This window comes from Homo sapiens, chromosome 3 (assembly GCF_000001405.40).
Source record: "Homo sapiens chromosome 3, GRCh38.p14 Primary Assembly".
Lineage (NCBI taxonomy): Eukaryota > Metazoa > Chordata > Mammalia > Primates > Hominidae > Homo > Homo sapiens.
The window spans coordinates 27,622,600-27,694,688 of record NC_000003.12 but is presented as its reverse complement, the minus strand read 5'-3'; the positions used below and the strand labels follow the sequence as shown (position 1 = coordinate 27,694,688).

Genomic DNA, 72,089 nt, shown 5'->3' with positions numbered 1-72,089 from the left:
TGATTCTCCTGCTTCAGCCTCCTGAGTAGCTGGCATTGCAGATGTGCACCACCATGCCTGACTAATTTATGAGTTTTTAGTAGGGATGGGGTTTCACCATGTTGGCCAGGCTGGTCTCAAACTCCTGACATAAGGTGATCCGCCTGCCTTGGCCTCCCAAAGTGCTGAAATTACAGGTGTGAGGCACTGCACCTGACCATTGAGTACCTTTTTATAAGCCTGTTTGCCATTTGTGTGTCTTCTTTTGAGAACTGTCTATTCAAATATTTTGCCCATCTTTTGATCAGAGTATTAGATTTTTTTCTATACAGTTGTTTGAGCTCTTTGTATATTCTGGTTGTTAATCCCTTGTCAGACAGGTAGCTTGCAAATATTTTCTCCCATTCTGTGGGTTGTCTCTTCACTTTATTGATTGTATAATTTGCTTTATAGAAGTTTTTTAACTTGATGTGATCTCATTTGTTCATTTTTGCTTAGGGTGCCCGTGCTTATGGGGTGCTGCTGAAAAACTTTTTGCCCAGATCTATGTCCTAGAGATTTTTCCTTGTGTTTTCTTGTAGTAGTTTCATGGCTTGAGGTCTTACATTTAAGTCTTTAATCCATTTTGATTTGATTTTTTTTTTTTTTTTTTTTTTGTGACAGAGTCTTGCTCTGTCACCCAGGCTGGAGTGCAGTGGCATGATCTCCAGCTCACTGCAACCTCTGCCTTCTGGCTTCAAGTGATTCCCTGTCGCAGCCTCCTGAGTAGCTGGGATTACAGGTGCGGGCCACCACACCCAGCTAATTGTTGTATTTTTAGTAGAGACAGGGTTTCACCATGTTGTCCAGGCTGGTCTCAAACTCCTGACCTCAGGTGATCCACCCCTCTTGGCCCCCCAAAGTGCTAGGATTACAGGAGTGAGCCACCGTGCCCGACCTTGATTTGATTTTTGTGTATGCCAAGAGATAGGGGTCTAGTTTCATTCTTCTGCATATGGATATCCAGTGTTCCAGCACCATTTATTGTAGAGACTGTCTTTTCCCCAGTGTATGTTCTTGAACCTTTGTTGAAAATGAGTTCACTGTAGGTATGTGGATTTGTTTCTGGGTTCTCTATTCTGTTCCATTAGTCTATGTGTCTGTTTTTTATGCCAGTAGCAGTATAATTTGAAATCAGGTAATGTGATTTCTCTAGTTTTGTTCTTTTGGCTTAGGATAGCTTTGGCAAGTCTGGATCTTTTGTGGTTCCATATAAAGTTTAGAATTTTTTTCTCTATTTCTATGAAGAATATCATTGGCATTTTGATAGGGATTGCATTAAATTTGCAGATTGCTTTGAATAGTATGGACATTTTAACAATATTGATTCTTTCAATCCATAAACATGGAATATTTTTTCATTTTTGGGGGTCCTCTTCCATTTCTTTCATCAGTGTTTTATAGTTTTCATTATAGAGATCTTTCAGTCTTTTGGTGAGATTAATTTCTAGGTATTTAATTTTATGTGTGGCTATCGTAAATGGGATTACTTTTTAATTTCTTTTTCATATTGTTTGCTGTTGGCATATAGAAATGCTACTGGTTTTGTATGTTGATTTCATATCCAGCAACTTAACTGAATTTGTTGATCAGCTCTAATAGATTTCTTGTGGAGTCTTTAGGTTTTTCCAAATATAAGATCATATCATCTGCAAACAAGAATAATTTGACTTGTTTCTTTCCAACTTGGATGCTCTTTATATCTTTCTCTTGTCTGATTGCTCTAGCTAGGACTTCCAATACTATGTTGAATAACACTGGTGACATTGTGTGTCCTTGCCATGTTGCAGGTCTTAGAGGAAAGGCTTTCAGGTTTTCCCCATTTAGTATGATACTAGCTGTGCATCTGTCATATATGACTTTTATTATCTTGAGGTATGTTCCCTCTATCCCCGGATTTTTTAAGGTTTTTATCATGAAGGGATGTTGAATTTTATCAGATGCTTTTTCAGCATCAATTAAAATGGTTATATGTTTTTTATCCTTCATTTTGTTAATATGACGTATCACATTGATTGATTTGAGTAGGTTGAACCATCTTTGCATCCCAGGGATAAATCCTGGGACATAATGAAGATCTTTCTAATATATTGTTGAATTCAGTTTGCTAGTATTCTGTTGAGGATGTTTGCATCAATATTCATCAAAGATATTGGGCTGTGGGGGTTTTTTTGCTTGTTTTTTGCGGTTTTTTATTATGTGTCTTTATCTGGTTTTGGTATCAGGGTAATATTGGCCTTCTATAATGAGTTTGGAAGTGTTCCCTTCCTCTCTATTTTTCAGAATAGTTTCAGTAGGATTGATATTAGTTATTTAAATGTTTGGTAGAATTCAGCAGTGAAGCCATCAGGTCCTGGGCTTTTCTTTAGTGGGAGACTTTTTATGACAGCTTTGATCTCATTACTTGTTATTGGTCTGTTCAGGTTTTGGATTTCTTTCTGATTCAATCTTTGTAGGTTGTATGTATCTAGGAATGTATCCATTTTTTCTAAATTTTCCAATTTATTGGCATACAGTTGCTCATAATAACTACTAATGACCCTTTGAATTTCTGCAGTATCAACTGTAATGTCTCCTTTTTAATTTCTGGTTTTATTTATTTAAATCTTCTCTGTTTTTTTCTTAGTTTGGCTAAAGGCCAATTTGTCAATTTTGTTTAACTTTTCAAAAAATCACCTTTTTGTTTCATTGATCTTTTGTATTTTTAAAATTTCAATTTCATTTATTTCTGCTCTGATCTTTGTTATTTCTTTTCTTCTACTGATTTGGGATTTGCTTTAGATTAAATTATTTGAAGTTTTTCCTCTTTGTTGATGTAGGCACTTACAGCTATAAACTTCCCTCTTAGTACTGTTTTTGCTATAGCCCATAGGTTTTGATAGGTTGTGTTTCCATTATCATTTGTTTCCAGAAATTTTTCAATTTTCTTCTTAATTTTTCCATTGACCCACTGGTCATTCATGAGCATATTATTTAATTTCGATGTATTTGCATAGTTTCCTAAATTCCTCTTAATTTCTAGTTTTATTGCATTATGGTCAGAGAAGATGCTTGATATTATTTCAATTTTTTACATGTTTTAACTCTTGTTTTATAACCTAACATATGGTCTATCCTTGAGAATAATCCAGGTGCTAAAGAAGAGAATGTGTATTCTGCAGCTCTTGGATGAAATGCTCCGTAAATATCTATTAGATCCATTTGGTCTACAGTGTACATTAAGCCTGAGATTTCTTCATTGATTTCCTGTCTGGAAGATCTGTCCAATGATGAAAGTAGGGTGTTGAATTCTCCAGCTATTATTGTATTGAAGCCCATCTCTCTCTTTAGCTGTAATAATATTTCCTTTATATATCTGGGTGCTCCTGTGTTGGGTGCATATATATTTAAAATTGTTATATCCTCTTGCTGAATTGTCCCCTTTATCACTCTGTAGTGACCTTGTCTCTTCTCATAGGTTTCCTCTTGAAATCTATTTTGTCTGATATAGTGATTCCTACTCTTTTTTGGTTTCTGTTGGCATGGAATATCTTTTTCCATTCCTTTGTTTTCAGTCTATGTGTGTCTTTATGGGTGATGTGTGTTTCTTGTAGGCAACAGATCAATGGGTCTTGTTTTTTTAATCCATTCAGCCAGTCTATGTCTTTTGATTGGAGAGTTTAGTCCGTTTACATTCAATGTTATTATTGATAAGTTAGAACTTACTCCTGCCATTTTATTAATTGTTTTCTGATTGTTCCGTAGTCTTTTCTTCCTTCTTTCTTACAGTCCTGTCTTCTTCCAGTGAAGATAATTTTCTCAGGTGATATGATTTAGTTTCTTGCTTTTTATTTTTTGTGTATCCATTGTATGTTTTTTGGTTTGAGATTACCATGAGGCTTGCAAATACTATTTTGTAACCCATTATTTTAACCTGATAACAACACTATTTGCAAAAACAAACAAACTAGCAAAAAGAAAACCAATAAAAAATCACCTTAACTTTGTTACCCCACTTTTTTTGTTTCTATTTATATCTTATTATACTATGTCTTGAAATGTTGTTTTTGTTATTTTTGATTGGTTCAATCATTTAGTTTTTCTACTTAGAATAAGAGTAGTTTACACACCGCAGTTACAGTGTTATAATATTCTGTGCTTTTCTGTGTACTTACTATTACTAGTAAGTTTTGTACCTTCAGGTGATTGTTTATTGTTCATTAATACTTCATTCTTTCTGAATGAAGTACTCCCTTTAGCATTTCTTGTAGGACAGGTCTGGTATTGATGAAATCCCCCAGCTTTTGTTTGTCTGGGGAAGTCTTTATTTCTCCTTCATGTTTGAATAATATTTTCACCAGATAAATAATTCTAGGGTAAAAATTTTTTTCCTTCAGCATTTTAAATATGTCACGCCACTCTCTTCTGGCTTGTGAGGTTTCCACTGAAAAGTCTGTTGTCATACATATTGGAGCTCCGTGGTATGTTATTTGTTTCTTTTCTCTTGCTACTTCCAGGATCCTTTCTTTATCCTTGACTTTTGGGAGTTTGATTATTAAATGCCTTGAGGTAGTCTTCTTTGGATTAAATTCATTGTTTTTTATTCTTTTTTCTTTTGTCTCCCCTGGTTGCGTGTTTTCAAATAGCCTCCTTTCAAGCTCACTAATTCTTTCTTCTGCTTAATTCATTCTGCTATTAAAGGACTCCGATGCATTTTTCAGTATTCCAATTGCATTTTTCAGTTCCATAATTTCTGCTTTATTCTTTTTAATTACTACAATCTCTTTGTTAAATTTATCTGATAGAATTCTGAATTCCTTCTCTGTGTTATCTTGAATTTCTTTGAGTTTCCTCAATGCAGCTATTTAGAATTCTCTGTCTAAAAGGTTACATACCTTTGATTCTCCAGGATTGGTCCCTGGTTCCCTATTTAGTTCATTTAGTGAGGTCATGTTCTCCTGGATGGTGTTGATACTAGTAGATGTTCTTCGGTCTCTGAGCATTGACGAGAGGTATTTATCGTAGTCTTCATTGTCTGGGCTTACTTGTAGCTGTCGTTCTGGAGAAGGCTTTCCAGATATTTGAAAGGACTTGGGTGCTGTGATCTAAGCTGTTTCTGCTTTAAGGGGCACTCCAAGCCCAGTAACACTGTGTTTCTTGCAGACTTGTGGACCACCAACACCTTGATGGTCTTGGACAAGATCCAGAAGAATTCTCTGGACTACCAGGCAGAGACTCTTGTTCTCCTCCCTTACTTTCTCCCAAACATACAGTCTCTTTCTGTTCTGAGTCACCTAAAGCTGGGAATGAAGTGACACAACCACTCCTGTGGCCACCACCACTATGGTTGTGCTGGGCCAGACCTGAAGCCAGTGTAGCACTGGGTCTCACCCAAGGCCTGCTGTAACCACTCCCTGGATATTGCCTATGTTTGACCAAGGTCCTGGGGCTCTACCATCCACAGGTGCCAAAGCCAGCTAGGCCTCTGTCCTTCCCCTCAGGGTGGAGAGGTCCCCCAAACCCTGGGTGGGTCTAGAAGTGCCATCCTTTACCTGATGTTTTACTGTATTATGGCTGAGCTGGAACCAAAACCACAAGATGCAGTCCTTCCCACTCTTCTCTCCCTTTTCCAAAGGCAAAGGAGCCTCAACCAATAGCCATTGCCACCCTGGCTACAAGAAGTACTGCCAGATTACCACCAATGTTCCGTTAAGGCCCAAGGTCTCTAAAGTCAGCTTGCGGTGGCCTGGGACTCACCCTTAGGGCAATGGGCTCCTCTCTGGCACCAGGCAGGTCCAGAAATGTTGTCCATGAGTCAAGCCCTATAATTAGGGTACCCCAAAGCCCTCTTGGTGCTCTACTCTCCTGTGGCAATGTTGGTACCTATGGTGCAAGACAAGGCCCTCTTTACTTTTCCCTCTGCTTTTCTCAAGCAGAAGGAGTTTTGCTCTGAAGCCACCACAGCTGGTTATGTGCTGAGTCTCACCTGAAGCCAGCAAGTCTCAGAGGCTCACCCAAGGCCCTTGATGTAGGGCTGTTTAGTTAGCTGGATGATGCCAGGACTGGATCCTTTCTTTCAAGGCAGCCGGTTCCCTTCTAACCCAAGGTGTGTCTAGAAATGTCATCTGGGAGCTAGGGCCTGGAACAGGGGCCTCATGACTCTGACTGGTTCCCCGTGCTGCTATGGCTGAGCTGGTATCCAAGATGGAAGACGAAGTCCTCCCCAATCTTTCCTCTCCTCTCCTCAAGCAGAAGGAAGGGGTTTCTTTTGGAGACACTAACTGTGTACCCTGGGAAGGGATGATGCCAGCACTTCCTGGGCTGCCCCAGCTGGTGTCTCAGTACATCACGTGCCCTCCACCCGCAGTCCGCTGTCTCTGGACCTACTTCCACCCTAGAACTTGCCTAAGAGTTGCAGTACTTAGGACCTAGACAGCCTTTCTAGCTTACTTAGAGGCCAAGAGTACTTTGGCCCTCCGTGGTGAGGTTTGTGGGAACTCAAGTTCCCACTTCTGAGATCTGTGATTCCCCTCTGGCTAGGGCTGGTTGAAATGCTCCCTCTGTGGGTGGGTGTCAGCTGAGTTTGGTCCGGTTTTCCTTTCTGCTCTAACAGGACAGCACTGAGTTCAATACCTCACAGCTGCTGCTTTCTCCCTCACCCAGTGCCCAGAGGTGCTCTCCATACCCCACTGCAGCTGCCAGAGTTAGGTAGGGGAGGGGTGGCATTGGTGATTCAGGACTGCTTTTTCTATTTCTTCATTGCCTCTTTCAGTGATATGAAGTTAAAACCAGGTACTATGAGTGCTCACCTGATTTTCGTTCTTATGAAAGTGTTTTTTCTATGTAGATAGTTGTTAACTTGGTGTCCTTGCTTGGGGGGCAATCGGTGGACCTTTCTATTCTACCATCTTTCTCCACCTCCTCTCTATATATTTTCCTTCGGGAAGTATCTAGTTAAATCTTTTACTCATTGTCAAAATTTAGTATTTTGTCTTCTTCTTAAGTTCTATAAATTTATATGAATGTTTCTTAATTTGTAAAGTCAGTTTCAGGAGGAATTTTTAATTTCTTATTTTATTGAATTATCAGAGAATGTTGTTTGAAAATAGTTACTTTTTTTCTTTTTGAGACAGGGTCTCATTCTGTCACTCAGGTTGAAGCACAGTGGTGCAATCATAGCTTACTGCAGCCTCAATCTCAGGCTCAGGTGATTCTCCTACCTCAGCCTCTTGAGTAGCTGGGAATACAGGTGTGCAGCCCAACTAATTTTTTTATTTTTTAGAGATGAGGTTCTCACTATATTGTCCAGTATGGTCTCAAGCTCCTGAGTTCAAGCAATTGTCCTGCCTCAGCCTCCCAAAGTGTTGGGATTACAGGTGTGAGCCACCGCGCCCGGGGAAAATAGTTACTTTTTAAAATAAAATTTTATTGGTGTGTAAGTACATAAAAAATTAATCCATAAATGTAGAGAAGAGTAAACAGTCTCTCTGGATTACAAATTGTATATAGGGATATTAAATCAAATTTGCTATTTATGTTATTTGAATTCCTTCTGTCCTTCATTATTTTCTGTTTACATGATTGTCCAAATTCTTTAAAAATGTACTTTCAAAATTTCTAAAATTGTGGTGTTTTAGTTAAGTTTGCCTTGTATTTTCAGAGATCTTTCCTTAATGTATTTCACTAAATGTTAGTGCTTCACACCAACATCTCTGATCCTTTCAAGCACATGAGAAAGCAGTACTTTTTGCTAACTCCCACGTTGAGGTTTGGCATGGCAATGTGCCTTGTTATGACCAATATGTTTCTGGATTGTTTGATTGCTACTGTACTTTTCTCCCTAATGGTAATCATGAAAATATGTGTTGATAAAGAAGTATCACATGGGGGATAGCTGCCTTATAAAGTTTCCCAGACTTGCAACAGACATTGTTTGAATAATAAACATACTGTGCTAGTCCACTGAAGTTTTTATGATTATTTGTTATTCTACAGCATCACCTAGGTTATCCTAACTAATGGAATCATATTATTCAGTGCATAAAGGCTTATAGTTGTTAGATTTTGTCTTGGATTGTATTTTTATTTTTACAAATATGCTTCTTGCTTTGTTTAATGCATCTGATATTGAATTCACTTTTATCTGATATTGATATTGTCACTTTTGGTTTCTTCTTACTTTTTTTATTTTTGCCTAGAATATCTTTATCTTCGATTTTACTCTTTCCTTGTCACTTTGTTTTCAATATTTTTTCTATTTTAAAAATTGCTGCACTTAGTTTTTTAACAAAAACTAAAAATTATATCTTTTGATAAATCTGTTTATCTGTTCATGTACATTTATCTGTTCATGTATATTTATTGAAATCCATGCATGTACATTTATTGCAATAAATTTACATATTTGGTTTTATTCCTTTCATCTTGTATTCACTGATGTTTTACTTTGTGCTGATTATCCTTTTGCCATTTTCTTTTCTTTTCTTTTCTTTCCCTTTTTTTTTTTTTTTTTTTTTTTTTGGAGACAGGGTCTCATTCTGTCACCCAGGCTGGGGTGCAGTGGTTCGATCTCAGCTCACTGCAACCTTGACCTCCAGGGTTCAAGTGATCCTCCCACCTCAGCCTCCCAAGTAGCTGGGACTATAGGACATAGCTGCCTATGGCAGCTAATTTTTTGCATTTTTTTGTAGATAAAGAGTTTCACCATGTTGCACAGGCTGGCCTTTTACCATTTTCACACTTTTGTTGGCTTAAGTGTGTTTTATCCTTATCACTTATTTTGCTCATAATACAGAACTTTGAGCATGGTTGTGTGGGGGAAAGCTCACCTCTGCTCCATGTGGCTTTACCTAAGTAAGATCAACTGAAGTTTAGAAGATTTGCTTCCAAGACAGCTCACTAATATGGCTAAAGTGTTAGTGCTGGCTGTCAGCTGAGAGCTTAGCCAGGGCCAAGGGCTAGGGGCTTCACTTTCTCTGCAAGTGGCTTCTCATGGTAATTAGATTTCACTGGTGAGCATCTCAAGAGATAGAGCGTGTGTTCTAGACAGAAGCTATGTTGATCTTTATCATCTTCCCTTGGAAGTTCCACAGTGTCACTGCATCTGTTGGTTGTGGCAGTCTCAAGGACCCATGCAGGTTCAAAAGACAGTCAAGATTTTGGAAGAGCATGTAGGATGGGAAATGTTATTGCAGACTTTCTTGGAGAATACAGGGATAAAATTCTTCCCTCTGACCTTTAAATATTACCTCTGACTTTATATTCTGTTTTCTTTTTCTCTCTATCCTTGGGTTGTCTTAATTACTATAACTTTTTTTTTTTTTTTTTTTTTTTTTTTTGAGACAGAGTCTCCCTCTGTCACCCAGGCTGGAATGCAATGTTGCAATCTCGGCTCACTGCAACCTCCACTTCCCTGGCTCAAGCAATTTTCCTGCCTCAGCCTCCCAAGTAGCTGGGATTACAGGCATGAGCCACCATACCCAGCTAATTTTTGTATTTTTAGTAGAGACAGTGTTTCACTATGTTGGCCATGCTGGTCTTGAACTCCTGGCCACAAGTGACCCACCTGCCTTGGCCTCCTGAAGTGCTGGAATTACAGGCATGAGCCACCATGCCTGGTCTAATTACTATAACTTTTTAATAAGTTTTCATATCAGATAGGACTAGTCATCCTCTCTCCCACTCTTTTCTGCTTTGATAGTGTCTTAGCTATTCTTGGCCCTTTTCTCTTCGTATAAATTTTGGAGTCATCTTGCTGATTTCCTTAAAAAGCTCTGAATATATTTTTTTATTGAGATTGCATTGAGTCTACAGATAAATTGGGAAGAATTGACTTTTTCATGATGTTAGATCTTTCAAGCCCTTAATGTGTTTTTTGTTTGGTTAGTTGGTTTTTGTTGTTGTTGTTGTTGTTTTTGAGACAGAGTCTCCTCTGTCACCCAGACTGGTGTGCAGTGGAATGATCTCAGCTCACTGCAGCCTCAACCTCCTGGGCTCAAGCAATCCTCCCACTTCAGCCTCCCGAATACTTGGGACTCTAGGTATGCACTTCCATGCCTGGCTAATTTTGTATTTTTAGTAGAGACAGTGTTTTGCCATGTTGCCCAAGCTCATCTAACATTCCTGGGCTCAAGCGATCAGCCCACCTAAGCCTCCCAAAGTGCTGGGATTACAGGCATGAGGCACTGTGCCCAGTCAGCATTTTTAAAATTATAAATCTTTTAAAACTTCTTTCCATAAGTTTGTAAATGTTCTTCATAAATATCCTATGCACCTCTTATTAAATTTATTCATAATTATCTTATTTGTTCTTGCTTTTTTAAATCTTATATGTATTTAAATTGCATTTTAAAACTGTTACTGGTGTACAAAAATGCAATTTATCTTATATCCAGCCATATTGCTATATTATCTTTTTCTTAACATTTCTCTGTAAATTGTTTTTAGTTTTTTATGTAACCAGTAATACCATTGGCAAATAACAGTTTCTTTCTTTCTAATCCCTTTTCACATTTTCTTATACTGACTAAGGACCTCTAGAATAATGCTGAAAAGAATGGTGAAGGCAGACATACTTTCCATATTCCTGGCTTTAACAACCACCCCCAATTATAATTTTAAATAATTCTTGGGCCGGGCACAGTGACTCACGCCTATAATCCCAACTCTTTGGGAGGCCAAGGCGGGCAGATCACCTGAGGTCAGGAGTTCAAGACCAGCATGGCCAACATGGTGAAACCCTGCCTCTACTAAAAATACAAAAATTAGCTGGGCTTGGTGGCACTGCCTGTAAACCCAGCTACTCGGGAGGATGAGGCAGGAGAATCACTTGAACCTCAATTCTCTTGCCTCAGGTGGAGTTTGCAGTGAGCCGAGATCTCACCACTGCACTCTAGCCTGGGCGACAGAGCGAGACATTGTCTCAAAAAAAAAAAAAAAAAAAAAATTCTGAAGTCTACGAAAAGCCAAAAGAAGGTATATGAACGTGAACACCCATGTTATCTTCATCTGATTTTTTATAATGGGGTTTACAGACAGGTGTTCTGGTCCTAACATTTCAGGCAGTAATTTTTCACCAATTGAATACAAGTTGCCTTTATTATATATCTGAACTTATCTTGCATGATAGTTTTGTTACAATTTTAGCTTTTACTATATTTATTACAACTTAGATTTTTTCTGTTGTAAAATATTGATAGCTTGAGCAACAAGAATTTTACATGTATTTGAAAAACAGAGTGAGTCAAAACAATTGCCTACTCTGTTAAAATTAGTACAGCATCTACTATCATTAGAATACTGCTCACTGCACCTCTTAAAATTATCTTAGACGTCCTGGAGATTTCTGTGAGAACAGATTGGTTTTTGAGTTACATTATTATAAGTGTTCAGAATATTATTCCTTTAAGTTTAATTTACTATCAGTGCTTTTGAAATGGTGCCTCTTCATTTTGCTTATAATTCTTTGAAGCATAATCTTAAAATAATATTGCCTTCCTGAAGAATTCAATAGTCTTATGATATATGTCCTCATTTTATCTTTTTTGTTGAGATGTCAAGTTTCCTGTTATACCATAGAAAGCAAGAAATGTCAGACATTATCATGTGTACAGAGCTTTGGCATGTCTGAGTGAATTAATTGGGGAATAAATAAGTATTGAATGGTTGTCCTTGTCTTCATAATAAGCCAAATTTAGATAATCTTGAGAAAAAAAAAAGTCACAGAAGATTGAATTCTAAGATTTATTTTTTAACATTGGGTCCTGAGGCCAGAGTGTCGGAGTTTAGATCTTCTTTCAGAGTTTAGAAAAGTATTTTATTTTTTATTTTTATTTATTTATTTTTTTACATTGGGGTTTGCAGGCAGATGGGAGGATGGCTGCTTTTTATTTTTTTAAATAGCATACATCAGTAGTTTTTAATTTTGTTTTTTTTTTTTAACCTTAGGAATTGTAGCTAAAGAAAAGCCATTATCACTCCAAGTTTAGCTTTGTTTCTAAGCAAGATTTCAGGTTAAGTAGGAGGTGAGAGAATTTTTTAAAATGTGTGTGTTAAAAGTTTTTTGAAAAGAGTGCTAGGTAAAAGTTTATATTTTGGTGGGCTGATTTCATTGCAAACTAAGTGAGAAAAGACAATCATATATCCAGGCTTTAATTTTCATTTACATTGCAGACACCTGAAGGAAAGTCATTTTTTCTTTCTTTAGATTTCAATTGTACTGCTGATAATTGTATCAGAGTAAACCTATTTGTGGAATCAGATTGAATTAAGATTTAAGCAAGAAACATGAATTTGTGTCTTTAAGGGTTCTCTGTGGGTGGGCTTGAGCTTCTTTCTCAGTGCCTTTGTTTCCTTTTCTCTTTTTTTTTTTTTTTTTTTTTTGAGACAGAGTCTCGCTGTGTTGCCCAGGCCGGAGTGCAGTGGCGCGATCTCGGCTCATTGCAAGCTCTGCCTCCCGGGTTCACACCATTCTCCTGTCTCAGCCTCCCGAGTAGCTGGGACTACAGGCGCCCACCCCCACGCCCGGCTAATATTTTGTATTTTTAGTAGAGACCGGGTTTCACCGTGTTAGCCAGGATGGTGCCTTTGTTTTCACCCTTCCTCTGCCTTCATTTTATAATGGTATCTTCTCTTTAAAGTCACGAGGCTTGAACGGTGGCGGTGGCTCACGCCTGTAATCTCAGCACTTTGGGATGCCAAGGCGGGTGGATCACTTGAGGTCAGGAGTTTGAGACCAGCCTGGCCAATATGGTGAAATCCCGTCCCTACTAAAAATACAAAAATTAGCCAGGGGTGGTGGCGGGCATCTGTAGTCCCAGCTATTCTGGAGGCTGAGGCAGGAGAATCACTTGAACCCAGGCGGTGCAGGTTGCAGTGAACCGAGATGGTGCCACTGCACTCTAGCCAAAGTCACATGGCTTGATGAAGCACAATTAACACAAATAATATGTTCCAGATGTCCTCGATTCTCACCGCACTGGTATGATAATGGGTACTATTATCCCAGTTTGACATATGAGATAGCTGATGATTGGTGAGATCTAGTCACATGACTCTTCAGTGCCATGCACAGCTCATTCCAAACCCAGTGATTTCCCCGTTTTCTGATGTCACCTCTTTTTTCTCCCACCAGTCATTGTTTTTATCAAGAAAAAGTTCAACTTCTTGTAGACATGGTCTGCAGGTTCTGTTTGAGCAGTGTTGGCAAAAACTCAATCTGCTAGTCAGTTAGGGGAAATGTAGCAAAGTTAAAAAGTCATCTTAATTCCCTGGAGGCTCGTCTTTCGTCATACTTTAAATTCTTTTCGTTGCCCACTAGAGGGCAGGCAGATCTGTGTCATCACTGTCTTTTTTTTTTTTTTTTTTTCTGAGAGAAATGAGGACACCCAGTCAAGCAGGAAGAACCTGAAAACTGAGACCAAACATTTCCTTGAAAATTAAAATGTGAATGCTTTTAGCTCCTTGGTAGGCAAGTGATTAAGTTGAAGGTCAGGAAAAAGTTCCTGTGTGCCTTGTTCTTGTTTCTGATTCAAGAGCACTGTTTCCTTCACCCTTTCTGAAATCCCCAGCCCTTTAGTTTAAGGAGGAGGACTTGCAGGATTTAGGAGACGGCAACAAAAGGCTTGGGAACAGGTCGAGTTCTTCTGTTGGCTTGGAATTCTCAAGCGTGGTGCTTAAAGTAATGAGACAGTGGGCTGCTCTATTCATGCCACTGTGTTTAAGCACTCACCGATACGATCTGCTTGTAGTGGAGTTCCAGAGGGAAGCTGAGACCTTGGTCTGTGGTCTGGCATGCTGAGCATGCCCAACAGGCTGCCATTGTCCTTGATGAGCTCCAGCAGGGTAAAGCAAGTGTCAATTTCTGTGTCACTGTCAGTCTTAAAAGTCCTGATTCCTAGTAAAAACCACTTGGCAGCCTGGTGCAGTGGCTCATGCTTGTAATTTCATTGCTTTGGGAGGCTGAGGCAAGAGGATTGCTGAGGCCAGGAGTTGGAGACCAGCCTGAGCAACATAGTGAGACCCCCTTCTCCACACAATTTTTTTTTTTAATTAGCCAGGTGTGGTGGCATGTGTCTGTGGTCCCACCTACTCAGGAGGCTGAGGCAGGAGGACTGCTTGAGCCCAGGAGGCCCAGGCTGTAGTGAGCTGACAGAGTGAGACCCTGTCTCTAAAAAATGAAAACAAAACAACAACAAAAAACTTACTTGGAGTCAGCATGTGGGAAAAGGAAAAGGGAAGGGGGTGATCTTGGTTATATGAGCTGCCTTCATGAACGTGCTGGAGCTTCTATCTCACATAAGCTTGTAAGTGGCTTATGACTGAACTGGATCACAAGATCCCTAAGTGCAGTTGGAAGAGAGAAAACATTATTCAAGTTCCCAGAACTCGAAGTAGAGATAGTTTAAGAAAAACAAAATTAAAGGGTGTCCCACACCCTCATCTGTTTATTTTGGTAGCGGTGGGGGTGGTTTTTTTGTGGGTGTGTTCATTTGTTTTTTGAGACAGAGTCTTGCTCTGTCGCCCAGGCTGGAGAGCAGTGGCACAAACACTGCTCACTGCAGATTCATCTGCTTAGGCTCAAGAGAGCCTTCCTTGTTAGCCCCCTGAGTAGCTGGGACCACAGGCACACACCACCACATCTGGCTGATTTTGTTTATTTTTTGTGGAGATGTGGTCTCACCATGTTGCCCAGGCTGGTCTCAAACTCCTGGGCTCAAGTGATCCTCCTGCCTTGGCCTCACAAAGTGCTGGGATTACAGGCATACAGGCATGAGCCATCTGGCCTGGCCACCCTCATCTGTTTTAATACAAAAGTTATGACTGAAAACAAGTTACTCAGAGCAAGCTCCAAGCAAAGCAAAGAGGGAAGAAGCCAGGGTGGATATATACTAGGAGCTGAGGGTTTCAACTGATCTGTAAAAGTCACTTGAAGCCACTTAAACAGTAGTTCCCCCTTATCGTCAAGGAATGTGTGCCAAGATCCCTAGTGGATGAGACTGCAGCTAATACTGAACCCTATGTATACTATGTTTTTTCCTATACATAGATACACATGATAAAGTTTAATTTATAAATTAGGCACAGTAAGAGATTAACACAAATAACTAATAATAAAATAGAACAATTATAACAATATACTAAAATACAAGTTATGTGGGCCAAGTGCAGTGGCTCATGCCTGTAATCTCAGCACTTTAGGAGGCTGAGGCAGGTGGATCAATTGAGGCCAGAAGTTTAAGACCAGCCTGGCCAACATGGCAAAACCCCATCTCCACTAAAAATATAAAAACTAGCTGGGCTTGGTGGCACATGCCTGTAATCCCAGCTACTTGGGTGGCTGAGACATGACAATTGCTTGAACCTGGGAGGCAGAGGTTGCAGTGAGCTGAGATCTTGCCACTGCACTCCAAAAAAAAAAGGCCGGACACAGTGGTTCATGCCTGTAATCCCAACACCTTGGGAGGCCAAGGCAGGCGGATCACCTGAGGTTGGGAGTTCTAGACCAGCCTGACTAACATGGAAACACCTGTCTCTACTAAAAATACAAAATTAGCCAGGCATGGTGGTGAATGCCTGTAATCCCAGCTACTCCAGAGGCTGAGGCAAGAGAATCGCTTGAACCTGGGAGGCGGAGGTTGTGGTGAGCCGAGATCGCGCCATTGCACTCCAGCCTGGGCAACAAGAGCAAAACTCTGTCTCAAAAAACAAAAACAAAAAAGGTTATGTGAATGTCATATCTCTCTTTCTCTCAAAATACTGTAATATTTTCAGACCACAGTTGACTGTAGGTAACTGAAACCTCGGAAAGCAAAACTGTGGGTAAGGACAAACTGTTTACACTCTATTTAGACTTTGGGCACTTGGGGGTTTTAGGCACCAGGAGGAACTTCTGTGTTTGTTTCTTTATGGTGTACCTTCCCTAAGATTTTTTGCCAGGAAAAGAGCAAAGGTATTTCTCTGAGTACCATCTTATTTCATATTTTGGAGAGGTTAAAAGGATGGAATAAGAGGATCTTGAACTCTAAGACTATTTCCATTGCTCACTTGCTGTGCAGTATTAGAAGAGCTTCTTACTCTCTATAAGCCTCAGTTTCCCCATCTGTAAAAATCAGAATGTTGATACAGCCTAACACACATGTAAGGAGAGGTTGGGTGAGGAGACAAATGTAAAGTGTTAATGTAGTGCCTAGCACATCATACATCTACAGTAAAGGTGAGCTATTCTATTACTGTTTGTGAAATTCTACCAAGAAGACTCTCTTTGATACTCATTGCAATAGTAGTAGCTACTGAAACACCTCCCCTCAGTGACTTCAAGACCCTGAGTGTTCTCACTTCTTGACTGTATTCTTTAAATTTTTTTAAAACTCATTTTGTTTTCTTTTCTTTCTTTCTTTTTTTTTTTTTTTTTTTTTGAGACAGTCTCACTTTGTTGCCCAGGCTGGAGTGCAGTGACACAATCTCAGCTCACTGCAGACTCTACCTCTCAGGTTCAAGTGATTCTCCTGCCTCAGCCTCCTGAGTAGCTGGGACCACAGGCGTCTGCCACCACACTGGGTTAATTTTTGTTTTGTTTTGTTTTAGTGAAGAGGGGTTTCACCATTTTGGCCAGGCTGGTCTCGAACGCCTGACCTCAGGTGATCCATCTGCCTTGGCCTCCCAAAGTGTTGGGATTACAGGTGTGAGTCACCATGCCCAGCCTCATTTTTTCTCTTTTGGTGAAGATTTTCTCTTTCACCACTCTGGTAGACATCACCTTATATAACTTTTCACCCCACTCACCCAGAGAAGCTGGAAGAAAGGGAAAGGAAAAACACTTCGCTCCATGGGTCTCCGCTCACTCTCTTCTTTCCACACAGCAGAGCAATGATGCAACCAAGGTCAGAGAGTTGGAAATGCCTTAGGGGAGAGCCAAGACCTGAGTCATATTTTCATTATTATTAAAATTCTCATCCACCCAGATCCTGCTGCTTACAAGTCCTGTATAATTTATTTCAAGGCCTGTGCCTGGGTGTTGTAACATGTACTTATGATGCAGCAAAAAATCATTTTATTGTTTTTACTCTAAAGCTGGCTACGGGGCACAGGCCTTCTCCTGGGTTAGAGATTACTCAGTCAGACTCACCTTTCTCCTCAACATGGCTTTTCCCCTCACCACTCCTTTTCATTTCAGTTGAGATGGGGGTGAGGAAACCAAACACTTCTATCCTTGTCATTCAGCCATTTCTGAATCCTAAGGAACTTAGTTACTGGAATTGTCCTCTCCCTAATAGGATCTTTTATTTTTTCTTCAACTTTTATTGTAAGTTCTCGGTACACGTGCAGGATATGCAGGTTTGTTACATAGGTAAACGTGTGCCATGGTGGTTAGCTGCAAAGATCATCCCATCACCTAGGTATTAAGCCCAGCATGCATTAGCTATTCTTCCTGATGCTCTCCCTCTCCCCACTCCCCCTTTGCTCTGCCAAATAGATCTTTATGGCAATACATAAAAAGGAGCTCACCCTGCATCAGTGACTTCAGAATATGTGTATGTTTAGGGGTCTGTGTACACAGTGTGTATGTGTTTGGTTGAGGGTAAGTGTATATGTTGGGCATGTGTTGGGGTTAGTTGAGATGGAACACAAAACTGGATCACAGATACTGCAGCCCTTAAAATGTATCAGCAAATATTTACTGAAACCCTAATCTACTCAAAGCACCGAGATAAAGGAATGCATTACTACACATGGTTCCTAACCTTGGGATTTTACTGTAATCAATGTGAAGAGAGAGGATGTGTGAATATATTTAAAACAAACAAGGAGGGATAATAATTGACAATTGGAAACAAATGCTTTGGGAAATTAAAAGGAGGAAGGATTCACAAAAGTCTGATGGGATTCTAAAAGGCTGCAAGGATAACACTATATTTTAATTGGTCTTTGAAAAAAAATAGGACTTAGATAAGCACAGTAGAAGGGCAACCTCTGGAAAGGCTTGCTTAACACCTAAATACACTGCATTACTCGTGTATCAGTCAAAATTCTTTTGGTTGTCAGTGGCCAAAAACTCATTCAAATTACAAAGGAAATTAAAATTATCCACGTAACGGAGAAGTTCAAGGTGTGATGCTTACTTCAGGTCTCACAAAATGCCATCAGGATTCTCTCTCCTTCCCTTGGCCTAGCTCTTCTTAGTGTTGGCTTTATTTTCTGGTAGGCAGTCTCTGTAAACAGGACTATGCAGAGCTTCAGAATTAAGTTCTACCAACACAAGATATAGCACGTTTTCTCCAGCAGTGCCAGAAACTTCCTGGATTCTCATTAGCTTGGTGTGGGTCAAGTGGCCATCTCATCTATGAATCTATTACTTTAACTTGAGGTATAGAATTCTCTAGTGGCCCGATCTGAGTCATGTGCCTACTCCTAGAGCCAGGTGGTCATAATAGTCCAACCTGAACCTCATGAACTGAGAGTGGAAGAGGGATGGTTCTGCAAAGGGACTCAGGATCTTATCACCAGAAGAAAGGAATGGATTCTAAGCAGACAAAAACAACAGAGGTTCACTGTCATCTCTTCCTTTAGCAATCTGTTGATGATGGCTCCTATTAACTCCTTTCCTGAGTTTCATAATTCTTTTATACTAGTACCAGAGATTCTTGAACATATAACTTATCCTTAACTTTAGACCCTAACTCTCGGCCTGTAGAAGTCTATTCTAGTTTTTATTGATAGGAGACACTTGGGATGATTAATTCAAGCACTCAAGGAAATGAGCACTAGCAATTCCTCCTCTATTCAGAATGAAAGGTGAAATTAGGACTGAACTATTTTCTTCTATTTTCTGAACTATTTTCTTCTAACTATTAATAGCTATGATTTTTTTTTGACCAAATAATTGAGAAAGAATGAGACTCTGGCATTCATGACTTATCTCAATGAGGAAATCCTGCCTTTTGGGATGAACCTAAGAGGTCCCCATAGGAAAGTGTTCAATTCAATAGAAAATGAGAGCTTAAAGACACTTAAAGACATTTCTGGATATTTTTGTTCGCGGGGATGAGATATACCAAGGTCATGGCTCTGTCTACCCAAGGAACAATGCCATGATGTTATTATTTCTTAATAACCAACACTCAGGATCAAGATAGAAGTGCAAATGAGCTGAATAGTGCTTGTAAATTGGGACTTGGCAAACGTATTTGGCAATGAGCCATGTACTTTTTCATACTGAAGGCTTGGTGTTGAAAAATGCCTAAAGCTACACTCAGCATCTGCATCATTAGGGTCTAGGAAACTAGGCAAATTCACTGGTCTGTTGTTTTAAACTATAAGGCAATTTGTTTCTCTAGACATTACATTTGAGTCTTTAATGAAGTAATAGATATTTTAGAGATTCAGAACTATGTCAGGGTTCAAATGAGCCTTATGTTTGTTAGCATTTATTTTTATCTTTTGTGTTTAATCTTTATTTTTCATATAATATTGTTTTTAAAGCCTTTTTCATTTAGACCTGACAGTGGCAGATATACTGATATGTATAAGCAAATGCAGAAAAATGTTTTTAATGTTCATTTTTATCCAAGGCCATATCTATGTAAAACCACCAAATTTGTAATTTCCTAAATGAATCAAAGATTTTGACACCATTTATTAAGCTATTATTTTCTTAAAAAACAATTCAAATTTCACAAACTATTCATAAATATATTTTCCTTCAAAAAATATGAACCATTATAAATAAAGCTACAATTTTCCTCCTTTTTCCCCCACCCCTAACTCCCAGCCCTGGTGTTTCACCACCTTCTCCCTGGTAAACTCGGTTATTAGTTGTGGTGCACGTCCTTCCCTATACGTGCATGTGCATGCACGCACACACACACACACCCCTACACCTACCCATAGAAACTTCAGAATATCACTCAGTGTATATTTACATAAAAGATATTATACTGGTTCAGGTGCAGTGGCTCACGCCCATAATTCCAGCACTTTGGGAGGCCAAAGCACGCGGATCACTTGAGGCCAGGAGTTCAAGACCAGCCTGGCCAACATGGTGAAACCTTGCGTCTACTAAAAATACAAAATTGGCCAGGCATGGTGGTAGGCGTCTGTATTCCCACCTACTCAGGAGACTGAGGCAGGAGAATTGCTTGAACCCTGGAGGTGGAGGCTGCAGTGAGCCAAGATCATGCCACTGCACTGAAGCCTGGATGACAGAGAAAAACTCCATCTCAAAAAAAAAAAAAGATACTATACTAAACATATTTATCTACAACTTGCTTTTTAAAATTCAACAGTATATCATGTAGGTCTATTGATATTTTTACGTATGCATCTAGTCTGTCCCCAATTTATGGACATAGGGATGGCTTCTGATCTTTTTCCATTATAAGCAAAGTCATTGCACATATCTTTTCTAATTTGTTGGCATAATATTCCCTTATAGTCCTGATAATCCTTGTCATTTATGTAAGGTTGGTGGTATGTCTACCCCTTCATTCTTGATCTTAATAAATTGAGTCTTCTTTTTTTTTTCTTGTTCGGTCCAGCTGAAGATTTGTCAATTTTGTTGATCATTACAAAGAACCAACTTCTGGCTTTGTTGGTGTATTAGTCCATTCTCACACTGCTATAAAGATACTACCCAAGACTCGGTAATTTATAGACAAGGGAGGTTTAATTGACTCACCATTCTGCATGGCTGGGGAGGCCTCAGGAAATTTACAATCATGCCAGAAGGCAAATGGGAAGCAAGCACCTTCTCCACAAGGCAGCAGGAAGAAGAAGCAAGCAAAAGAGGAACTGGCCAAACACTTATAAAACCATCAGATCTCATGAGAACTCACTCACTATCACTAGAACAGCAGGGGGGAAACCGCCCCCATGATCCAATCACCTCCCCCCAGTTCCTTCTCCAACACCCAGGGATTACATTTCAAGGTGAGATTGGGTGGGGACACAAAGCCAAACCATATCAGTTGGTTTTCTCTACTGTTTTTCTATTCCCTATTTCACTTATTCTCCTCTAATCATTATTTCCTTCTGTTTACTTTGGGTTGTTTGCTCTTTTTTTCTAGTTTCTTAAGGTAGAGGTTTAGGTGATTGATTTGTGATCTTTCTTCTTTGTTAATATAGGCATTTACAGCTATAATTTTATCTTGGAGCACTGCTTTAGCTACATAACATATGTTTTGTCCTGTTTTTCTTTTCCTTCTTCTCAAAGTTTTTAATAATTTCCCTCTCTCCTCTGAGGGTTCAATAGTTGAGACTGGCTAGGCACAGTGGCTCATGCCTGTAATCCCAGCACTCTGAGAGGCTGAGGCAGGAAGATCAGTTGAGCCCAAGAGTTCAAGACTAGCCTGGGCAACATAGTGAGGCCCTGTCTCTATAAAAATAAAATTAAAAATAAAAAAACTAACCGGATGTGGTGGCACATGCCTGTTGTCCCAGCTACTCAGTAGGCTGTGGCAGGAGGATCACTTGAACTCATGAACTCAGGACCACAGTGAGCCATGATTATACCACTGCACTCCAGCCTGAGTGACAGAGCAAGACCCTGTTTCAAAATAATAATAAAAAATAACTGAGACTATGAAATAAATTTACAGCAGGCAGACTAACAGGATAAAATGTATATATTTGAGAAATGTTGGCAGTCCACCTCTCTTAGAGTGAGACCATTGCCCAGAATGGGAGCTGACGGACAAGGGAGCCCCTATCTCATTATCTGTGCCTGCCAGGAGCAGCACTTTCAGGGTAGAGCTTTGGTAACATGGCACTGCAGGAAAGGTTAGCAGGCCAGGCCATGGCTGAAATGCCACAGACACTCTTACTGAGATTCCCAGTTGACTTTCTTGAGTGAGTTTTCTTCATTTGCTATATGTTCTTGAGACAATTTTCAGAGACTTTATTTTATTTTATTTTTCATTTTTATTTTTATTATTATTTTTTTTTTTGAGATGGAGTCTCGCTCTGTCACCCAGGCTGGAGTGCAGTGGCGTGATCTCAGCTCACTGCAAGCTCCGCCTCCCAGGTTCACGCCATTCTCCTGCCTCAGCCTCCTGAGTCGCTGGGACTACAGGGGCCCGCCACCACGCCTGGCTAATTTTTTGTATTTTTAGTAGAGACGGGGTTGCACTGTGGTCTCGATCTCCTGACCTCGTGATCCGCGGGCCTCGGCCTCCCAAAGTGCTGGGATTACAAGTGTGAGCCACCGCGCCCAGCCAATTTTCAGAGACTTTAAATGGTTATTGTTGTTGCTGCTGTTATTTTTGAGACAGGATCTTGCTCTGTCGCCCAGGCTGAAATGCAGTGGTACAATCATAGCTCACTGCAGCCTCTACCACCTGGGCCCAAGAGATCCTCCTGCCTCAGCCTCCCAAGTAGTTGGGACTAGAGGCATGCACCACCATGCCCAGCTAATTTTAATTTTTGTAGAGATGGGGTCTCACTTTGTCGCCCAGGCTGGTCTTGAACTCTGAGTCAAGCAATTCTCTCACCTCAGCCTCCCAAAGTTAAATGATTTTTTAAAAATTATTTTCACAAGTTAAATTGTTTTGCCAGAGAGAGACTTTTTATTTCACCATTCTGGAAGTCTCAAGGAAGAATGCTTTTGATTTCGTGTTTATTTAAGTTAAAATAAAGGAAACTAGCCATTAAGACTTCTATAAAAAGCAAAAAATAAAATAAAACTAAAGCTAAGTACTTGAACAATGGGAAGGCACAGGTATTAGTGGATTCCTGAATTTTATTAATTTTCAAAATGTCTTAAGGTTAAAGTTGAAAAAAAGAGGCAAGTAGAAAAGTAAGACAACTGGCTGAGGGAATTCTATTGAGCAGCAATTATTCTGGCATTCCACAAAAGTTGATTGAGAATTAACTGTATATTAATGTTGTGTTTAATAACAAAATGAGAATAATTTGGTCTATAATGATTTTTATTTTTCCTTAGATTTTAGGAAACTCAAAGCTAAATATAACGTCCAATCAAAGTAATCATATTTGCCTAACTAGGGCTAATAAAATAACTAGCATTTACCACCTCCTCCCAAAACACACACCTCTGTATTTAATTTTCAATTTCCACATCAGTTTTACTCTTTCAGATATATGTTTTATTAATATAATGATAATAGTTCCCATTTACTGAGACGTATTGTATTAAGTTCTTTGCGTCTGTTCCCATATTTAATCATTACCAAAACCCTGAAAAATCCCAATTTTGTGAATGAGGAAGTTGAGGCCTAGAATCATTATTTGCCCATGATTTAATGTTAATAAGTGACAGAGCCTTGGATTCAGACTCAGGCAGTCCGAATTTAACCACCTTCTTCTTCTTCTTCTCTTTTTTTTTTTAACAAAGACTTGCTCTGTCACCCAGGCACGCAATCACGGCTCACTGCAGCCTTGAACTCCCAGGCTCAAGCGATCCTCCCACCTCATCCTCTGGAGTAGCTGGGACTACAGGCACGTGCCACCATGCCTGGCTAATTTTTTTATTTTTTGTAGAGATGAGATTTTGCTATGTTGCCCAGACTGGTCTTGAACTCCTAAGCTCAAGCGATCCACCCACCTCAGCTTCCTAGAGTGATGGAATTACAGGTGTGAGCCACCATACTCGGCCTTCTTAACCATATTCTATATTGTCTTCCCAATTTCTTTTATCTTTTTGCTAATTGTTGGAATTGAAGTATAAATAAATAGTAGTGGTAGAGCACTTACTCATCTAGGGAGATCATAGTACTCACCCATTTGCAACAGTTTGACTTGCTCAGTCACAGGTTATCTTTCAGGCCTACACCATGTTCTGGCTGTGGATCAGAAAAATATTCTCTGTGTGCACCTGGTTAGAACACTGTGGCTTTGCTCCAGAGGCCTTTGAAGACATTGACAGATAGCTCACCATACCTTCCATCACCATCTAATTGGTAGTCACAACCTCAGGGAGAACCTAGTACCCTGGACCACACCTGAGCTGCCTTCAGTGAGTCAGTGCCTGGTCTGAATGTCTCTTTAATGTGCCTTGCCAGGCCTAATGAGCTTCATTTGATACTCTGCTCTGTAAAAGACTGTTTCTCACTGTCTACTCTCAAAAGATACCTGTGGTCTCACAATAACTGCTTCTTTCTTTTTGCATTCACCTTAGTTTGGTGGTTCTTGATGTTTTTAATAATCCTGCTATGCTTTTCAAAAGGCAAGATTTCCATACTTTTCCCATTCTGTCCAGGGACAAGAAATATTCATAGCTTGCCATAACTCTCCTCTCTCTTGAGGTGAAAGAGTCAATGAGGCAATGTCTGGAAAGTGACATGTCTTGAAAGTGGGTGAATTTTTTGTTTTTGTTTTTTGAGACAGAGTCTCGCTCTGTCGCCCGGGCTGGAGTGCAGTGGTGCAGTCTCAGCTCACTGCAAGCTCCACGTCCCGGGTTCATGCCATTCTCCTGCCTCAGCCTCCTGTGTAGCTGGGACCCGCCACCATGCCCGGCTAATTTTTTGTATTTTTAGTAGAGACAGGGTTTCACTGTGTTAGTCGGGATGGTCTCGATCTCCTGACCTCGTGATCCGCCCGCCTCAGCCTCCCAAAGTGCTGGGATTACAGGCATGAGCCACTGTGCCCGGCCGAAAGTGGGTGAATTTTTATTCACACTGTGGTGTTCACATGATTTTCAGTTATCTTTGTTTTGACAGGTTTGAATACGATATTCACTTGTTAAATACATCCACTTGTGTTTAGATGTTGGCTATAATTTTCAGTTCCTTATAAGGTTACTAGAGGGAATTTCAAGGTTTGCCAAAAGAGGCATGCAATGACTAAGGGAGCAATGCTAAGACAGTTCTCCTTTCAGCAGGTCTCTGAAGCTCCCATGTGACTCCAGGCAACAGGTTAGCCACCTGCTTCCTTCTATGCCATTCTGCCATTGATAAAGTTCTGACAAGTTAGACATGGGGGCTATACCTGCAAGGTTGTCTTAAGGCTTGAAAAGTGCATTGATGACATCATGCTTTCTGAGGTACTTACTCATGCTCTAACCACATAGCCATGGCATCAGTCTCTGCGGTACCCCTAGAGTCACGCTTTGGAACAAAAACCCATGGTTTTTGTATAACAGAACAGACTCTGTGGGCTAATTTCCTTTGATCCTTCCCTGGGGCAGACACAGTTGCATTGCAAGTTTAGGAATCATTACTTTTTATCTGTTCAAATTGGGAAATAGAGGAAGACCTACCTTCATAGAATGCAATTGTGATAAGAAACAGAAAATCTTGGGTAGACAAGATCTCAGTGGGGTGGGAAGGTGGGAAAGATGCTGAGATGAGTAGGGTGGGAGGGGAGGTGGGAATGAGTAGAAATTTTTCTTCAGATGAGAACTTCATGATTAGCCAGAAAAACAAATCGCGTGTTAATATCTCATTCTCACTGTTTAGAAACTTTAGACACTAGTCAAGTTTTGCACATTCAGATACAAGAGCTGGCTTTGGGACCTGTGATGCCGATTTTAGTAGTAGTCTTTCTCTCCCCTTCTTTCTCCCTTCACTTTTTTCTCTTCCTCTTCCTTCTCCTTCCTCCGTCTTTTCTACTCAATCTTTGTTATAAATATTACTTGATGGAGTTTCAGCTTTCAACGTTGAATAATATAATTAACCTTCTACAAAAGCCACCCATAATATTTGGGAAGTTTTCTGGAGTTCACCCAAATAATAAAATCCAAGAGTCTAAAACACCAACTTCTCACCACTAAGAACACATTCCCCCAATGGTTAAATTAAACTAAATTTGGCCTGAAGATGCCTCAGTACTTGACTCCTTACTGAACAAACTGCAACCAACTTAGTATTTAAACTAACTGAAAGCTTAACTTAGAAATATACTTTTATAACAAATAGCTGAGTCTCAGCCAGTGACAGCAGCCAGGGATCAGTCAATCACAGACATGTTCAAATAACTCAAACACTAAGCTGTCTCTATACCTCCTTTTTGTTTTCTGGGGTTTTTTGTTTGTTTGTTTTTTGAGACAGGGTCTCACTCTGTCACCCTGGCTGGAGTGTAGTGGCACGATATTGGCTAACTGCAAATTTCGCCTCCTAGGCTTAAGCAATCCTCCCACCCAGCCTCCTGAGTAGCTGGGACTACAGGCATGCACCACCACAGCCAGCTAATTTTTGTATTTTTGTAGAGAAAAAGTTTAATCATTTCGTCCTGCTCTCAAACTCCTGGGTTCAAACAATCCACTTGCCTCATCCTCCCAAAGTGCTGGGATTACAGGCATGAGCCACAGTGCCCGGCCTTTATTGGCTGCCTTTCCTTCCCTGTCTTACTTCTCTAATCTGCTGGTATTCCCCACACTTCCTAAATAAACTCTCATATGGGAACTTTTATTTCAGAATTTGCTTTCAGGTAAAGCCAAATAAGACAACTTTGAAACATTTATTTAACCAATATTTATTGAATGCCTGTGGTATACCAGGCTCTGTGATGAACCAAATGACACGGGCCTTGCCTTGTTTTAAACTACATGCGATCTTCCCCTTCCTTTCTCTTCCTGTTCCTGCTGTTGAAATCGTCAGTCTGTTTCTCCTCCATTCTATCCTACACGTGAATTCCAGAATCACCATAATAATACCATTTTCATTGTAACACCATCATGGCTTCTCATGACCAAAACACAAATTTCAGATTTTTTAAAATGGCATTTGAGGGCATGATAATTTACCCCTCATCTTTGTTTCCCAGCAGTCTCAACTGTTGTTTCTCCTCTTTCCCCATGTATATCCTGTGACCTTGCCTTCCCAGAACAATGGGATAAGCATAAGGCTGAGATTAAGCACATGAACTTTGGAGCCAGAAGCCTGGTTCTCCCACCCAATATCAAATACCAGTGTAACTTTAGGCAAGTTATTTTACTTATCTGTGCCTCTGTAAAATGGCACAGCAATACCTCCTCTACAGAGTCACTGTGAGGGTTAGCTGAGATAATACATATAAAGCACACAGAACAGTAGCTGAGCACTCTGCAAGTGCTGTTATTATTGGTGGTTGTTTGATACATCCCATGTGGAACATACCACAAGTGTTTGTGTTGTGCCCTGTCTGGACAATTTTTTTTTCCATTTAACAAACTCCTTCAAGACCCTACTCAAGTATTAACCTTTCTATGCAGTTTTCTCTTATCAGCTCCTTACACTCAACTCTAAGAATTAATTGCACTTGGTTTTTCAAGTCTGTAATATTTTTTATGTATGTCTATTTCTGCACTTATAACATTATATCATGATTAATTGAGTGTGTGTGTGTGCACGCATGTGTGTGTGTGTATCTCCTATCTCCCATGTGAACTGTGAGCTCCCTGTGGGGGGGGGGGGGATGGTATCTTTTTCATCATTAAACCTCCAATGCCCAGTATAATGCCTGGAGTATGATTGGTGCTCCATAAAATTAGTTTAATGTAAGAATGAGCAAGTGGGTAAATGAATGAATGACTGAAATTGCTGCAGAAAATAGGGTGGGACCTACATCGAGAGCCCACCCATCTTCCACCCCTTTCTTGAGACTTCCAGTATAACGGGAGGCATCTTACCTGATCCTCCAACAATCTATTTGTTTCATATACCCTCATTGGTATTCCCCCAACCCCCCCATACTACCTTCTTTCTAATACTTCCCTTCCAGGCCAGAAGAGCATAAGGATGAGACTGCTGAAAGATGCTCAGCATTTGAACAGAGGCAGGTTGCCATGGCAACCATCCACAAAAAGAGTGGCAGCATGTGCTACTATTTCTCAGACCTGGCTCCCAGCCCGGCCCTGGCTGGTGGGAGGCAGCAGAGAGACGCTGTGTAGCATTTCCACATTACAGTTTGTGCTGCACCCCATTGCTTCCTCATTTCATGCTGCGGTTGTGAGTTTTACAGTTTGCTTTTCTGTAGGAATTTTGTTTTCTTTAGGTTTGTGGTGGTAGAGGCAGGGAGGAATGAGCAGACTGAACCCAAGCCATCTTTTAAAATGTTTCTAAATTAGCAGGAGTCTACCCTTGGTCTCCTGTTTTTATCCCATAGAAATGTTTTGGGGATTAGTGACAGGAAGCCCTGCTTAGTGCTTAAGAGCTGCTTTGTGAGGAAAAGATTATTGTTGAGCCAGAAACAAGCCACAGGTGTGTTGCATTCAGACCTTGAGTAGAGGATAGGGCTGGGAGGACTTATTCCTGTAGCTTTGTGCTTTCAGGACTGTTGTTGTTTACTGGGTCTTTCGCCAAAGTCACATGGGAGACAAGTTTGCATTTCCTGTAAAAACAGCTGTGGGAGACTTCATTACAATAAGTAAGAGTCTAGTGATAGATTCTGAGAACTCAGTACCAGGAAAAGCTTCTGTTTCTTCATGAACTGTGGCTTATTTTTTCTACTAATGGACAGTGGACATCATATAATTGCTGGAAGTTCTGAGCTACATATTATGTTCCAAATACTAGTTTCCTTTTTTCTTTTTTTTCCTGGTTTTTTATATTTATTTTATTTTATTTTTTGAGACAGAGTCTCTCTCTGTTGCCCAGGCTGGAGTGCAGTGGCATGATCTCGGCTCACTGCAACCTCCGCCTCCCGGCTTCAAGCGATTCTCCTGCCTCAGCCCCCTAAGTAGCTAGAATTATAGGTGCACGCCACCACGCCTGGCTAATTTTTTTGTATATTTTAGTAGAGACTGGGTGTCACCATGTTGGCCAGGCTGGTCTCGAACTCCTGACTTCAGGTGATCTGCCCACCTTGGCCTCCCAAAGTGCTGGGATGACAGGCGTGAGCCACCGTGCCCGGCCCCAAATACTATTTTCCTTATTCAGCAGGTCTTATTACAATATATTTTATTACAAGCATGTAATAAAATATGTAATAAAAATACAATAAAATGTAATATTTTATTAGGAATATTACAATATACCTTTTTTTAGCCATTTTGGACCTGTGAATTTTTTTTTTTTTTTTTGAGACAGGGTCTTAATCTGTCACCCAGGCTGGAATGCAGTGGCATGATCTCAGCTCACTGCAGCCTTGACCTCCTGGGTTCAAGCAATCCTCTCACTTCAGCCTCCTGAGTAGCTGGGACTGCAGCCACACCACCACACACAGCTAACTTTAAAATTGTATTGGAGACAAAGTGTTGCTTTGTTCCCCAGGCTAGTCTCGAACTCCTGGACTCAAGTGATCCTCCCGTCTCAGCCTTCCAAAGTGCTGGGATTACAGGCATGAGCTACTGTGCCTGGCGGGGCTGTGATTTTATTAGAAATTATCATCTATCCTTTTGGTAAATGAGATTGGAACCAGAATGTACCTGGTATGTTGAAGAATCTTATAATAACATATTTGCCCCATAATTTCCACTGACTCCGCCAGGTTGAGTCCTCATCTAACAATATAGCCTTTCCTTTCATTTGAAAAATGACTCATTTGGTTTTAAAACTCAGTCCTGTTCATTTGTTTATTTTTATTTTACTTTATTTTTTTGAGATGGAGTTTCGCTCCATCACCCAGGCTGGAGTGCAATGGCGCAGTCTCCACTCACTGCAACCTCCGCCTCGTGGGTTCAAGCGATTCTCCAGCCTCAGCCTCCCAAGTAGCTGGGATTACAGTCACCCGCCACCACGCCCAGCTAATTTTTGTAGTTTTAGTACAGATGGGGTGTCACCATATTGGCCAGTCTGGTCTTGAACTCCTGACCTCAGGTGATCTGCCTGCCTTGGCCTCCAAAGTGCTGGGATTACAGGTGAGAGCCACCACGCCAGGCCAGTCTTGTTCATTTAACACTTCAGTCTCGTTTCTTGTTCAAATGATTCCTTCTCCTCAACCATCTTGACTCCTTACCATCTTCCATATACTAGACTTGAGAATCTACTGGCCGGGAGCCAACGGTGAATGGGACATGGCAGAATGGCAATTGCCCAAGGCAGAGTTGTAATCCCCTGACCTAGCTCTTATCTGTAAGTTCCCATAGGCCAAGATGACAAGAGGCCACCCCAAGCAGTTCTCCATGAGTGACCCCTTTGAAAATTCAGCCACTTTGTCTGGCCGCATTCCAGCTTATGGCAGCATCCTCTGCCCATGCCGTTGTGGTCTTAGACATGGCCGTAACACAGAATCATCTTCTGGCCCTGGCCATCTCTTCTTCACTTGGACGTGTGTTCCTCATCCCTTTTCTCGTCTATAAATTTATCCTGACCACAAGGCACCCCTGGAGTCTCTCTGAATCTGCTGTGATTCTGGGGGCCGCCCAATTCACAAATCGTTCATTGCTCAATTAAACTCCAGTAAATTTAATTCGGCTGAAGTTTTTCTTTTAACACAGCACACCAGCAGGCCTGAGTGCCTGGTGGCTATGAAGAGAACACGATGTCAGTGGGCCCCAAACATCAGGGTGATTCTCTGATGCCCTCCCACACTTGGGTTTTGAGTTGTGAAAAGAGGAGGCAAAATAACTTCACAAATGCATCATGTCCCCTCCTCCAAAGGTGCCTCTCCTCAGGCCCCTCTCGTGTGGACTAGGGTGTGTGGGAGGGTGGAGAACATTTTGCTGGCCCTTTGACGAGCCCGGCCCTTCTCATGAAGCCCTGTGGTGAGGCAGCTGGGCCCAGCCTCTGCAGATCCTAGGAGGCAGATTCTGGGCTGCCATTGGTTTTGTTCTTAGAGATGACCCTTGAGTCGCAATTCTGGGAAAATGGAGGGAAAATCACACATCCTCCATAATCTCATTCCTGTGAAATTAGTACATTGTCAAAAATTGTTTCCAGTGTCCATGAAGGGTTTATGGCACCAGAAAAAAACAACAGAATTCTTTTTATTTATATATTTATTGGTAGGACTCTCTTTTGCAGATGTCAGACCTTCTTGTTTTAAGGAAAGGACATATGAAAGCCTTGTCATTTCCAGTCGTTACCTCCAGCAGACAGTGGGTTCACCGGCAGCTCAGAACTTTATGGCATCTATTTTATAGGCTACAGAGAGATGCATTTGGGGGTTGGGGGTTCCCTTTTTTCCTTTTTTTTTTTTGAGGCAGAGTCTTGCTCTGTCGCCCAGGCTGGGTGCAATGGTGCGATCTCGGCTCACTGCAACTTCCGCCTCCCGGGTTCAAGCGATTCTCCTCCCTCAGCCTCTTCAGTAGCTGGGATTACAGGCATGTGCCACCATGCCTGGCTAATTTTTGTATTATTTTTAGTAGAGATGGGGTTTCACCATGTTGGCCAGGCTGGTCTTGAACTCCTGACCTCAAGTGATCTGCCCGCCTCGGCCTCCCAAAGTGCTGGGATTGCTTGCATAAGCCACAATGCACAGCCCCCCTTGTTCTTAAGTTGTGCCCAAGTCCATGGTTGCTAGACAGCTCTGGCTAGATAACATTGGCCAGAAAAAATTTCCATGTTCTTTTCAGTCTAAGAGATGGGAAACATGCTCTGTGGTGAAGTTCAAAAGGAACTTGCTATAATAGATGAATGGTGCCGATTAGGAGCAATTGTGCAAATCCCTATCAAAAAAGGACAAGAGACATAGAAATCTAAGGGAGAACAGTTGTCTTGGTACGGCTTCTCTAAATCTAATTTCGATGTTACAGCTGCTTTGTGGCTACAGTATTATTATCAGAATGTGTTGATAGGAGTTATGCTGGGGAGAAGCCCACCTCCTGTAATAGATGTGATGGAGTCGGCAGGGGTGGAGGAGTCTCACTTAGAGAATAAGATTATCTCTATTGTAGTTACTTGAGGAACACAAACATCCTTTAGAACTTCAACTGAGATCAGTGTCCCCAGGTAAAAATAATAGCTACCATCTATCACATACTAACCATGTGTGAGGCTTCATCTTAAATGGTTGTCAGGTATTAGCTTACATATTCCTTACAACAACATCTGAAATAGATCCTATTAATATCCCTTTTTACAGATGAAAAAGCTGAGGCAAAGAGAGGTTAAGTAACATTTCCAGGGATACACAGTGAGTAAGCAGTAGAGTAGGGATTTGAATGTGAGTAATTTCCCTTCAGAACCCAAATTCCTAACTCCCTACTATATTGTTGCTGCATTGGTATAGGCAGGATTCTTTGGATTTGGGGTGCAGCAACCTAACCTAGGGGATGAAACCCACAAGCTGTTGGAGCAGAAACTGTATAGTTTCTGCTTTTTTTTTTTTTTTTTACTTACATATTTTTCCTATTTGGTTTTCTTTGATATTAACTATACCCTTTTTAGCATAATTAGGAAGTCCATGAGAATTGGATTTTTACAGTTGGGTCCAAATGACACAGAGGGATCAGAGTGCCTTGAGGCCACTGTGGTGACAGTAAGGCAGTGTTCAAGTGAGACAACACCAAAGGTGACCTGGCAAAGGAAGGCACAGTCAAGGTTGGTTGGCTGTCTACAGATGTTCTCATCTGGACATTCTCTTTCTGTGGCCAGACTTGGAGTTCCTGGTTTGATTTTCTTGGAGAACACAGAATTTTTTAAGATACCATCTTCAGAAGAAAGTTATAAATCAAACATACAAAACACACACACTATGTTAGTCTGTTCCCACACTGCTATAAAGAACTGCCAGAGACTGGGTACTTTATAAAGGAAAGAGGTTTAATTGACTCACAGTTCAGTATGGCTGGAGAGGCCTCAGGAAACTTACAGTCATGGTGGAGGGGAAGAAAACACATCCTTTTTCACACGGTGGCAGCAAGGAGAAGTATGAGTGAAGGAAGGGGAAAGTCCCTTAAAAACCATCAGATCTCATAAGAAATCACTATCACAGAACGGCATGAGGGTCACCACCCCAGTGATTCAATTACCTCCCACCGGGTTGCTCCAAGGACACATCAGGATGATGGGAACTACAATTCAAGATGAGATTTGGGTGGGGACATACCCAAAGCATATCTCTCTCTCTCTCTCTCTGTCTTACACACACACACACACACACATACACACACACACACAGAACTGAGAAAGGCTAAGTTAAAAAGGAGAGGCTGAACTTTGACCAAGTGGGGAAAAAAGTCTAGAATATCATCTACACAGTGGTTCCTGAAGTGCACCTGCACTTCGTCTAGTGGATTCCTGTTAGAGTAGCTCCTCTGTGGAACATCGTTTGGGGGAACGAAGTATTCCATAATAATGAATGTCACAGCTAACAAAAATTACCGCTTTTAATATTATTTTAAAATTTGTACATTTTTGCATGAAAAATGTCTTGCAAGTGATATATCTAACTTATATGCTGATGATGGTGGTGTTTACACAAACATATACCAGTGTGAAAATTCTCAGAACTGTATACCACCCCTAATCAATTTTACTTATGATAATTTTTTTTTTGAGATAGAGTGTCGCTCTGTCACCCAAGCTAGAGTGCAGTTGTTCGATCTCAACACACTGCAACCTCCACCTCACAGGTTCAAGCGATTCTCCTGCCTCAGCCTCCCAAGTAGCTGGGACTAGAGGTGTTGCACCTCCACACCTGGCTAATTTTTGTATTTTTAGTAGAGACAGTGTTTCACTATGTTAGCCAGGCTGGTCTCCTGACCTGACCTGAGGTAATTCATCCATCTCAGCCTCCCAACATGCTGAGATTACAGGCATGTGCCACCACGTCCAGCCCTGTATGATAATTTTTAAGACAAAAAAATTTTAAGGGAAAAAATTTCTGCATCTTTTGAGGGAAACATTATGGGAATATTTTTAAAGGGAAATTCCCTTAGTGTTTACAGCAGGTTGGAAGAATTTTTTAAATTAGAAAAAAAAAAAAGGCAGGTGTGGCAGTGGGGAATGTCCCAGCTTTCCTCAACGAGATATTGTGCATATGATTTTACCTCTTTCGTGGGGTTTGAGACATTCATTTGAGGAGCAGGCGACTGATGTCCCCCTGGGTAGAGGCAGTTTTACAGAGAAGCTAATGAAGCTTAAGCACCGTGACTCCTCGTCTGCACAGCGCCATAAGGGCAGGCTCTAGGAGGAAAGTGTAGCATGTTCTAAGTGGCAAGGGGAAACAAGGCTGCATTACGGAATTTTTTCCATGTACATGTTTCTGGTAAATTGCAGAGAGATTGCAGAAGAAAGAGACCTAACTCTCCAGAGTTCCAGGAATTTGGTGTGTGTATATTTTCCCATTATAAATAAATATTCACTTTTGTACCTAATTTTTATTTATATATTTGTTTTTTGTTTTGGTTTGGTGTTTTGTTTGTTTGTTTGTTTGTTTGTTTTTGTTTTTGAGACAGAGTCTTGCTCTGCTGCCCAGGCTGGGGTGCAGTGGCATGGTCTCGGCTCACTGCAACCTCTGCCTCCCGGGTCCTAAGCAATTCTTCTGCCTCAGCCTCCTGAGTAGCTGGGACTACAGGCATGCGCCACCATGCCCCGTTAATATTGTATTTTTAGTAAAGATGGGGTTTCACCATGTTGGCCAGGCTGGTCTCGAACTCCTGACCTCAGGTAATCCACCAGCCTCGGCCTGCCAAAATGCTAGGATTACAGGCATATGCCACCGCACCTGGCCTGTATTCTTTTTCTTTAAAAAGATCTATTAAGTTATATAAGCCACAAAACCTGAGTCCAGCCCTGCTCAAGGGTTACCTCTCGGAGGTATCTTGGGCATTTCATAACCCAGCATTGCTGCATTCTAGTTATTGAGTTGATTTTTTAAAGAGGATTTTTGTCATTATTCCTCCTTTTCCTGTGACAGTATGCCTAATGCTAATTGTTCAGACATTTTATTTGCTATTAATTCCCCTTCTTCTGACCTGTTGGAAATCAGAAAATCATATAGTGAAGTTTTTCATACTTAAACCCTGAGTGAAAATTAAATACAGTTTCTTGTATTTGAACATAATGCCTAAAACTTTTTTTACTCACTTCCCAGCTCCCACATGTACTCATGTGGCTGATATTGCTATGCAAGTTATTACCACTAGAGTTAGGTTTCTATTATATTTTGCTTGGCAAAAAAATAAGACATTTTGAAAAAAATAACAAAAGGAAGTAGGGTGTTAGGATATGATAATTTTTAAAGACAAATTCTAAGCCTTTAAGCTGTTTATTACAGCCATCTTGATCTCAAAGAAATCACCCAACAGTGTACGTGCAGGTACATGCAGTGGACTTTCAATCAGTATTTGTGCATTTGGTTTCAGAGGGCCCCAGGAACACCTGGCTGTGTCTATTTCAGGCTCTGCCTGTAATAAGCGATGGGAGATTTACTAAGTTACTCTTTCTCCATTGTATGGTCTCTAAGGCTCTTCCCACCTCTGTGATTCTGAGTCTACCTCTGGAATTATGGAATGGGTGGGCCTTTGTTCCAGGAAGTTCTGAGGTGTCACTGCAGCGTGTGGCCAGCAGGGGGCTGTGGCATTTAGTGGCCTTCCAGGTTCAGGTCTGCAGGATGCAGAATTGACAAAAAAAATAGATGTCCATCCATCCTCAGAGATTAGTAGTGAGCACTGCTCTTTCCAAACCTTATTCTCCACCTTCACCTATGTCTGATGTAGATTCCAGTAATAAATACTAATAACTATTAATATTAACTACTATGTAACTAACAAATTGCAATTTATACTTATTACTAATAACAATCATTTGTACTCACACAGTACTTTAGTCCTAATCCAGACATTTCTTTCCAGTTACCTGACAGAGTTTGTCAATGCAGAGGAAGAGGACTGGAGAGGCCAACAGTTTCTCCCAGTCCCATCCAGGGAGGGAAGACATCCCTTCTTTCTACCCATCACCTAACATAGCTCTAATGGGTACAGCATGACTCATGAGTTTCACGTCCATGCAGTCTTTGGGCCCATTTCTGCCTCCAAAGCTGATGATTTCAGTGATAAGTGCCTAAGAACTCTTTGCTGCTTGGTTGTACTTTAACTCTGGCTGCTGAGACCATAAGACATTGGGTACAGGATCAGTAAAACCCATATTCTTCTCTGCCCCTTTCTAAAGGACAGAAGATAAGACTCTACTGATTTAAAAAAAGAAAACAAAAAACAAAAAAAAACCTTTCTTGTGGCTCACGCCTATAATCCTAGCACTTTGGGAGACCAAGGTGGGTGGATCATGAGGTCAGGAGTTCAGGACCAGCGTGGCCAAGATGGTGAAACCCCATCTCTACTAAAAACACAAAAATTAGCCAGGCATGGTGGTGAGTGTCTGGAATCCCAGCTACTCAGGAGGCTGAGGCAGAGAACTGCTTGAACCCGGGAGTCGAATTTTGCAGTGAGCCGAGATCACGCCACTGCACTCCTGCCTGGGTGACAGAGCGAGACTCCATCTCAAAAAAACAAAAAACTTTCTTTTCTAAGTGATGATGAGGCAGCAAATTTAGTGAAAGAGCATGGATCCCTGATAAGAAACTTGAAATCCAGTTTTTGCCACTAAGCTATAATATGACCCTGGCTCACTCAAGGCTTCCCCTTCCCTTTCCTCATCTGGAAAAGGAGAAAATGAGCTTTCACAATACAAGGACCTCACTTAACATATTTGTATGTTTTTTCTTTGTTTTTAAAATAATTTATTGTTATTGCCATCTATGTAGACCACAAGATTCTGGAGGGTCCACAAAGTAGAGCTTAGCATCACCATATACCTAACTCACATTACACATCATCAGTGTAATGCACTGATAATAACGTTGTTCATACTGTAATTCATCAAAAAGGAATGTGCAACATGGCAGGCATTGTGTTGGGCATGGTTTTTGTATAAATTCAACAGGGTCATAATCTCTGCTCTCCAAGACTTTACAGGTTAGTTGGGGGTTCTGGAGCAATGCTGTGAATACCATGAATGTAGCGAGCACAGAGTCCCCTATCTCATACTAGGAGCCAGAGAAGACTTAAGGAGATGACACTTGAACTAAATCCTGAAGGATGATAGGAGGTAGGGAGATGAAGAAAAACAGCAAGGGAGCATTTCAGAGGGGCAAGAACAGCATAACCGCAAAGAGGTACCCTGGTCATTAATGCCAATCTAGATGTTCTGTGAAGAAAACCAAAGAGCAGTAGACCCCTCTGGTCCAGAAGTCAGGAAATCGTGATTCATGTCCTGGCAATGCCAACAGCTTTGTGAAACTGGCTCACCCATTCACATCATTGCTTTAGGCCTGTTTATTCATCAGTCTAGTAGGAAAGCAGGCTGGATGTCCTTGACGATGGCCCCAGCCCTAACTTTTTATGGTTTTGTGTTTTATGAGTTGACCCTAAGAACCCAAATGAGAGTTCTGAGCTTCCAGTGACGTTTCAAGTTGGTTGGCACCCCTGAGGTCATTGGCTAAGTCTTAATGAATATGGTGGGATGAATTATACCTAGCACAGCACAGCTGTTCAATGTTTATGTGAATAACCTGAACTCAGCTATTCTCCTCCTCCTCTCAGGAGGGGATGGAAACTGGAAATCATGATCATCTTTTAGAACCAAGGAAATCTGACATGTGACATGTTGGCCAGGCAGCACGGTGCTAAGTGATAAAGCAAGGAATGTTGTATTTGTGCTTGAAGTTGTCTTGTGGGAAAAGTTAGAAAGCTAACCCTGCCTCCTGTGTGGCCCCCAATATTTTTGATGGATTAGGGTCTCCTACACACACTTGGATTCTGGAGAATTAAGTCTTTAACCTTGAACTTGGCTCTTGAAAGGCCTTGAAATCCAGTTTCTTCTGACTGCCTTGAAATCCAGTTTCTTCTGACTCACTCAGGTAGGATACCTACCTTTGTATTGTATGTATTGGCCTACTATGAAAAGAAAAATAAATTCCTAGGCTGGAATGAGGGTGGGTAAGCAGGATTAGTACTGTCCTTTTCTTATCCTCAGCTGCTCAGTGTTTCACTAACTGGTTAAAGCAGAGAGGGCCTGTACGATCCTGTGTCCCCTCCTCCCTAGACTCCTTCTTGTCTCACTTTCTGGAAATAGCTCCTGTCCTTTATGGATTGGATCTTTCCACTCTTTTTTTTTTTTTTTTTTTTTTTTTTTTGAGACAGGTTCTCACTCTGTCACCTAGCCTGGAGTAGAGTGGCATGGTCTCAGCTGACTGCATCCTACGCCTCCTGGGTTCAAGTGATTCTCCTGCCTCAGCCTCCCGAGTAGCTGGGACTACAGGCGCACACCACCACGCCTGGCTAATTTTTGTATTTTTAGTAGAAATGGGGTTTCACCACGTTGGCCAGGCTGGTCTCAAACTCCTGAGTTCAAGTCATCTGCTCGCCTTAGCCTCCCAAAGTGTTGGGATTACAGGCGTGAGCCACTGCACCTGGCCCCTTTCACCTTTTAAATCCGGTTACTAACAGCCAGCCTTGATGTCCTCCCCAGAAAGAAGCCTCTTCCCCATTTCTGCCAGAAATCAGCAGACAAGTCAAGGAAAAGGGAATTAGGCCAGAAATGAAGACTCTTATTCCTTTGTCAAATAATAACATATGGCCAAGGGCCTTATTCTCTGAAGCTGTTTAACAGAAGGTGTCAAGAGAGGTTTTAAAAACACGAGGCAGTTATGGGAATAGGGGAAATATTGCATGACATTTGAACATTATTTATTGTTCTTCTAAATTGATTCCCCTGCGATCTTACCGGGTCAAGTGGAGTTTGCCTATGAATTGTGAGGAAAAGTTCTGCCTAAAACAAATGATCTCCAGAGAGAGACTTACAGGCAAAGTGAACCATGCCTAAGAGGATGTTCTAAGGGTAAAACTTGGGAACTTCAAGTACTTGCTGATTCCTAATGTCCCATCAAGGAAAATGTGGGAGGAAAAGGTAAAAGGAGATAAAGCACCAGTAGCCAGGATGAGTATATTCAAGGATTTCTGCTTGGAGCCAAATGCCATTAACTAGCACCTTGTTTCCACTGTAACATCTGATTCCAAAGAAGATGGACTTGAAGTTTGTTTTTCTCTTGGTCATAACCCTTGAACTGCATTTAAGCCCACATGAAGCCTCCGTGTTTATGACGGTGTCTAGCATAAGACTACCAGCTTGGGAAAACCTTTGTACATGATTGCTGATGTTACTGTTGTACGTTACTAAGGATGTGGTGGGCGGGGTGCTTGAAATGAGATTAAGTTATAGCAAAGCTAATTTTGTTGCATCCGTTGGAATTGATGAGGGATGGGTCAGCTGTTGGGGAGAAAGTCAAAGCCTGGCCTTCCTGGCCCTTGGGAAACTGCTTTGGAAAAGGGAACAAAATGACTCCCTGCCTTAGAATGATGACAGCAATTAGAAATCTGTATGTGAGTCTTTGACATGGGTCAAATATAAGTTCAGATATAAGGTGGTGTCTGCTAATTAGAAACTACAGGTATTGTCTTTAGAATCCCTTGGTTGCCTGGAAGGCAGAGCTGCAGAGGTAGTGTGGGGAGACTCTTGACCAATGGGATGAAAGCAAGGTCTTCCAGGGCCGGGCGCGGTGGCTCACGCCTGTAATCCCAGCACTTTGAGAGGCCAAGGTGGGCGGATCACCTGAGGTCAGGAGTCAAGACCAGCCTGGCCAACATGGAGAAACCCCATCTCTACTAAAAATAAAACATTAGACGGGTGCGGTGGCGCATGCCTGTAATCCCAGGTACTTGGGAGGATGAGGTAGGAGAATCACTTGAACCTGGGAGGCGGAGGTTGTGGTGAGCCGAGATCGTGCCACTGCACTCCAGCCTGGGCAACAAGAGCAAAACTCCGTCTCAAAAAAAAAAAAAGAAAGAAAGAAAGAAAGATCTTCCTTTTCTACACAGCGTGCTTCTTGGCCTGTATTCCACCCAGCATCTTGAGGCTAAATGCAGCCCCACTGGAATAAGAAGCATCAGTTGTGAGAAATAGAAGATTGTATTTACAACAATGCATGAGGCATAGAGAACTATTTTGGAGGGCATTCTTTCTGATTAGTTTTCTACCATAATTGGAGCCAACTGCCATTTTGTACAAGTTATCAATGAGCTCCACAGTACCATGGAACATTTTTGCCTTGGATATCCTGAATGTGACACTGGCTTTGTTCCCTGTCAGGTGTACCACTAAGATTACCTGGTAGGAGGTGAGGGGCAACCTAGCTACCACTTTTTTGCTGCAGGCTTTCCCTATGCTCTGTTGGTCTCTCTGCCTCTGTGTTATGAACAACACGGTTATAAGAAGCTATCCTCTTAATTTCTATAGTCTCTCTGAATAGGGATTTTTTAAGATAAATTTCTAATTTGGTTGAGTCAAAGGCAACTCTGAGAAACCAATGTATCCCCCAAATACAATCCACTCCCACAATGCGCCCTCTAAAAGAGTAATGCAAATTTTTTTTTCAGAGGCAGAATCTCACTCTTGCCCCAGCTTGGAGTATAGTGATGCAATCACAGCTCACTATAGCCTTGAACTCCTGGGCTCAAGTGATCCTTCCACCTCAGCCTCCCAAGTAGCTGGGACTACAGGCACATGTTATCACTCCCATCTGCAAGACAATGAGTCTTAAACTTTGCTGCCTATTGTAGTCAACTGGAGAGTTAGAAAACTCCAGGTGACTAGGGTGCACCCCAGACCAGTTTATCAGATTTTTTCTGGAAGAGGAACACAGTCCTCAATATTTAAAAACAAAACAAAAGAAAAAAATACCCTGAGTGATTACAACACGGAGCCAAGTTTAAGAACCAGTGCTCAAGAATCCCCAGAAATTTGGTGTTAGGACCGAGGACCTGGGTGATTGCTTCAAAAGTGAAGACTCTCAGGCAAATGCATTTCTCTTTAGCCCCATCAGTCACCTGCATTTGCCTGAGGCAAGCAAGAAGAGTGAAATGGCCTTACAATTGTAAATCTTGATGCCTCCAAGGCAATGGGAGGTGCAGCATGCTCCCTCAAAGCCCCTACCTTTGCTTCACAAATAGTGCAAATATGTTTCAGAATATGGATCTTAGCTAAAAGGCTGACCTGCCTATCTTAACTACATAGCTAAGCAGACATTTTAAGGATAAGACAACACAAATAAATATAAGTATTTCTGTCTATCTACTTACCAGATAGTTTTCATAATAAATTTACAGGGTGAGCCATGGCCCTGCCTTTTGCAAAAAATCCCCCATTCATGATTGGAAAAGTGGTTGAGTAGCACTAAACACACCTACACACACACACACACACACACACACACACACAGATGAATGAATGAGTTTTTAACACGACAGCTAAAAATATTATCACAAACTGTTCTGGGACCAATCCCCTGTTCACACCCCCTCAATTATCACCAATGTATCAGAGGCCATTTTCACCTGCTTCTGCAAAGCAGAGTAAGGCATCGACCCTCTCTCAACATAGACATAGCTGTTTGATTTGAAGCTTGGATTTGCTGGCTGGGGGGCCAGGGAACATAATCTCCCTCATATCTACTTTCCAACATTAAAGAACACCCGGGAGCTGAGCTGCCCCCTTGGTAGAGGATGGGGATGGGGCACAGGGAAGTGGCAGTAACTGATGCCTAGTTTTGCTCCCTAGGGTGGTGGCTGTTGAAGAAACTGAGGTCAGCCTGTGCACACAGCTTAATGAGAGTGTCACTTTCTGGGGGTTGTGGGGAGGGAGTGGGTACAGGGCAGGTGAGAAGTGACATTTGCAGACGGTTCCTGGACATGTGTGAGGCTTCTTGCTCTATAATATGAAGCAACATAGCAGTAAAATAAGGACTCCTTGAAAGACAGATGTGTGATCCCCGGGGGAGCCTGGAAATTTCTGAGGCAGGAGATTCTTGGAAAAGACTGGCTGGTAAATCCTTGAAAGCATGGCCACTACAGATTTGTGGTGGTAAATGGGACTATTTTTGTATTCTCATATACAGGGTTAAAAAAGAAAATAATTGAAAAAAAAAGCACAGAATAGTAATATTTAAAATGTACAAATTCTCTGAAATCCAACTACCAAGAGAAAAACCTTATTAACATCTTCCAAATAGTTCTATACAAATATATATATATACACACACACACACATAAATATACGTGCAATATAGCTACACATTTTCACAAACTTGAGGCCTAATGTACATGCTGTTCTGCAACTGGTTATCTTTCAGTCAATAATTAATTAGTCCTGGCACGCTCTTCAATAGATGGTGCTGGAAAACTGGATATTCATATGCAGAATAAAACTAGACACCCATCTCCCACCATATACAAAAATCCACTCAAAATTGATTAAAGACTTAAATGTAAGACCCAAAACTATAAAACTGCTAGAAGAAAACAGGGAAAATACTTCAGGACATTGGTCTGGGCAAAGATTTTATGGCTAAGACTTCAAAAGCAAAGGCAACAAAAGCAAAAGAAAGCAAATGGTTCTACATAAAACTAAAAAGCTCTGAAGAGCAAAGGAAAAAACAGTGAAGAGATGTAAAATGGGAAAAAAATTTGCAAACTATTCATCTGACAAGATGAATATATAAGGAACTCAACAACAACAACAAAAACCCCTCAAAAACCAAAAAACAAATAATCCCATTAAAAAGTGGGAAAAGGATCTGAACAGACATTCTCAAAGGAAGATAAACAAATGGCCAACAAGTATATTTTTGTAATACTGAATATCACTAATTATCAGGGAAAACAAAACCACAATGAAATGCCATCTTACCCCAGTTAAAATGGCCATCAACAAGACAAAAAATAAATGCTGGTGAGGATGCATAGAAAAGGGAATTCATACACATTGCTGATGGAAATGTAAATTAGTACAACCGTTATAGAAAGCGGTATAGAGATTCTTCAAAAAACTAAAAATAGAACTACTACATGATAGTAATCCATGCAATCTTACTACTTGGTATTTATTCAAAGGAAAGAAAAATCAGTATATCAAAGGAATAATGCATCCCCGTGTTTATTACAGTGCTATCCCACAATAGTCAAGATATAAAATCAACCTAAGTGTTCATTAACAGATGAATGAATTTAAAAATGTGATATATATACACAATGGAATACTATTCAGCCATTAAAATGTGAAATTCTGTCATTTGCAGCAACATGGATGTAACTGAAGATCATTATGTTAAGTGAAATAAGCCAGGCACAGAAGGATAAATATTACATGTCCTCATTCATATGTGGGAGCTTAAAAGTTGGTCTCATGGAGGTAGAGAATAGAAGGACAGTCAGCCAAGGCTGGGAAGGGTGTTTCACGGGGAGAGGGAGGAGAAAGGTTTATTAATGAGAACAAGCACACAATTAGATACAAGGAATAAGCTTTAGTGTTAGCTAGCACAGAGGGTGACTATAGTTAACAATAATTTATTGTATATTTCAAAATAGCTAGGAGAGAAGATCTGAAATATTCCTAACACAAAGAAATGATAAATGTTTGAGGTGATGGATATCCTGATGCCCTTGACTTGATCATTACACATTGTATACATGTACCAAAATATCACATGTACTCCATAAATATGTATAATTATTATGCATCAATAAAAAATAATTACTTTTAGACAGCACAATTAGTCCTGGATTTGCTCTATGTCAATAAATATGCATCCATAACATTTTCAGCATCTGTAGACTGTTCCCTAGTATATACAAGTAATTTGACTAGCTGCTTTGTTTTTTTTGTTTTTTTGTTTTTTGTTTTTTAACATAGTCTCTCTGTATCATCCAGGCTGGTCTTGAGCTCATGGGCTTAAGCAATCGGCCTGCCTCAGCCTCCCAAGTAGCTGGGATTACAGGTCCACAAACCACTGTGCTTAGTTGACTAGCCACTTTTTATGAATAAAGCCACTAACAACTATTTTGTATATGTCTTTTTTTTTTTTCTTTGGACATACACCTTTATTTCTCTTGAAATGCACCTAGGAGATGGATTGCTGGGGCTACAAGCTATCAGTCTCCTATTGGTGGCCACTGCAGTAATCCTTGTACTGCTAGAATGTAAGCTCTGCAAGGGTAAGTACCTTTTCTGTTTGCCTCATAGATGAATTCCAAATGCCTATGTCTGCTCAGGCTGTCTTAACAAAATCCCATGGGCTGGGTGGTTTAAGCACAAGAATTTATTTTTCACAGTTCTGGAGGCTACAAGTCTGAGATGAAGGTGCCAGCAGGGTCAGGTTGCGGTGAGGGTTGTCTTCCTGGCTTGTTGCCTTCTTGCAGTGTCCTCACATGACAGAGAGAGCAAGCTCTGGGGTGTCTCTTCTTCCAAAGGTACTAATCCTATCATGAGGGCCCCACTCTCATGACCTTCTCTGACCTAATTACCTCCCAAAGGCCCCATCTCCAAACCCCATCACTTTGGGAGTTAGGGCTTCAACATATGAATTTGAGGGGGACACAGACATTCAGCTCACGTGTGTTCCCGTTTAAAGACATATTCTGTAATATATAGTGTTGATTCATGAACAGTAAATTCAGGGCTAACACCACTATAACTCATGCCTGAATGAAGTTTATCTAACAATATCTTCTCTGTAAGGTACATCACAGCCTTCTTGAACTATGGTGTACCTTATCACAGGTACAGTGATGTAGGTTGACATCACTTCAGCACTATGCTTTAGGACCATTTTTAACAGTGAAATGACCAACGAAAAGCACAAAAATGTGAAAAATGTGGCACTAAATAGACCATGAAAAGGGTACTTGTTTGCAGTATAAGAGGTGAAGCAAGAAGGCAACACATTACCTTGTTCAATTTCAGCTGGGAATATGTATCCTCAAAGCTTTTGATGCTCTACGTGTTCACGAATGACTGTGAAAATGCTCTGAGTAATGATCTTGGAGTTATAAATAAATTTTAGTGAACAGGCAAATTCACAAATCATGAGATCAACTGAATTTTCATAGGATACATACATTCTCAGAATTGGGCTTGTTAAATAATAGAGTATATACACTTCAAGTACTAATAGATTCTGTCATATATCCACCCCACTTCATGACGAGGTGTATTAATTTGCTTTACCAACAACGGTATACTAGAGTGTTTATTTCCCACATTCTTGTCAACCCTAGACCAGACCTTTAACTTGTATATTCACAAAGCCTAGCATGCTGCCTGGCATGTAGCTGGTGCTTAATCGATGATTGTTGATTTGTTAATTGATTGCATAAAGAATGAATAAATGAATACTTCACTACAGGCTCTTTATTCCTGCCCATTTAGCTGTAGACTTTCTAACTTTCTCTGTGTTTAATATTGACAGTAGTTTCTGGATTACTTCTCTGAGTCTTTTCTACCCTGACCTTTCATGAGTCCAAAGAGCAGTGGGAAAGCAAAAATTCCGAAAAGGAAGGGTGACTCAAGGGCCCAGCTTTTTCTCCACAAAGGACAAGAACTACCAGCAGAAAGCACAAATACCTTTATAAAGCTGATAGGCAATTGATTCTTCGTTTCAGTTTATAAAACGTTTTTCAAACCATTTTTCTCCAGAAAGGACAAGAACTACCAGCAGAAAGCACAAATACTTTTACAAAGCTGATAGGCAATTTATTCTTCGTTTCAGTAAATTATAAAACATTTTTTAAGCCACAGACAACTCTAATTAACACCAAAGAAGATTAAGCATGAACACAAGTTTTTTGCTAACTTTAATGAATTAGTTGGGTTTCTGGAACATTACTCAACACTGGAGAAATAAAGGACAGATATGTGCTTCCCAGTCTGCTGAGCATGATAATGAGGTCTCCACCTCATTTGCAGGGAAAACGTTCTTCAGTGAGCATCTAGAACTGACTGAGATAATGAATCTATGCCCAATTTTCTCCAATTTTATTAATAGATTATTTTACAGACAAATGCAATTATAAATTAGCTATTCAACAGCACACAATGGAATTCATGAACAAATTTGGTTAAATGCTTTTCTTGATTGCACTGTGTGTATAACATGTTTAAAACAGGGATTTGATTCTTAATTTACACCATCAATTAATGTTTGCACCCATTTTATTAATCAGTTCCCCTTGCCAGGAAGAGTCCCAGTTGTTTATTGGTATGCCTGTATTAGCATTTGCTTAGCATCTCTGATTACTAATCTGAAATCCCTAGAAAAAAGGAGGAGAAAATATTTTTTAAATTTGCATTTTTTACATCCAAATACTATCTTATGTTTATGATGTAGTAAAGGTAAAAAGCAGGTTCAAAATAATGTGAATTTATAATGCCAACTTTGTTCATCTAGAAGAGCTTAGAAGAATATATCATAAAATTTTGATCATGGTTATTTCCAGGCAATAGGCTGCCTGGTGACTTATTTTCTTTTTGCTTTCCTGTAGTTTTGGATATTTTTCTCCAGTGAACATGTATTCTTTGAAGAATGTTATATACAGCCTTACACACATACATACAAAGTATACTGAAAACATATAAAGCATTTTATGGTTGCTAGGAGTCCTGATATTCAATAAATCCTTGAGCAAATGGACTATAAAAAATCTATCCCACCCCAGAATGGAGCTCTGTTTGCAACAAATACATTTAACTATATTTCAAATGTATACAATAACCTCACAGAAAGGGGTGGGGAGCTGACCTCAGCAACTTTTAAAAATGCTATTTTTATTGGAGACTGTAAGACTAAAGACAAAAAGAACTCAGTATAAACACCTTACCTAAGTTGGTAAATTTTTTTCTTCAGGGCTTCTGGTTAGCAATATATACTAGAGTTGAACAAATAAATACAACTTAGAGGAAGGAGTTACAAATGTGCAAGACGAGAAGGCTAGAATGTCCCCTATGCTGCTGAATTACAGTAAGAGATACCAGTATAAACTTATGTTTATTTTATATCTGTATTTTAATATATTTTCGTACATATGCATGCAGGTAGCCAGATTCAGAAAAATACATAGATATGTGTGCATACATGTATTAGAATACACACATATATTTCCTTGCTGTGTCAGATGACAGGGCCTAGAAGTAATGACACCCAGCATCAATAAACACAACTAGTGTCCAGATCTTGGTTTCTCAATTCTATGGCTCTTTGGGGCTGGGACAGGAAAAATGAGCTTGGGGATGTCAAAAGGACACAGGAGCCAACCTGAAACAGTTCCCAATGGCCAAAGCTCAGGACGATTTGAGCAAGAAAATAAATAGTCATAATATAGGATTATAAACTAAAAAATTAAATATCCCTGAGTACACATCAATAAAAACTAATGAATAAATAAATGAGGGGAGGAGGGGCACATCTTTTGCGCAGAAGAATTCTAATTAATGTAGATACCGCCCCCTCTAGAAATTGAAACATAATTCTCCTCCTCCTGAGTGTGGGCTGGATTTAGTAGTGACTTAGTTCCAATGAATATATTATGGAAAGGGAAAAATAATACCATTGCAGTGGGGAAGCCTGCGATGGAACCTGAGAATAACATATCTAAGAATTTCCCAGGTGATACTGATGCTGCCAGTCTGACCATACTTTGGGCTATCACTGGTTTCAAAGAACTAATGTATTTTAGAACTTGTTTTACCTAATATGGGGAAAAGGTTTAAATTGGGGGATGAATCCAGTAACCTGGTGAGCCTCAAGGGTACAATCACCTGTCATTATTCTCTCCTGCACTCTGAGCAGTGACACAGCTTTTTATTTTACCCCAAAAACTTTCCATGCAGAAGGTGTTTGCTTACTTACTGAAGTAGAATAGGCTTCCTTAAATGTTTTCTTTGTAAATAGGAATGCCAAGGGGTGTGTCTCTAGTTCAGCAGTTCTCAAATTTTATTGTGCATGAGAATCACTTGGAGAGCTTATTTGAAAAGTATATTTCTGGGCCCCACCCAAGAGACCTTGATCTATTCAATAATAATAGCATTTCTTATATACATTCACTATGAGCCAGACACTACTATAAGCACTTTACATGTATGAATTCATTTAATCCTCACAAGAGCCCTATGTGGTAGCTACTGTTATTATTCCCATTTTACAGATGAGGAAACTGAAACTTTGAATGGTTAACAACTAGTTAGCTAGTTATCAGCTAATCAGTAGTGGAACCTGGAGTACACCCAGGCAGTTGGCTCCAAAGCCTCTTGTCCATCATGACTCTACCGCCTCTTGTCTGAGATGACACTCCTTAATTTGAGCTCTCCAAAGAGACCCTAAAACAAAGACATGGATGTAAGCAGTTTATTAGAGTGACGGCCCCAGAAACACAAACAAGAGAGAGATGAGGCAGGGAACATGTGCACTGATGAGCAGGTTGTAGACTTGGGCAACTAGGGCTCAACCTTACTAGGGATCGTCTGAGGAACTATGAAAAGCAAGCCTTAGAACTGCCCTACTGAGGGAGACAGAGAAGCTGGGGTATTTCTCCACCAACTCCTTTCCTTTATTAGTTGATGGTTGTCTTGCTAGGCATGAATTCCCTGGCACTTAAAAATTTCTCTGGAGCCAGGGAAAGCCCTCAGGCAAAATAGAGAAGAGATTCATGTACAGAAACCATCTAGCTGCAGGCAAACTATGAGGTAAGTCATAGGGATGAAGGGGAGAACATCAGTAGGAATCTGCATTTTATTTTTTAATTTTTTTAGAGATAGGGTTTCACTCTGTCACCCAGGCTGGAGTGCAATGGGGTGATCACAGTTCACTGCAGCCTTGAAGTCCTGGACGCAAACGATCCTCTTGACTTGGCCTCCCAAGTAACCGGGACTACAGGTGTGTGCTGCTGTGCCCAGCAAATTTTTAAAACATTATTTTTTGTAGAGACAGGTCCTCACATTGTTGCCCAAGCTGGGCTTGAACTCCTGGCTTCAAGTGGTCTTCCCGCCTGCCTTGGCCTCCCAAAGTGCTGAGATATCAGGCATGAGCCACCATGCCCGACCAATATGCTATTGTCAGGTGGTGCAGAAAATACACTTTGAGAAACACTCTTTTAATTTGAGGATGCCCTTGGGCTGTCCCATGTGATGGCTCAGGTCACAACAACAGAATTCTAAATGATATGAAATGAGAGGCTGGGCACGGAGGTGCATGCCTATAATCCCAGCACTTTGGGAGGCCAAGGCAGGCGAATCGCATGAGGCCAGGAGTTTGAGACCAGCCTGATCAACACGGTGAAACTCCATCTCTCCTGAAAATACAAAAATTTGATGGGCTTGGTGGCTCAGCTTGAACCTGGGAAATGGAGGTTGCAGCAAGCTCAGATGGTGCCACTGCACTCAAGCCTGGGTGACAGAGCAAGACCCTGTCTCAAAAAAAAAGATATGAAACTAGATGGTTTCCCCCTTCTCTTTTCATCCCTAGCCCCCAAAACTATACCCTAAGAAGTGAGCTGGCCAGGCATGGTGGCTCATGCCTGTAATCCCAACACTTTGGGAGGCCGAGGTGGGCAGATCACCTGAGGTCAGGAGTTCGAGACTAGCCTGACCAACATAGTGAAATCCCATCTCTACTAAAAATACAGAAATTAGCCGGGTGTGGTAGCAGGCACCTGTAATCCCAACTACTCGGGAGGCTGAGGCATGAGAATCGCTTGAACCCAGGAGGCAGAGGTTGCAGTGAGCCAAGATCATGCCACTGTACTCCAGCCTGGGGGATAGGGTGAGACTCTGTCGCAAAAAAAAAAAAGAAGTGAGCCAAATCAGACCAATAATTCTTTAAGGTCCTGGAGTTGAGTCCTGCCTTCTGTCTTAGAGTGACACATCACACAACCATCTGGAGACAACTGGGTCTAAATGATTACAAGATTGCCTTTCTCTAGATGGACAAGGAGAGGGGAGACATTTCTGTGCCCATATTTTCATTTCTATCTAAATATCTCATTTCAAATCTGTTTAAAAATTCATAACTGATTCTCCCCGCATCCCCACCAAACCCCTCTCCCCCACTGATAAAATTGAACAGAAACCAGAATCCAAATCATTGAGCAAATAGAGGATGAAGCTTAAGAGACATCTAAATTAAATACACTATATTTAAGACCCTTGTCTCCCACGGCACTTGCTAAGTCCTGGTGAAACAGCACAACACGAAGAGGGTGTTGAGAAAGAACAAGAACCAGAAATGTCAGAGCTCTGATAGGGGAGCCAAGGAAAGCTTCCAATTCAAGGACTGAAAACTCAGATACCTTCATAGGCAAGACATCTATGTGTCATGGCTGGTTATATAAATGTATGCAAAGCAATTGTGAAAATAGGGTGTGCGCAATAGAGAGTGGCGAGGCCTATGGCAAACTAGAGAATGCGTACTCTAATCAATAATACTGGGCTTAAAACTTTGAGGCTCATCTTTGTCTGCAGACTACTAATTTTTGAATATTCAATATAGGCCCCTTTTAGCTGAGAGGAAACCATTTTCTGATGTCACTCCAGGCCTCATATTCAGCTGGTATGAGCCCATAAATCCATACTTGTTCTGCATAGTCAGGGTCTAGCCACACCTGTTTTTAACTATTTGCCTGTCACCTCTGAGTTCACACAATTAGCAGACCAAAGAACTGAAAACACATGTACTCTCTCTTCTGTCTTCTGCCCTTAAAAACTTACTTACATTTTACATTCATAATATGGAAAAATAAATGTATATAAAAAATTTTAAAACAATAAAAAGTCATCCAGGCACTGTGGCTCATACCTATAATCTCAGCACTTTGGGAAGCCAAGGCAGGAGAATCGCTTGAGGCCAGGAGATCGGGACTAGCCTGGGTAAATAGTGAGACCCTGTCTCTACAAAAATTAACATCAGCCAAGAATGATGGTGCGTGCCTGTAGTTCCAGCTACTTGGGAGGCTGAGGTGGGAAGATTGCTTGAGCATAGGAGTTCGAGGATGCATGATCATGCCACTGCACTTCAACTTGGTGACAGAGCAAGACCCCATCTCTAAAAAAATAAAAAAAAAATAGATGCATAGATAAATGTATCAGTGTAAAATAAGATAATTTTCCAATGAAAAGGACCTGAGATTGTATTAAAAATTCATCTGGAGAGCAGATCCATCTGCAGGATGACACTGACAATCCAAACATTTGTTCAACCTTCTTTTGTTGACCTCTGAGTTCTCAATAGACTGCTTGCGCATGTGTTCTCATTGCGGATACGTTAAAACATATTGAAAAAACTTCTCCACCTTAATTTTTTAAAGTATATTAATAAATACAAAGTCTTGCTTTGTTACTGTCAAGGAAGTTCAGTTTTAAAAAACCCCCGAAATTTGGCAACAGTCAATAAACAAACCAATTGATTGTGAGTAGAAATGCCACAGGTATTTACCCCCTTGAGCTGAGAGCAGGATGTTAGTCAGCTCTAGGAGCTAAGGATATTTTCTGTTTTGTTCTCCTCTGTGTCCCCAGAGACCTAGGATCATGCCTGCCACAAAGACAGCTGTCTGGAAGAGTCAAATTCTGAAATATTTCAAAACCAACTTCTGTTATGCAGAGGTCCTTTACCTCCAAGGGCTGAATGATGAGAGAGGTAGAGATGGGATGATAAAGCACAAGGGACCATCTGGAGAGGTTTGGGGAAATGTCAGTTTGAAGGGATGGGGACTAGGGGGTTAGATGAGGGAGAAACAGAAAGGTGGGTATTCTGAACATGCGTGCAGTTTTCACAGCAAAGAGGCAGGAGAGTGGAAGACAGAAAGAAGGATTTTCTCTGCGGAGCGGGCAGCACAGGGCAGAGGGGAAGGAAAAATAAAACTAGGGATTGAGAGAGAGAGAGGTGATTGGCAGGGTATTGAAAAATACTTTTGCCAGGAGTTCCTGGTATCTCTCTAAGCTTTGCTAGTTCACAGACCTCTCTATACAAGGAATGCAAAACATTGGATTTGGATAGATAATGTATGATTAAGCTTAAAAATACCCAAAAAGGGAAATATTGCGTCAAGAAATGTGTGTCAAAACAGCCAGAGAGAAAGACAACTGGACAGAGGGCTGGTCTTACGGACATAGGCTTCAAGGGAGCCCACCCTGAAAGAAGAGCCGTGTGAGTGATAGAAATCTCATCTAATCTCCCTACAAAGATGCCCTGAGAAGTATCTGTTTCCAGAAATCCAGAATCCTGAATGACTGCGTGCATAGTCAGTCTTTTTTTTTTAGTAAATATGCCCATGAAAGTTAGATTAGGCATTGCCTTTTTTTTTTAAACTATACCCTAAAAATTCTCTGTGAAGCTTTGTATCAGTGTAATTAGGCAAAAGAAAAGCAGGAAACCTTAATGGAATCTTTTGATCCCATTAGGGCTACTGGGACATTTGCTGAGCAAAGTCAGAGGTGGTTAATATCTAACCAGGGTTTAATTTATGATCTGAGTGTACAAACCACTTTCAAGACTATACAGCTGACTAATGAATTTATTAGGGAGATTAATGCTTATTACCTGCCGTTTCAAGACATGCTGTTATGTGCTAACTTGACTGTTGTACCTTGGAACATGCTGAAACCTCCCGAGGTTCACCTGAATGGTGGGTGTGTTCCCCAAGCTTAGTGCTCCCATGGAGTTTGAAGTGGAGGGTTAAGAGGAGTCAGTCCTCACTTCTGTGTTGGTTTCTGTATGTCTCAGCCCGTCACCAGGACTACTATAGCCCATGAGGCTGGCACACTCTCCTCCTCCAGCCCTGCTCAGGGCTTTCCTTGGTTTCCTTGGTTAAGGGCAGGCAATGGATCTGATGTAGGGATATTGCCCTGACAGAGGTCATTTCCCCAACCTTCTGGCAGCCAAGTGGCCACCTCCCTTTGAAAGGTAAGCATATATCTTTCCCATTGCCACTCTCCTTCAGCCTCCTCCCTACTCCTACCTCATAAACAAGAGCAAGTGAATCATGCTATATATTCAGATAGAAATAAGCCCTATTAAGGCAGTATTTAGTAAGGCGGGGCTAATGAACAGATTCATCCACACCAAGCCCCGGAGTCTTAGCTGAAACACTCATGTAGAGTCTTCCTTATCCAGGTATCTCTTTTTCTTAACTCAAAAGTCACTTACTTAACTCAGCCAGGAGTTTTGTTAAAAAAAAAAAAAAAAAAGATTTAATCTAATCTATGTGATAACCGTATACATTTTTTCTTTACCTTTAACCTAGGCCTTGAAGTTCTTACAGCCCACTTGATAAGCTCAAGTGGAATCAGGCCTTCTCTTATTATTAAGAAGCACAGTATTTCCCAAAGACCACTCATCACTCTGCAAATAGTCTAAGGACATGAGGGCCTTAATCAAAGCAAGGGGAGAGAGAAAACTGAAAGTCACACATCAGGCCAATCCCACTGTTGCTTTGGCTGTGGGTGTGACTCTTGGAGACTGATCCCACACAGGCTGGGGGACAGTTATCTGCTAAACTGAGACACTTACTGGTTGAATCATGCCTTGGTTAATAGCACCCCAACTTGGGATTGATCCAAGGTTATAATTATTTTCATTAACCTTCATGTGCTTCATATAGTCACCAAGGTATAGCACTACCAAACAGTATTTGTCCTCAGCTGTATGTTGTACCAATACCAACCCTCCCCCACACCCTCTTCCACCTCTCTGCATTGAACTTGGGTTACCAGCCTTGACCTACCTTTCCCTCATGGTGAGTTCCTCTTTGATATTCTTTCCTGATAATAGCTATTAGTGGTCCTACCTCAATCTAAGAGTGATTCTCCAAGTGCTGAACCTCAAAAGAGTAAGAGCTGGGGTCCAGATGCAGTGGCTCATGCCTATAAGCCCAGTGCTTTGGGAGGCCGAGGCAGGAGGATTGCTTGAGCCCAGCAGTTGGAGACCAGCCTGAGCAACATAGTAAGACTGCCATCTCTGCAAAAAATTTAAAAATTAGTCATGAGGTCAGGAGTTCAAGACCAGCCTGGGCAACATGGTGAAACCCCATCTCTACTAAAAATACAAAAATTTGTTGGGCGTGTCAGTGCACACCTGTAATCCCAACTACTCAGGAGGCTGAGGCAGGAGAATTGCATAAACCTGGGAGGCAGAGGCTGCAGTGAGCCGAGATCACACCACTGTACTCCCAGCTTGGTGACAGAGTGAGACTTCATCTTAAAAAAAAAAAAAAAAATTAATCACGTGTGGTGGTATGTGCCTGTAGTCCCAGCTACTTGCACACTTAATCCCATCTACTTGCACTCCCTCACAAGGGAAGCTGAGGCAGTAAGATTGCTTGAGCCCAGGATTTCAAGGCTGCAGTGAACCACGATCATGCCACTGCACTCCAGGCTGGGTGACACAGAGATACTCAGGCTCAAAAAAAAAAAAAAAAAAAAGTAGAAGCTGAGGATTTTTAGTCCTTCTCTTCCAGGAAGGCTCCTTCACCCTACCCTTCCCTCAGAGGACAGCTCTGTAAGCGGTGAGGAGCCAGAGAAATGAACAACTCTCTCCTTTTGACCCTAAGAAGACCTGAAGAGAGACTCTTCTCTGAACATAAAGAATGTTGGCCGTTTCCTCTGCCTTCCTTTCCACCTCCCAAAACAAGGGGAAAGAAGACTGTAGTCTCTGCTTACCAGGCACTCTATCATAAACAATCTATAGCAATTTCTGATTCCTTCTGCTAAAGAACTATTGTTGAGGGTTGGAGAACAGACAAAGGTTCTTAGCCAAAAGAGTCATCTCTGTTCTGCCATAATCTAAATATTTCTTCTTCAAGTTTCTACTAATTGTCCTCTGTCTGCCTACTCTGTGATGTCCCAACTTTCAGGTCTACTTATGCACTTACTTAAAGGTCTGATTTTATTTTTATTTTATTTTATTTTTTGAGACGGGGTCTCACTTTGTGGTCCAGGCTGGAGTGCAGTGGGTACAATCATGGCTGAGTGCAATGGGTACAATCATGGCTTACTGCAGCCTTGAACCCCCGGGCTCAAGCGATCCTCCTGCCTCAGCCTCTGGAGTAGCTGGGACCACAGGCATGCACCACCAAACTTGGCTAAATTTTTTTATTATTTGTGGAGACAGGCTCTACCTATGTTGCCCAGGCTGGTCTCGAAACTTTGGCCTTAAGCGATCTACCCACTTGGCCTCCCAAAGTGCTAGGATATCAGGTGTGAGCCACTGCGCCTAGCCCAAATTTCATGATCTTTGTCTCTTGTTTCCTTTACAGGTGAAAACCTGCAGATGTGCTGTACAGATGTGGGCTGCTGTTGTACTCATCATTCCAAGTAGATTTGTCTTCTGTCTGTTTGCAAAATGCTGTGGCTCTGCTCTCTAAGCTAGGTAGAAGTGAGCACCCTCTCTCAGGATACTGTATTATGGGTCTGCGGGAGAATTAGAGAGATGTTTTATGCTGCTGCCTATGATATGAGTTTATTTCCTGGTTGAGGTCTGTGCTAGAGCAGGTTCTCACTCAGAAAGGCAGAGACAGGAAGACTGTAGGGCACTTCCTCTATGAACCCACTAAACAGCAACTCTGGGTTCTCCAGTTCCAGGTGCATTTCTGTTCAGATATCTCATGCACTATGTCATATGGTTTTGCAAACTTATCTTCATTCTATTTCACAATTTAGGCACTCCGTTCCAATTCTGGGAAGTGAAGAAGGGTCACTTACTCAATTGACTTCAGGGTCTAGGCAGTAACCAGGTTCTTGGGTTCTCTTTCAACACATACAATCTTTTGACAAACATATAAAGTTTACATGTTGAACGTGCAGGAATATTCCTCAAGTCCGTGAAGAAATTTGTGCACTCCTGTTTTACTTGAAATATAATTTTCAGTTTATCTTTTGCTGTCTTACTCTTTTTGCTTGTTTTTTTTTTTTTTTTTTTTTTTTGAGACAAAGTCTCACTCTGTTGCTCAGGCTGGAGTGCAGTGGCACGATTGCGGCTCACTGCAACCTCCGCCTCCCGAGTTCAAGTGATTTCCCTGCCTCAGCCTCCCAAATAGCTGAGATTGCAAGCATGCACCACCACTCCTGGCTAATTTTTATATTTTTAATAGAGACAGGGGTTCGCCATGTTGCCTAGGCTGGTCTCGAACTCCTGACCTCAAGTGATCTGCCTGCCTGGGTCTCCACGCTGGGATTACAGGCATGAGTCATCGTGCCTGGCCTGATATCTTTCCCGTGATAAAGACATGGGCCCAGATAAATATTTCTTTACTTTGAGATAAATAACATAGCAAGTACAAAGATCAGTAAATGAAAACTGGCCCCAAGATCAGTAAATGAAAACTCAGCCCCAAAGTCAGGTCAATGGTAGGGAACGGTGGAAACTGTGGCATCTTAGGGTAGTCACTAGCCAGTTCCAGCTGCTCACTGTCATACGAAGAAGGATCCATGCCACACGAGAGTCTAGTCTTGTCACATATTCTCATTAAAGTGAAGTGACTCTGATTTTTTTGGTGTGAAATCTCCCTATTTTTACATTTTGGCTCAAAGTTTGTAAAAATACTGTGGAGTCCAAATAAAACATGTCTGCAGACCAGAGCTAGGCTTCAGACTACCAGTTTAGAACCTGCCATGGGAAACGATAATATCTGGGAAGCACAGAGGTACCCCGGTGTTTTAAAGTGAGCAGTAGGCTGTTGAATTCACTTTACTATTGTTGTATTAGAGAAGAGTCAGAACATTTCAACATCTTGAGCACCAAGAATCATCTGAGTGACTTTTTCTTAAGGAATAAATCACACATTATGAAAAACAATGCATGCAACTTTCATCATCCCCTAGCTGTCGCGAACTATAGACAGAAAAGAACTTCATTCTCTCCTATTTTTCCAGGGAGAAAAAGATTCACAGAACATTGTTTTCCTTGGTTCAAATTTGAAGTTCTAACTTGAAGTAGCTAGGTGCTGGAGAGAGGTTAAGAGGCTGGATTGTGTGTTCATTGGTGCTTTATCCCCCTGTAGCTGGGAGAGAGAGGACAAGAAGTAGTACGGTGTCAACATGGTGAAAGAAAATGAGAAGATGCAAAACCGAATGAGGTATTCAATTATACTAATGTTGGCAAATATCTCTGAGGCTGGTATCATGTAGACAAAACATCTGGATAAGTCACTGAAACTGTCAGACCTTAGACAATAGCTGGTACATGAATGCCGTGAGAGTAGCGTTTCCACTTATAGATGGAATGCCTTTCTTCTTCTTTCTTAATTCTTTCAATTGACAAAAGAACACAGCATCACTTGAGTTAGTACTCCTGCATGATAAATAGGACACCCATGGAGGTTGTTCTATCCCTTTTATAACCTCAAGGTGCCAGACCATTTTCACTAGTTCCCTGAATTACGTAAAAAACTTAGAGCCCATGTGTAACCCTCACGCTGTCTAATTTTAACTGAATAGGTTACACAACACTGAGAAAGCTGGCACCTTGTGTGCTATGGCACTAATCATTAGCAATGTTTGGCCGGATGCAGTGGCTCATGCCTGTAATCCCAGCATTTTGGGAGGCCAAGGCGGGCAGATCACTTGATGTCAGGAGTTCAAGACCAGCCTGGCCAAAATGGTGAAACCCCGCCTCTACTAAAAATACAAAAATTTTCTGGGCATTGTGGCACACCCCTGTAATTCCAGCCACTCGGGGGGCTGGGGCAGGAAAATCACTTGAACCGGGGAGGCGGAGGTTGCAGCAAGCCACTGCACTCCAGCCTCAGCAACAAGACTCTATCTCAAAAATAATAATAATTAGTAATGTTCAAGGTCACAAAACAAATGCATAGAAAGGAAACATTGATTAAATAATGAAGAGAGAAATGAATATAAGTACAGCCTGCGTTTAACTTCTCAGGCAGAAAAAAACAATTTTGTTGTTTTTAAATGCATAAATATAATGCTAATGGGTACAGCAAACTTAGCAAACAAAACTAAACATGTCATTTGACCATGGATCTAGGCCTTAATGAATAGGCATGATTTTTAATTAGTCTATCAATTATCTGTAGATAAATGAGTATTGGACGTTACTTGTATTCTTTAAGTCTCCCAAATTTGTATTCTTGGACTCATCTTTGTGTCATCTCCATCTCCAAAAATGTCAGAATACCAAGCCCTGCTAATTGTTACCTTGATCTTCCTTGCCAATCTACTCTTCCCTCCTCAGCCTCTCAGCTAACACCCTAGCCCAGTGCTTCTCATATTTTAATTATATTGACAAATCTCCTGGGGATTTTGCTAAAATATATATTCTGGTGCCAATCCTGTTGGTCCAGGGACGACAGTTTGAGTAGCAAGGCCCCAGCCTAGTTTTTCAAGAACAATCTCCTCCCCACCCTGCTCTCAATTCTAACCTCCCTTCTGGCCCTTCAGGTGAGTTCCAGCCCTTCTTGTATCCCACTGGTTACAAGATAAATGTTTTCTTTCTTCTTTTTTTTTTTTTTTGTTTTTGAGACGAGGTCTCTGTCACTAGGCTGGAGTGCAGTGCTGCGATCTCGGCTCACCGCAACCTCCGCCTCCTGGGTTCAAGCGATTCTCCTTCCTCGGCCCCCCAAGTAGATGGGACTACAGGTGTGCGCCACCCAGTTAATCTTTGTATTTTTAGTATTTTTGTATTTTTAATAATTTTTAGTTAATTTTTGTACTTTTAGTATTTTTGTATTTTTAATAATTTTTAGTTAATTTTTGTACTTTTAGTATTTTTGTATTTTTAATAATTTTTAGTTAATTTTTGTACTTTTAGTATTTTTGTATTTTTAATAATTTTTAGTTAACTTTTGTATTTTTAGTATTTTTGTATTTTTAATAATTTTTAGTTAACTTTTGTATTTTTAGTATTTTTGTATTTTTAATAATTTTTAGTTAACTTTTGTATTTTTAGTATTTTTGTATTTTTAATAATTTTTAGTTAATTTTTGTATTTTTAGTATTTTTGTATTTTTAATAATTTTTAGTTAATTTTTGTATTTTTAGTAATTTTTTGTATTTTAGTAGAGACAGGGTTTCACCATGTTGGCCAGGATGGTCTCGATCTCCTGACCTTGTGATCCACCCGCTTTGGCCTCCCAAAGTGCTGGGATCACAGGTGTGAGCCACCATGCCTGGCCACAAGATAAATGTTTTCTAAGTACTCTTCTGATTGTTTTAGAATGGATCCATGTCCACTTAGAGGCACACAGGCTCAAGGCACTCCAAGGGTTTAGTAGGGAAGCATTGACTAGTTGACTCTGCTGGAAAAGGTCTACCAAAAAAGCAAACCTGGCAAACCTTCTCCCAAATTCCCCATTCTCTGTGCAGTCTTTTTTTAGTCATGATCTGTGCTGCCAATATGATACCAGTCCCAAGGGATTCTCTCTCTGCTGCCACTTTAAAACCCTCATCTGGAAATGGTCAAAAGCCCCTTTTCTTGGTTATACTTAGCACAGAAAGGAGGGGAAAAAGAGAGAGTAGTGATAGAAATTCTTAAAGACATTATGGGAATCAGAGCCAAGTATCTGATCTGAAGGCAATACACTCCAACCCCAAAGCCTAGTATCATTTTCTTTTTTTTTTTTTGTAGTTTATGTAAAAATTTATTTGACCAAAATGTAGAAAAAGTGATACTATTACATATGATACAGTTGCAAGAATCTAAAGTAAAGTGTGGATTTTATTCCATTGCACAATTTGCTAGTGTATTTCCTGGGTAGTGTGGTGCTGAATAAATAGGAGTGGGGTGGTGAGGTGGGGTGGGTAAGGGATTCAGATAAGCCAGAAGCAGGGTGATTTTTAGTCGGAATTGCAAACTTTAGTCGGCCCCCACACGCTGCTGGGGAATGTGGAATGTTCCAGCTCTGAGATGTTAACTGAGAAAAGAGAAGTCAAACAAAGCCGATACGTGCAGCCCTGTCTACAGAATCCTTCATTACCCAGTTTAATCAGGAGTTTCTTGGTCTTTTATTAACTTGGTCCCAAAGAAGGAATTCAAGTCCTAGATAAGTAAATCTTCAATTTGCTATTCCCTGAAGTATGGAAATGAAGTCGGGCCAATTTTTAATCTCTGCTGCCAGAGAGGCCCTTTCTGCTAATAGATAAAAACTCTTTTGCTCAACTTAGTAATGACTTGTAGTCTTTTGGATATGGCTGATCTGAATTGGACTGAACTCCACCATATTCCTGGTGAGTGGGTCATTACTGGAATGAGACATTTGCTCTTCAGAGAACAACTTTATTTTAATTTTCCTTGAGATTGAGTCTCACTCTGTCGACCAGGCTGGAGTGCAGTGGTGCGATCTCCGCTCACTGCAATCTCCACTTCCTGGGTTCAAGCGATCCTCCTGCCTCAGCCTCCCGAGTAGCTGGGACTACAGGCAGGCGTCACCATAATTTTTGTATTTTTAGTAGAGGCATGGTTTCGCCATGTTGGCTGGGCTGGTCTCGAACTCCTGACCTCAAGTGATCTGTCCTGTTGGCTGGGCTGGTCTGGAACTCCTGACCTCAAGTGATCTGTCCTGTCCTCCCAAAGTGTTGGGATTACAGGCAAAAGCCACTGTGCCCGGCCAGAGAACAACTTTAGAATGAAGGAAATATGCAAAAGGACATCACATCAAGGATCTATTAATTACCATCTATTAATTACTATATGTGGGTAATTATGACTATTTCCCAAGCATTCTACGTTGACTGCTTGAGAGGATGTTTGTCCTGCATGGTGGAGAGTGGAGAAGGACCAGGATTCTTAGGTTAATCTATCTGTGGGTTATGACTTCCCACAATAGCCACCCCCGGCCCCCACCAGCCCTTTTATTGGCTCTGGATGGAAAATCCCTACCCATGTGATGGTCCCTGGTCTCTCCTATAGTTTGACCAACAGTTGACCCAAAAGGTTGTGGTCTTCAGCGTTTTAATCATATCCACGACTAGATACTGGGGTCTGTGTTCTTCAAAGTGTGGGGCTGCCTATTCTCCCAGGAACCAAATGGCCTCTGTCTTAAGAAACTATGCTTACTAGGAAATACCCTGCCTACCTTAGGAATAAATGCAACTTAAGGAAAAAATAAGAGAGCTGAAAAAGTTGGTGCCATTTGACAAAAAAAGGGAAGGCATGAGATTTAACTCGTGCTCAAAGCTTCTCCAATACAAAATATTTGGTCATGTATTCATAATTTGCTTGACATTTCCAGCAAAGCGAAGATGGCAATAACAAAAGGAACTTCTTACAAGAGAAGAGAAAGACCCACGGAGCTCCGGAGTTTCTGTTGGAACAAGACTCTTCTGTTTTGCTTATATACAGTTAAGCTCGTTTAGTGTCTGATCCAGTGTCTGATGTAAGCCCACGTTCTCTTCTTTGGCCTGGGCAAGTTTCTCTTCCAGGTCATCAATTGTCTTTTCCAGTTTTGCAACCGTTCTCTCTGCAAATTCAGCACGGGTCTCAGCCTCTTTCAGTTTGTCACACAGAAGTTTAATTTCTTCTTCACATTTGTCCTCCTTTTCAGAATACTTTTCAGACGCAGCCTCCAGAGATTTCAGATTGTTAGTAACATTCTTGAGTTCTTCTTCAAGGTCACCACATTTTAGTTCAGACACCTCCACACGCTCCTCTGCCCTCTCCAGCTCACCCTCCAGGAAGACCAGCTTACGAGCTACCTCCCAGTATTTGCGGTCAGCCTCTTCCGCAATGTGCTTGGCCTCTTTGAGCTGCAGCTCCTGAATTTCCATCTTCTCCTCATCCTTCATGGCCCGGTTTTCTATCACCTTCATTCCTCTCTCACTCTCATCTGCAGCTTTTTCTGCCTCCTCCAGCTTCTGCGGGGCCGTGGCCAGTCTTTCCTGAGCCCTGTCCAACTTCTCCTCAACGAGCTGGATGCGTCGGTTGAGGGCGGCCACATCACCTTTAGCTTTCTCGCGCCGCTCACACTCACCGCCCAGCTCCCGCTGCAGGCCCTGCGCGGTCTTACGCCTCGTCCGCCTGCTGCTGCAGGGCCTAGATCTGGCGTTTCACTGCCTCCAGGTAGCTGAGGCCGGCCATGGCGCGGAGGCAGCGGCGGCGCGGAGGCAGCGGCGGCGCGGAGGCAGCGGCGGCGCGGAGGCAGCGGCGGCGCGGAGGCAGCGGCGGACGCTCGGCTGGGCTCGGCTGGGCTCCGGCGAGAGCTGCACTGCCGCGCCCTGGCCCCCCAAGCCTTTGCCTGCGCGGGGGCCGCCCCCGCCTCTCCCCGCCCCCCGGGCCGGCTGCCGTCGGGGCGATGAGGTCGCCCGGCCGGACCGCCGACGTCAGCACCGCTGGCGGCTATCATTTTCTTAGGACGTGGTCTGACTTTCCTTTTTAACTCCAGCTTCCATTACGATTGGCATCATTTTATTTCTAGCACCCTGGAAGCTGTATCCACAACAATGAGACCTAGATATAAGTCCTCTAGACACCCCACGTTCTCCCAGTAAGTTCTGCTTTGCAGTTGGAGGGTATTTATGGTCAAGGCCAAATGGCAGACCAGCAAATGATCTCATTCTTCCTGGACCACCTTTGCCCACAGAAAAGCATTTTGTGATCCAGATGAGATCTATCTCTCCATATACAAAAAAAAAAAAAGGTTTTGTCCACATATATAAAATGGTCATAGTGACTCCTTAACCATAAAGTAACATATATAAGACACAAATTATCAAACCCTGATTACAGCTGAGTTATCACTAGGCGCATCAGGCGCAGCGCCTAAAACTCATGATAGCTTTAGAAATCAATAAAAACATTTTAATTTTAATTTCTTTTAAAATTGGAAGAAAAAATAAATATAATAATATGAATATGATAATAAAAGCCACCTGGATTTTATATATATACATATATATATATTTTTTTTTTTTTTTTTTGAGGTGGAGTCTTGCTCTTTCCAACAGGCTGGAGTGCAGTGGCGCGATCTCAGCTCACTGCAAGCTCCGCCTCCTGGGTTCATGCCATTCTCCTGCCTCAGCCTCCCAAGTAGCTGGGACTACAGGCGCCCACCACCACGCCCAGCTAATTTTTTGTATTTTTAGTAGAGACAGGGTTTCACCGTGTTAGCCAGGATGGTCTCCATCTCCTGACCTTGTGATCGGCCTGCCTCGGCCTCCCAAAGTGCTGGGATTGCATGCCTGAGCCACTGCGCCCGGCTGGATTATATTCATTTTATACTGGTATAGTCATAAAATATAATTTTAAATTTTTTTGGAAGGAAGAAAGTGGACCATGAAGGTAAAAATGCCTAGGGCATGTGAAAGTCATAATACAACCCTGGCTATAATCAGAGAGGGTCATTCTCTCAAAGTCTTCCACAACCTGGCCTCACCCCACATGTATAGCCTATGTCTAATTTTCCTCTGGTTGGGCCTTCTTGCTAATCTAGCTGGTTCTTCTCCAACTATTATTTGGGGGAGAGACCCAAGTCAAGCTTTCTTTTGTTAATGTGTCTTTATTCATTTCTTTTTCACATTTGGAAAGCTTTCTACCTTACTAACACAAACTCTACCCATTTTAATCCCATCTTCTTTCATAAGGCCTTCCCTAACTACAGCCGCCTACATGGATCCCTCTATTTTCTAACATTACAGTGCTTTTAATTTATTGTACCTGCCAGAATACAGGCAAACACAGGTGAGAAGCAATCGCCCATTTCTCTATGAGAAATCACCTCCACCAAAAGAAAAAGAGATTTGGCCAATTTAACATTATAAACTTTTAGTCATGTTGACGAAATAGGCAAATGTCTATTTCAATTTAAATTAACTCGAATGTATTAATTTAAATGCACAAAGGTTTTTAAAATAGCAATTGATAAAAAATCATGTCTTGATTTAGAAATACTGCTTTTTATTCTTATATCACATTCCGTGAGACAGTTTAAACAAAACTCCTAGGTGCAACTTAATTTCTTAGTCATCACTAAGGCCACATTTTGAGTCATCAAATGCAGTGTTCAGATGGTATCATCTTCACTTCCAGCTAAGTTCTTTACTTCCAGATAAGTAAGATTTCCTTTTCGAAATCCTGTATTGAGCTATTGCTAGAAAATTTATCCCAAACTATAAGTAGCTATTCACATATTAGGACTATTTGCTTATATTTATGATTTCCTCAATATAATTACTGAATTGCCTTTTTAAAAAATCTTGGTTTAAACTATCTTCTTTATAATACAGCCAACATCTTTAACTGAGAGGCTATAACCTTTGGAATAATTACCATATCTTTGTTAAACCTCTGCATTCCTTTTTGAAACAACTTTATCACTTGATATCTATAAACATGTCAAGCTAGTATTGACTGAAGTGGTTTCAGGTTAATATGTTATTCTCCATCAATAATTTGTTGTTCAAAATGAAGTCATTGAGACAGAGCCCATAATGTGAAAGACTTATAAGGACTAGAATTTAAGTCCAGTTACTCCTTTTCTGAAAGATAATTTTGGGGATAAGATTTTGCTGGCCGGGCGCGGTGGCTCACGCTTCTAATCCCAGCACTTTGGGAGGCCGAGGCGGGCGGATCACGAGGTCAGGAGATCAAGACCACGGTGAAACCCCGTCTCTACTAAAAATACAAAAAAAAAAAAAAAAAATTAGCCGGGCTTGGGGGAGGGTGCCTGTAGTCCCAGCTACTTGGAGAGGCTGAGGCAGGAGAATGGCGTGAACCCAGGAGGCGGAGCTCGCAGTGAGCCGAGATCGCGCCACTGCACTCCAGCCTGGGCGACAGAGCGAGATTCCGTCTCAAAAAAAAAAAAAAAAAAAAAAAAAAGATTTTGCTTTGTATTTAAACCTATCTGTGTGTCCTACCATTTAACTATTTGTCACAATTTGGTAATTATTTCAGATGTATCGGTCTTTTCTCAAACGGATTGCTTTTATTTTCCACTTTTTATGATAAAATTTTAAAACGTACACAAAAACACAGACCCTAGCTTAATGAGCCAAATATACCCATAACCCAGCTTCAACAATAATCAGTAGATGGCCAGTCTTATTTCACGTATATCCCCACTCAGTCCCCACACTTTTATTATTTTGGTGCAAATTCCAGACTCTACTAATATCTTAAAAAAATCCCGCCACTTCCAAACCTAAAAAATTAATGATAATTCTTTACTATAATCAAATAACCAGTGTTTGAATTTTTACATATTGCTTTTATATTTTCTTTATTTCATTCCACATCAGGATAATGTCTATGCATCATGATTGTTTGGTCTCATTTCTTTTAAACTATCTATCCTTCTTCCATCTCTTTTTTTCTTCTCTCTTTGCAGTTTTTTTTGTTGAAGTCACTTGAATCATTTGATAGGAAACATTTCCTACAGTCTGTATCTTGCTTGCTGCATCCCTGTGGTACCATTTAACACGTTTCTCTGTGTCTCATATTTCCTGTAAATGTGCAGTCAGATCAGGAGGCTTGATCAGATTTAGCCTCAATTATTATTTTTTTTGGCAAGACAACACCATAGGTGGTGCTGTGTCTTTTTCCTGGAAAGTGCGTAATGTCTGATTGTCTCCTTTTTGGTGATGTTATCAACCCCTAGTGATCATTGCCTAGATCCAGTAATTCAAATGGTGATATTCTAACTCTATCACTCATTCTTTATTTATTAGCTGGAATTTCTCTGTAAAGAAAAATTTCCCATATCAACTATTTGGTTATTTTTTGCATAGTGAAGGCAAGATAAACATTTTATTCATTTGTCTGTTTAAAAATTAATGAAGTTGTTTCCTAGCATTCTTCAAAGATATTCAATGTTAATGCGATGGGGTTTTTTAGTGAACTTACAGATTTAAACATATCTGAGAATTTTAAGTCATTATTGATGTTCAATTTGTTTCGTCTTTGACCAGTGGGAGCCTACTAAGTACGGCATCTAAGTCTTTTTAACATGACCCTCGTAGTCTTTAAGAGCTGCCTTGCTTTATGGCATGACAAAGTGTGGTAGGCTTATTTTTATATGGAAATGTACAATGATTCCGGTTGGAATTAGCCATTTCTTCAGGGAGTCACAATCTGGGTGCTAGGCCTACCCTTCGGCAATAATTGGTTACTGTTGCTAGTCCTTTTCAGTGGACAGAACAAAAAATATAAATTTATTTTATGTAAACTTTCTTGAGGTATAATTCATATACAATAAAATTCACACATTTTAAGTATACAGGTAAAGACTTGACAAAGTAGAAACCCATCCAAGCAGCACCCCAATAAACATATAGAAAATTTCCATCACTTCAGAAAATATCTTTATGCCCGTTTGTAAATCCCTTCTATCAGGCAGTTACTGGTCACTATATGTTGGTTTTAGCTACAGAAATTTATATAAATGCAACCATGCAGTATGTACTGTTTGGTGTCTGACTTCTTTTGTTTAGCATGTTTTAAAGATGTGTCCACGATGTTGCCTGTATCAATAATACATTCATTTTTGTGGATGAGTAATGCTCCATTGTGTAAATATACTGTAATTTGCTTATCTGTTTATCTGTTAATGGATATATTTGATTTGTTTCCAATTTGGGACCATTATGAATAAAGCCGTAACTATGTGCATACAGGTCTATTATTGAGCATAACTTTTTGTTTCTCTTGAATAAATAGCTAGAAATAGAACAGCTAGATCATATGGTAAGGGTAGTATATGCTTAACTTTATAAGAAACGGTCACATTGTTTTCCAAAGTAGTTATGCTATTTAACACTTCTAATAAAAATGTATGGGTGCTCCAGTTACACCACATCCCTGCCAAAATTTGGTATTACAAGAACTTTTTATTTTAGCCTTTGTAGCCGGCAGGAAGTGAAATCTCATTGTGGTTTTAACTTATATTTCCCTTATAAACAATTTGTCATATGCTATTTGGCTATATATATGTTTGTGTGTGTGTGTGTGAAATGTCTGTTTAAGGCTTTTGCCCATTTTTTTTTTAACAAATTGAACTTATTTGTTTATTTGTTTAATGTGCCAGCATTTTGCTGGGAGTTACAGGGGATAGAAAAAAGTTAATTTGTAATAATCAGATTGTATCATTTTTATTTGACCTAACCCTACTTTTTAATGGGGTTTTGTCTCTATGTGTGTCTCTCTCTATGTGTATCTCTCTCTTTTTTGGTGTTGGGTGATGAGGTCCTGCTCTGTCACCCAGGTTGGAGTGCAGTGGCATAATCTTAGCTCACTTCAAACTTGACCTCCTGAGCTCAAGCAATCCTCCTGAGTAGCTGGGATTACAGGTGGGAGCCACTGAGTTCAAGCAGTTCTCCTGCCTCAGCCTTCCAAGTAGCTGGGATTACAGGCACGCACCACCATGCCTGGCTAATATTGTATTTTCAGTAGAGATGGGGTTTCACCATGTTGGTCAGGCTGGTCTTGAACTCCTCTTCCTCAGGTGATCCACCCGCCTTAGCCTCCCAAAGTGCTGGGATTACAGGCATGAGCCACCGCACCCGGCCTCCTTTTTCTTTTAATAATTTTGTATAAGATTCCACCATGGTTTGTTTCTGTTTATAACTTTTTAAGTGAAATAAATTTTCCTCTGTGTTAGGATGGAGGAGTGACAGTATAGCTTTTCTAGCTTCAGAGCTCTAGAGCTCTTCTACTGTTTTTACAAAGTGTTTAAAAAAACAAATAGTCCTAGCACAGTGGCTCACACCTGTAATCCCAGCACTTTGGGAGGCCGAGGTGGGAAGATGGCTTGAGTCCAGGAGTTTGAGACCAGCCTGGCCAACATGGTGAAGTCTCGTCTCTACTAAAATTACAAAAATTAGCCAGAGGTGGTGGCATGAGCCTGTAGTCCCAGGTACTCGGGAGGCTGAGGCAGGAGAATCACTTGAACCAGGGAGGCGAGGGTTGCAGTGAGCCAAGATCATGCTACTGCACTCCAGCCTGAGCAACTGCAAGATTCTGTCCCCCACCCCCAAAACAAACAAACGAACGAAAACAACTCTGTGTGTGTATGTGAAACTTTAAATTTTCTAGACCTGATCATGTCTGGATTGCTTTCTTCCCTACTTGTATCCGAACCTTTTTGTCCCATGCCCTACTGTCCTGGCCCTGCTCAGTTTGGATTACGTCCAGCATTTTCTCCTCACTGCCGAACTTTGTCTTGGAAGGGAGCTCCTGTTTGTGTTTCAAGAGCATTCGGGGCCCCAGTGACTCCAGCACTGTCAGATCCGACTGCTTTGCCATCTCCTTGCATGCACACTCAAATTGGATCTTGTAGAACGCCATTCCAGTGTAGTGGCTATTTTCAGATTGACCTGCCTTGCTTTCTGGTGAGTGTCCACTGGTGACTTAGTGCTTTCCTTTTCTCATGACTGTCAGAAACCCAGTCACCTTCCCTCTGTTTCATCCCAGTTTCTTATCCCACATGGGTCTTGCAGCTTTGGATAGTTTGTCCTTGCCCACAGTGTCTAGGAGTTGTGAGAATACCTTGCTATGCAGTTTTATTGTAAATGTTGCTACAGGTGATTGATTTAGATAGCCTAACTGCTCTGTCTGTTCATTTGAGAAATTCAGAGAAATTCAAAACCACCATAAACATTTTGTCACAGTGCTAGGCACAGAGCAGATAATCTGATGTTTGCTGACTGATGAAAGTTTATAGAAAATGTTCTGTTGTTGTGTAACAAATTACCATAAATTTAGTGCTTTAAAACAACACATATTTATAATCCCACAGTTCCTGTAAGTCAGAGCCACAGCTTAGCAGGGTTCTCTTTTTCGGGGTCTTCACCACACTGTAATCCAGGTGTCAGCCAGGGTTGCAGCCTCAATAGAGGCTCAAATGGGAGAAGATCCACTTCCAAGCTCCCTCGGGTTGTTAGCAGAATTCATTTGTAGGACTGAGATCCCATTTCCTTGCTGGCTGTCAGCCAGGGGCTGCAGTCAGCTCCTGAAGGCCCCCATGGTTCCTTGCCTCACAGCCCTCTCCATAGGCCCTCTCACATCGTGACAGCTACTAAAGCCAGCAATAGAGAGCCTGTCTCTGATGTATGCTAGCAAGATGAGCCATATATATGTCATAACATAATCACAGGAGAGACATGCCATTAGCCTTGTCACAGCCTATTGATTAGAAGCAAGTAGTAGGTTTCTCCTACACGGAAGGAGAGAGGATTGTTCAGGGAAAGAACATGGGGCCACTCTAGAGTCTGTCCACCACGGTTCACATCTGCCTTGAGACCTGGTTTACCCTCTATATTTGTTTTTTTGTTTGTTCGAGACAGAGTCTCACTCTGTCACCCAGACTGGAGTGCAGTGGCACCATCTTGGCTCACTGCAACCTCTGCCACCTGGGTTCAAGTGATTCTCCTGCCTCAGCCTGCTGAGTAGCTGTGATTATAGGCACCTGCCACCATGCCTGATTAATTTTTGTAGTTTTTTTTTTTTTTTAGTAGAGACAGGGTTTCACCATTTTGGTCAGGCTGGTCTTGAACTCCTGACCTTGTGATCCACCCGCTTCAGCCTCCCAAAGTGCTGGTATTACAGGCGTGAGCCACCGCACCTGGCCTACCCTCTTTATTTGTTAAGACAAAAAGGTTTCTGCTGATAGACTGCCAGTGGTGACTTTTAGCTTAATTTCGTGGCAAAGGATAATAAATTCAACTGTAATAGTGAAATATACAATTCAAATAGAAACTTTAACATCAATAACTTGAAAATCCTATTATAGAAAAGTTACTTTGATTCCTTGCCCTTCTCTATGAAATGGACATGGGTGTCTCTATCGCTCCCAACCTCACAGAGAAAAAATTAAATGATGCTTTTTAGTATCCAGAGGAAAAATAAGATTTCATATGCATCTTAGGCATTTTTAACCTATTTTGTGTCACCTGTGCTTGTGTATACTTTTGGAGTACTTCAGAGAACACATGTCCAAGGATGAAATAGTACCAAAAGCAATGGTTTCAATACTCCAATAAATCAGACCACCCGGGTAACCATTTGGGGAAGAATCAAAAGACTTGTATTTTGGAAACCACATTTTTTGGTGCTAATGATAAAGGAAATGATCTTATTTCCTATGCCAGACCAGCTAAGGGTTTAATGAACAAACACACAGTTTCATTACTTTTGCTTCTGTTCTAACAACTGAGAGTATCCATCAGATTCACCTTTGCTTCTCCACTTGCTCATTCTGTCTTCTGTTTTCTTCATCTCATTATTTTTCTGGTAAGCAAAAAAGGGGTAGGAAAAAGTGTACCTCTGGTGAAGATAGATAATCATTTTTTGGGAATGATATTCTGTATGCTTAGAAGCATTCAGCTGTTGGAGTGAGGGATTCTCCTCCCCTGCTTCACTGTAGGAGAAACACTGAATAACCTTCATTTGGTGGATGACCATGGATGCTGTGTGCTATGGTGAAGCTGTTTCTTCCCAGCAGCAGGGAGAGAGTGAGGATAGGGAACTCAGGAATATAGTATACAATATATGGGTACAGATTGTGCAGGATGCCCTCTCTCCTGAATTCCTGATTCCCTTCCTTGTGAGAACAGCAATAATAATAATCAGAGTTGCCTTTCCAGTGGTGACAACCTACCCACAAGAACCTACCCCTTGCAAAGGATCTTCTTCATCCCTCTCCAGAAAAGGAGAAGAGGAAACACAAGAAGAAATGCGTGGTGCAGAGCCTCAATTCCTACTTCATGGATGTGAAATGCCCAGGATGCTATAAAATCACTACAGGTCTTTAGCGATGCACAAATTGTAGCTTTGTGTGTTGGCTGCTCCATTGTCCTCTGCCAGCCTACGGAGTAAAAGCAAGGCTTACAGAAGGATGTTCCTTCAGAAGGAAACAGCACTAAAAGAACTCTGAATCAAGATGAATGGGAAACCATCTCAATAAACACATTTTGTATAAAATAATCATAATAATTATCAGCTAACATTTATTGAATAATTATACCAGGAGTGATATTCAAAATATTTAACAGCTGAAACAGCACAGGTATCAACCAATCAGAATGAATACTGGCCATAACGGCATCCACTCTGATTAGTCCATGCCCTCACCATGTCAGTTCTTAAATATTTTGACAACAGACTATTTGGATATTTGGGGCCTGCCAATGTCAACCCTGTTTTACTACACGCCAGGCACTGTGCCAAGCACCTTAAGTACCTTTGCTCATTGAATCCTCCTTCCCACCTGCTCTACAAGATGGATACTCTTATTATTCCAACTTGGAAGATGGGGAAACTGAGACTTAAAGAAGTAGCATGACTTGTCCCGTGTCACATAGCTGAGAGGCAGAGGGACACTGGACTTACACCCTGGTCTTCTGACCTACAAGTCCAAGCCATTAAGTTCTACATTCTAGTAACTCTTGAGGAAGCCACACCCTACAGCTCCCTCAGCCCTTACGAGAAAGATACACTTTAAAAATATGAAGGCTGAACTTTATCACCCTGCTCTTAGTGACAAGGAAAGTAGCCCTTGGCCAATCCAAAAAGGAAAGCAATGCAAACAGCTTGGTAAAAATGACAGAATGAGGAATAGGCCTCAGGGGCCAGGCCTACTCAGGAAATTGTTCTGAACTTGATCCAAGGTCCCTGGAGTACCACTGAAGCCCAAAGTCCAGACCAGACTTCCAGCCTGAGGGGGCATTTTTCAGATAATTGTCACAAATCCTAACTCCAACTTCCTCTCACCATTAAGAGAATTCTAACTGTTTGGGGCTTTTGAAGTGTGTTTATTTAGAGCAAAACAAACAAGTGGGTCCTGGAGAGGAGGCAAACGGAGCTTATGTCATTGTCTTTCCTGACTAGATGACTGGCTATTTGGTTGAACTTTTTTTGTTCCTCAGCCGGTAGTGACTCCACGTCACTGCCTGTGAGCCAATCTTGATAGTGACACATTACTATTTCCAGAAATTGTGTTTTTCAGCATGACATACAGGACTGAAGAAGTCCACATGCCCAACACCCTACCTTGAGTAGTCTTTGGATTATGTGGCATCCCCAGATATCCCCCTTGTCCCTTTCCCTCCCATCCAAGAAAGCATGTAAGAATGCAGAGAATGAGAGAAGTCTTAATAGAGGAATCCACTTGGACACAGTTCTTAACCTCTTTGAGCCTCAGTTTCCACAGCTGTAAAATATAATTGAAACGTTATATGTTTGGAGGTAGTGTGGGGTGAGGGCACGGAAGAAGTCATGATTAGTCAGAGCAAATCTTTATCCCAACTTCTTCACAACACTCATACACAGACTAGAATAGATCCCTGAATTGCAAAAAAATGAGTTACTAACAAGAAAGAAGTACCAATATTAATATAATAGTAGTAGTATTACTACTACTACTATTACTACCACCAACAATAATTAAATAGTAACAGCAACAATGATTAAATGATAACAGTTACTATGCATTGAGCTTTTACTGAGTGCAAGGCATTGTGCTAAAA

At 41.1% G+C, this 72,089-nt stretch overlaps 1 long non-coding RNA gene and 2 pseudogenes across 1 annotated transcript, besides 3 other annotated features; 1 reads left to right on the top strand and 2 right to left on the bottom strand.

The window, feature by feature from the left end:
- Window positions 27,785-27,834: a silencer, noted in NCBI's record as "silent region_14152". NCBI's record gives its function as "represses an Ori minimal core promoter by ATAC-STARR-seq in GM12878 lymphoblastoid cells {active_cell/tissue: GM12878}" and the evidence as "EXISTENCE:reporter gene assay evidence [ECO:0000049][PMID:35858748]".
- Window positions 39,299-40,085: an enhancer, noted in NCBI's record as "H3K27ac hESC enhancer chr3:27696095-27696881 (GRCh37/hg19 assembly coordinates)". NCBI's record gives its function as "activates a minimal SCP1, AML or CMV promoter by ChIP-STARR-seq in naive H9 embryonic stem cells {active_cell/tissue: H9 hESC(naive)}" and the evidence as "EXISTENCE:reporter gene assay evidence [ECO:0000049][PMID:30033119]".
- On the bottom strand, window positions 45,368-58,190 carry LOC124906221 (uncharacterized). The gene is made up of 2 exons (XR_007095850.1): window positions 55,383-58,190; window positions 45,368-48,011 (listed from the first exon to the last, which is right to left on the bottom strand). It is a non-coding gene; the product is annotated as an uncharacterized LOC124906221 (long non-coding RNA).
- Window positions 56,645-57,247: an enhancer, noted in NCBI's record as "OCT4-NANOG hESC enhancer chr3:27678933-27679535 (GRCh37/hg19 assembly coordinates)". NCBI's record gives its function as "activates a minimal SCP1, AML or CMV promoter by ChIP-STARR-seq in naive H9 embryonic stem cells {active_cell/tissue: H9 hESC(naive)}" and the evidence as "EXISTENCE:reporter gene assay evidence [ECO:0000049][PMID:30033119]".
- On the bottom strand, window positions 59,672-61,878 carry TPM4P2 (TPM4 pseudogene 2; annotated as a pseudogene).
- RPS27P11 (ribosomal protein S27 pseudogene 11) lies at window positions 70,200-70,544 on the top strand (annotated as a pseudogene).